Source organism: Lacerta agilis, chromosome 2, assembly GCF_009819535.1.
Source record: "Lacerta agilis isolate rLacAgi1 chromosome 2, rLacAgi1.pri, whole genome shotgun sequence".
Classification (NCBI taxonomy): Eukaryota; Metazoa; Chordata; class Lepidosauria; order Squamata; family Lacertidae; genus Lacerta; species Lacerta agilis.
In genome coordinates this window covers 92,048,869-92,120,957 of record NC_046313.1, presented here as the reverse complement: position 1 = coordinate 92,120,957, position 72,089 = coordinate 92,048,869, and the positions used below count along the sequence as shown (strand labels likewise).

The window sequence follows — 72,089 nt, the reverse complement described above, 5'->3', positions numbered from 1 at the left end:
ACCAACTCTGTGTTTTGTTGTTTAGTCGTGTCTGACTCTTCATGACCCCATGGATCAGAGCACGCCAGGCACTCCTGTCTTCCACTCCCTCCCGCAGTTTGGTCAGACTCATGTTAGTAGCTTCGAGAACACTGTCCAACCATCTCATCCTCTGTTGTCCCCTTCTCCTTGTGCCCTCAATCTTTCCCATATCCACAGATGTGGAAGATTAACCCTGCTGTGTGGGAATCCCTTGCAGATGACTGCAGTGCCTGGAGACAGACAGTCGGGTTGTGCATCCACAGCAGTGACTAGAGGAGGAATGACTGCTGGAAGGAGAGCAGCGAGAAGAAAATCCATGGTGCATCACAACTGGATGCCTTTATATGTCCCATCTGCAACAAAACATGTCTCTCTCGTATCGGTCTCTACAGCCACAGCAGGCACTGTAACTCTCCAATGGTTTGACCTCACTCCTGAAGTCTCCTGAGACAGATGGATGCCAACAGCAAACACTGGCAGAGAGGCCAGCCAAATGGCTTCATGTTTGGGATGGGACCTTGCCTGAGCAACAAAGTCTTCCTGACTCTGGTGTGTTTCTTGGCTCAGCCTCGACACAGCCAGGGGTGCTCTACCCTTCTCATGAAATGGATCCATGGAGAAGGGGAGCGATTCCTGTCCCTCCCCTCCATCTTACTTTGCTGTGCTTGGCCCTTTTAAACATTTTTCTCCCAACCTAGAGTGACTTCTGGTATCAGAGATGGGGTGGGAGAAAATTGCTTTAATAATAATAATAATAATAATAATAATAATAATAATAATAATAGTGTTTATTCATCATTTTCTACCAAAACAGAGGCTCCAGAGCAACTTGCAAATATTTAAAATACTAAGCAGTATTTTATTCCTTGTTTTTCATATGTGAGGAAATGGGCAGAATAATGTGACTAAGCTTTAACCTTACTAAAGAGGTGTAAGGCAGAAATCTTACACCACTGCGGCCACCGTCTCCCCTTTCCCCCTTCTTTCTTTATACTAGCAGTGGGTATGGGGGAGGGACATGAATAAAATGGAAATGAAACGAGAGTGCTGGACGTACAGTTAGGAGTCCTTGGTCCTGATTTGGCTTCAGCAATGCCAGATGTGCTAGGTCTGTTTAGCAACCCCTCCTTGATGGCTCCAGATGCTGAGCTGACCCCCCCCCCACTAGCGTCACTCTGACAGTCTCTCATTTGCTTTGTAACATTCTCAGGGGCATATTACTTGAAAACCGATCCGCACAGAATTGAATTCCATTTCACTAAGGAATCGGCTTTCCTTTCTCTTCCAGTTTATTGGTGCTCAGTCTGAGTCACGCCATTAATCTTCATGGACTGTCGTTTAGCTATGCGAGGGAGTGAGGTGCCCCTTGCTGCTTGCAACATTTTGTCAACTTGAGGATGGACAGAAAGCTGCTCTTGCATCTTTCTGAGAAGCAGCTGATACTCAGCATGAGCCTACACAGGTCAATTCAGAGAAGTCCTATTAAGCTGCACAGGACTTACTCCCCAGGTCAAGTGTGTATAGCAGGGATGCACTCACTTTCTTTTGACCCAAGGGATGCAGTCACTCCTTCACCAGTCCTCCCAGTGAAGCATGCCAGTGGTTGGTATAAGCATCTCTCTCTCTCTCTCTCTCTCTCTCTCTCTCTCTCTCTCTCTCTCACACACACACACACACACACACACACACAGCTGTGTGACCTCTTTCCCCACTCATCCCAGCATCGTGTTTACTTTCCCACCCTCCCACTTTTGTCACCACTTCCCAAACTTCAGGAAGCCAGGAAAAAATTTTGTGTGTGTGTTGGGGCCTGGATACATCCCTACATTGCAGTTTGCCACCTGTGGTGTAAAGGATTGCACCTTTAGTTTGCTGGAGCAAGACGACCAAAATGCAGTGGCATTCTTAGAAACTATGATCCCTTGTAAGAATAAGGCAGCCGCATGCTGATCAACAGCTGTGCAGGGTGGCTGTTGTGGACATCTGCTGACATCTGCAAGAGGCAGCTGGGATTTTATACCTGTCATGGTGCTACAAATGTCTACCAAATCAAGTAGCATCAATGCTTGGAAAGATAAGTTTGCAGGCAGCAGCAAAATCCAGTCCCACATTGATTTCTTAATAATAATAATAATAATAATAATAATTTATACCCCACATATCTGGCTGGGTTTCCCCAGCCACTCTGGGCGGCTTCCAACAAAAGATTAAAAATAATTAAAACATCAGTCATTAAAAACTTCCCTAAACAGGGCTGCCTTCAGATGTCTTCTAAACGTCAGATTTTCTTGACATCTGATGGGAAGGCATTCCACAGGGTGGGTGCCACTACTGAGAAGGCCCTCTGCCTAGTTCCCTGTAACTTCTCTTCTCGCAGTGAGGGAACCACCAGAAGGCCCTCGGCGCTAGATCTCAGTGTCCGGGCTGAATGATGGGGTGGAGACAGCCCTTCAGGTATACTGGACCGAGGCTGTTTTGGGCTTTAAAAATCAGCACAAATGCTTTGAATTGTGCTCAAAAACGTACTGGGAGCCAATGATGACCAACCATTGGTCATCACCCTGCACTCAGCTCTCACCTGTGGCTCCTAGAAGCTGTCAGCATGCAGCAGCGGCCACACCCTGGGAATGGCTTTGACTGGCTGGCTAAACCAGGTGAGGGTAGCTGATGGGTCTCAAACCCTTGGTTAGTTAGGGACTTCCCCTGCACGTGAAGACAGGCTCCAGTAGATTGATAAGACCAATAGTGGGTTCAATGGTCAAGAAGGTGGTTTCTGTATGTGCTGTAGAGGGAGGTGAGGGGAAGATGGGGCTCCTCAACTTGGGAAGGTAGCCCATCTAGAAGAAGGAAAACTCTGATCCTAAACCTTCTCAGCATTCTGTGATATCTTCAAGGAGAAGAAAAGCCTGCACAAATCCACAGTGGAGTCCCTAAGACTGTTGGCTGGTGCCTTGAATGCCTCCTTCTGGCAACTCCTGCAGCCAAGCTGCTGCCAAACATGCTGCTGGTACAGGAGTGAAAAGAACTGAGAAATTTGGAGAAATTGTTTTAATAGTCACACAACAATGGCCATCACTCATGTGTATGTAGATAGATAGGTGATAGATATCCATCCATTTTGCATGTAGTCTTGTTCCGCCTATTCATTTGTTGTTGTTCAGTCGTGTCCGACTCTTCGTGACAATATACATTTTATTATGAGTTGTTGTTGTTTTTGGTTCCTGCAACCTTGTCAGGAGTGCGTGCAGGAGCCAGGCCACGTGACCACCAGGGCTTCTCAGGACTGGGGCCTTCCTAAGTTTGTTCAGGAGAGGCAAGGCACGGCCACACAGGTGAAGCTGCTTGGTAACTCACTGCACCTGATGGCAAGAGCCGGGATGGGATGTAAGGTCAGCATTTCCCTTCAGCTCTTTGCCACAGCAACACGCTTCCTGCCTTGCTGGATTTGGCTTCTTGACTCCTTGCTTCCTGATCCTTGGACCCTTGGCTCCTTGACTCCTGGCTTCTGGACTCCCGTTCCTGCTCCCACCTCGCCATCTTGCCCCCGGTCCTGACGTCCTCTGCTGGGACTTCGTTCACCCGTAGACCAGACCGTGACAGACCTTGTCTGTTGCTTTGAGACATACACAATAAACGTAACACTAAACCCATTTAAAGCATCCATTTCCTTCAAAATACTGTTGTTGTTTTTTTTAAAAAAGGCCAGCATCAACCATGCAAAAATAATAAAGCAGTCTAACTCTTAATATTTAGGAGCCAGACCACAGTTTGCAGTTTGCTCAACTCAAGAGAACAGCTCTGTCCCTCCACTCTACCTTGTCCCAAAGATGGAAAGTGAAATACATTTCAAGAGAACTGACTCATTAAAGGATGGTTTCTAAGGACGGGGTCTTGGAAGCATGTTCTTCACACAACAGCATGCGTCAGTTAGAGCGGGGCTTTGAAACCTCCCATGCACAACAGAAGTGAAGAATCCCCGACTATTGCTTAATGCTTATCTAGCACCAGAGGAGTGCTAAATGCGCCATCGAAAAAGCCCTCCAGCACAAGAGAAGTCGCTTTTGCTGGTTAAGATAATTTCCTGTTTTCTTCTGTGGCCTGAACATAAGAGAAAAGATAGGCTCACTCCAGCTTCCCCCCCCCCCTTGGCAAAGCAAAGCACACAAAACACATTATCACAGAGAAGCTGATAGTGCTCTGTAGTGCTGTAGGCTACTGACAACACTCACCATTATAATATACTTCAACAGGTCCTGGGGCTCCTGTTTCCTGCTGAGGCAGAGCCAGATCTTTTTTCCTTATAAGAATGTCTGGATGTTTTTCCATGACAGCCAGAATCCAGAAGAGAACCCTTCTGAACTGGATGCACATTCTAGTACGTGAAGAATTTTCATTTTATTTTCGGACACACGGAATGCAACAATTTAAAGGACCCTGAACTCATTTCCCTTTTTGTTTTGATATCAGAGGTATCAATGTGGGGTGCCTGGACCTTTTTTTGGAATGGCGAAAAATAGTTCAGAGCAACAGCTTTGCTATCGTCGCTGATGAAAATAGAACCCAGATCTTCCAAATGATATAGTAATTACTGCCATTTGGTATTGGTGTTTTAACAGTCACTTAATGAGTGTGGAAGTTTGTGGGTTAACAGGCAAACCTGTGGGGAAAGAAAACCTGTGCTGTTAGAACTGTTTCTCAGCCTGCTTCCATATTTAAAAGATCTACATTTGTGGATTGTGAATTTTTGGCTAAACATGTTAATATTTTGTTCTAGGTAGAACAAATAGAACCTTAACAGCAAGCCTAGGTGCCCAGGGTTTTCTCTACTACCAGTTGGTCAATGTGGCACCACTGTGGTTCACTTCCATGCTGTAAGGATCCCACCCACACTCAATTATAATAAAACTAAGATTGATGCTCTGCATCCAGCCATAGAAACATAGAAATAATTTTTTTTAGCATCCAGAAAAGAGCATGCTTTGCCGATCGTAATCTTGCCATCTGTGTCTTGCCTGCCTATCTTTTTCTTTCCCCAAATGCCACAATTTCAGGATCATTTGCTATCACGAACATTTCACATCAGTAATTCCCCACTTCCCTTGCTATTGTACTCCAATGTCTGCAAATTACATTATTGTCACAGCATGCATGTCAGGCACCCATCACACTTGACATCTCTATGACTATGAAACCCTCCCTTTGGATTGGCAAGCACAGCACAGCAGTTAGTTCTAAAGCCTATCCTTGTTTCACACAAAGCACATTTTAGATTCCAGCTCTGCTTCTTGCTTGCAAATTCATAGTAACATGTGGGTTTTCCATGGAATGAATGCAACGCAGCAGCAAATAATGAACGAGGCATCAGAACATCTGACTTTCTGCAGTGAACGCCATCAATATTATTGTGTTCGCCAAAGTTATATATACACCAGGGGTTCTTATTGCTATCACTTATTAATCACAGTTCTCACTTCACTTATTGGTTGAAAACACTGAATGGTGGGAGCAGCCAGGCTGGCTCATTGCAAATAAATCTTTTAGAAAGATACCTGCATATTTTGCTTCATAACGTACTTTGAAAAATTTATTTATTTATCTATTATGTTCTTATAGCCTATAATAACATTGTACAGTAATAAAATATAATACCCTAACCCAGATGGTGGTGTTTAAGGCAACAGGTCCACAATAACATCCAAATGACACAGTAAGTTCTTATCCCAGACAACCAATCTGTATGGAAAGTGATAAAACAGTTTGTGTTAACCCACAGCCCTGTTTTCATTTTTAGTTGTATACATAATAAAGCTTTGTCAATCAGTTACAAAAGAGTCTTTGTGCTTCAAACCTTGTGCCAATTCCAATTTATTAGTCTTTTTTTCCCTTTTCTTTTTTTGGACAAATGCTATTTTATTGGACCAATCTGTCAGAGAAGCAAGCACCCTCTAAGTCCTTCTATTATTTCATTACTACGAGCCTAGTTAACAAAACAGAACTCAATAGAGGTTTGAGCTGTAAGTTAGTATTACTTCCTGTGAAAAGATTGAGCAGCACCAGCTCTGGACATTTAGAAACGTTTTGACTCCAACTCATAACTTTCTTTCCAGGAGGGCTAGAGACTTACTTTTTATAGATGAAAACCCAGAGCCTGAAGCATCTGCTGGGGGGCACAATTGGAGACTTTTATGACGTGGGTGGGGCTGTGGTTTAAACCACTGAGCCTTGGGCTTGCCGATCAAAAGGTTGGCGGTTTGAATCCCCGTGACAGGGTGAGCTCCCGTTGCTCGGTCCCTGCTCCTGCCAACCTAGCAGTTCGAAAGCACATCAAAGTGCAAGTAGATAAATAGGTACCACTCTGGCGGGAAGGCAAACGGCGTTTCCATGTGCTGCTCTGGCATTGGTGTTCTGTTGCGCCAGAAGCGGCTTAGTCATGCTGGCCACATGACTTGGAAAAACTGTCTGCGGAGCGGACAAACGCTGGCTCCCTTGGCCTGTAAAGCGAGATGAACGCCTCAACCCCCGAGTCATTCATGACTGGACTTAACTGTCAGGGGTCCCTTTACCTTTACCCTTTATGGACAACATGGTACGCACAGGCACCAGGGTGGCAACTTCAGAGCCAAACAGTGAAGGCAATGGCCTAGATCAGGGACCCTTTGCATATCGTTGAACTCCAACTTCCATCAGCCCCAGCTGGTGGACCAACATCTGGGAAGCTGACAAGGTGCCCATTCCTGTCCTAGGCTGTCTCTTTACTGGCCCCTCTCAGCTGGAGGAGTGCCCGTCTGCCAAAGCTTTTGTGGACCCCCCCCCCCAATCCTCTTCTCCCATGATATGAGGCTGGAAAAAAAAAACTACTGCAAGAAGCTAACCTACTTGTCAAATTTGTAAAAGAAAGGGGGGATCTGCATTTTACACAGCACAGCTATGAATTCCTATCTGCTCCAGACTTAGACTTTGGAATAATAATGTGCTGAGACTGTATCAGACGAAGAACAGGAATCACATCCCTGAAGGGTCCTCCACCCCTAATATTAAAACTACCATGCAAGTAAAATACTAGCACATTGAGAATAAAAGTTATCTGCTATAGCCTTCTTGCAGGTGGGTTGGTCGTTTTCTATGCACAAGTCAATTTTCACACTGTTCACAGAGTCTGAATTGGTCCAGGTGCTGAAGGTCAATAGTATATTGTAATTCTGAATGTGTAGATCAGCTGGCTTTAGACATGAGAATGCACCGTGCCTGCCATGAAGATGCTGCTGCAAACAGTCCCTTCATGGCCACTAATCCACCATCCCACCATAACAGGAGGAATCACACAGTGATAAAGACACCAGGTCTTCAGTATGACAGCTGAGCCTTAGCCTGAAATTACCATGATGGAGGAGTTCTCATCTGGGTGTATTCTAGTTATTCCTTGTCTTTCAAGCCCCTCTGGCACATCTCCTTTCTCCTCTTGTCCTATTGCCCCATGTCCTATGACCAGTTTCCCTCATTTTGTCCATCCTCCAGATCTGCAAGCGGTGATAAGTTTCAAAGCCAGGTTTCATTTCCTTTGGACGAGGGCAAACTTGAGTCTTGAAGCACATACACACTGCAGTATGTGCTGCTTGGTTAACAAATATCCCAGCGGCGGTGGAGGAAGCTGCTCAGGCACCTGGGGCAGCACGCCCAGGGGCAGGACACACCACAGGGCCTCCGGAGTCTGCCTACCTCCTCCCACTCAGCTGCCCTACAGCTTGGGGTGGGGGAGGCAGCAGGTGAACCGTTTGGGCAGCACGGAGCCTGTGCGTGCCCAAGCCACCGCGTCTCTCCCAGGAGAGACGCGTGGCTCAGGCGTGCTGCAGGCCCTGCAGTGAGTGCCACCCGGCATCTCTCTGAAAGTCTGCCTAAATTTACATCTTATACATGTGAATCAGCATATGCAGGGTTCCCCCCCCAAAAAAACATTTGTGTCCTGGATCTGTGCCCTGAGTCTTGTAAGAACCTAGCCATACTGTTGGACTATGCCCCAAGTTCTACCTCATTGCAGCCGTAAACCCTGAGGCTGCATATATAACATACATTAAAATCACATGTCTTCTCCTTAAGAATCCTTGGAAGTAGTTTGTTAGGATGCTGGGAATTGCAGCTTTGTGAGGGGTTGGCTACAGGATTATTGTGGGGAAGTTGTGTGCTTTAAATGCATGTTGTGTGTGCAGCCTTAGTGCACGCTCTCCCTCCCTCCCTCCCTCTCTCCCTCTTTCTTTCTTTTCTCACAACTCCTCTTTGCCATTTCACTCTAGCTTCCTCCTCTCAGCTGGAGGAGTGTTATCCTTTCAAGGCTCTGAAGGGTCTCTCATTCCAAACACTTGAGAGAGATTCCCCACTTATCAAGGGGCAACCTCCTTCTCATTATCTCCCACTGGCGAAACATCAATCAATACCCCCTGGGCCGGTTGCCAGCAAAGGAATGGTAAGGCAGCAGCCATAATACTCTGCGCAAAATAAACCTTCAAAACCTGAACTCTTCGCCAATAAAAACACAGATCCCACAATCCCAATAAATGGTGCACACTTGCAAAGATATGCACTATTCTTTTGCTTCCTTTGGAGCCCCCCCCCCGCGTGTAAGGTTTTGCACCATTTGGACTGCGCATATTCCATAACTGCAAGGAACCCAAATTCTTTTGGGGGGGTACAGGGCTGCACATTGAATTTTTCATGCATGGAATGAACAACTATGACTAGCCCTGTGTATAAACAGTAGATCAGTATTGGAACTGAAGAGTATGAGTCTAAATCTCTCCGCAGCCATGATGCTCAGTATGTGACCTTGGGCAGTTTAATATAATTCAGTCCTGCCAGATTTAAAGTGTTGAAAGGACAAAATGGGACCATCCCTTCGAGGGATGCCAAATTAGGTAAGATATTGGGGGAGCTTGTGTAAGCACCATCCCACATAATCAACCACAAGACACATGGAAACCATTTGAATGGCAGTGCCCATCAATTAAGAGGCCCTGACCCCCTCAAATATTTTAGGGCCCCCACAAAAGGATCTCAGCCCCTAGGAGCTGGCCCCTATGATCCCTTCTTAAATTGGGTTGCCGTATTTCAAAGTGAAGATCCAGACAGAAAAGTTGAGATTTTCTTGGCCCAAGTTGTTGAGCCTTTAAAGCTATTTTTAGGGGGGGTGCGGAACAGCACTGCTGACAGCCCAATACAAAATGTGGCAATGGTCACTCCCTGGAGCAGAAGTCTATTTGCAAATGCAGTTTACTAAAATGCAAAGGCCTTGTACTCTCTTCCTGATAGAGATAAGGAACAGAAGCAGCTGTTCAGTGAACTTTGAAAACACGTGACTTTTTGTTTGTTTCAACAATGCTTCAATATGGCAACACCCCCTGCTATTCGAGGGCCTCACCTGAGGAAGAGCTGATGAAAGAAATATTGCAACAAGTAGCTGGTACAAACACAGCTCCAGGCTCTGTTAACAAACAAACATCCTCATCCACACACCCAGCTGTGAGCATGTGCAACAACTCTTTAGACTTTGGCTAATGGCATGTCCCACCAGCTGCATTCATAAAACAGGCGATTTGAGCAGCATTCTCATAACCCACTTACCTAAGAATAAACCCCCTTGAACGCAGTGGGACCTGCTTCTCAGTAGACAAGGACAGGATCACAATGTGTATTACTATTGATTCATGAAATACCTTTTACCTATATCTCAAGGGGATTTACAAACAAGCCATTTGAACAGCTAAAAGTAGTTTTTAAAAAGGTTCAACACAACTGAAGATGTGTACATTTCAAAAAAATAATACAAAGTGAACCCCTTGTCATCTAGCCGAAAAAAAAGCTTGCTGAAATAAAAACACCCGTGTGTCTGGAAAGTGCAAATAATGAAGGGTAACCTTTTCATGCAAACAAGTGCCAAAGTTCTCTCTTCTGAAGGAAGTTCTGAATCCAACCAACCCACAAATCATTCACTCAGTGGGATGTGGGATTATGCTTGCGTGAGTAGCCAAGTCAGAAACCTTTCCTGTACTAGCATTAGGCTTCACACATTACATGAGTGGCATGTGAGACCACACTACAGTAGCATTGATGCCAACTGGGTAACATCAGAAGAGGCCGTTGGCAGAGCATGCAGAACTGGAACAATGAGCACACCAATGCTATGGCTGCAGATAATGGCACAGGTGAAAAAGAAACCAGCCCTCACAACCTTCCTTCAGAGCTGCAGCTCACAAAATGTCAGCCTCATGCCTCCAGACTGAGCATAACCCACCCCATCTAGAGAAGCAGTTCTGGCGATCTCTTACCACCATTTAAAGCAGGGGTTGGCAAACTACAGCCCCCGGATCAGGCCCACCTGGGTCCTAAATCTGGCCCGTGCCGCGAAGCCGGAACCCGCCGTGAAGCCGATGGCGACAGGAGGAAGAGGCCGAGCGACGGCGGCTCTGCCACTCAAAACGCCATACCTGGTTTACCTCAGCGGCGTTTGATTGGCAGAGACATCCCTGCGCTGCGCGGAGGTAAACCAGGTGCGGCGTTTGATTGGTAGAGCCACCGCTGCTCAGCCTCTTCCTCCCGTTGCTGGCAGAGCCGTCACCACTCAGCCTCTTCCTTCTGTCCCTGTCCCAGCCCTGGTGCTCCTGTGGGCCAGAGAGCGGAGCGGACAAGCTTGCTCTGCCTACCCACGAGAAGCAGAAGCAGTAGCGGCGGCGGCGGCAGCAGCCCCTGGGAAGGGAAGCACAGCAGCTGGGGCTGGGGAGGCCCCCCTCGCCTCTTCTTCCAGCCCCCCCCCCCCGGTGCCACTTCTCCAGCCCACCACAAGGTCTGATGGACAGTGGACCAGCCCACTGCTAAAAAAAATTGCCGACCCGATTTAAAGAGTTGCACTTGCCAGGAAATTACTTTTTTTTTTTCTCTTGTCTTACAGTTCAGGTACATAATTGTGAAATAAGGAACAATGTAACTCCCCCAACAACGCAGAATATGAGACCATGGCCTTTACACAGCTTCCCTTTCCCCGTCATGGGGGCCAAACATTTCTAAGACTCCCACATTCTCTCATTCAGCCAGGGGTGGGATGAAATCTTATCTGCTCCCAATTATTCTGAAATCCAAAGGGTTTTTTTTTGTTTTTGTTTTGCATTTTGCCATCTTAATAGTGACGCCTCTTTCAAGTTCTGCAAGTCAGATGACCAGTTCTTGGATTACAACATTAAAGCACAGTCCTGTGGGGTTGTGTTTTGCGCAAAACATCCCTGAAATGAACAGACATTTGGCATGGCCACCTGAACAGAGTTTGTCCCTCAGTCGTCTGCGCCCTTTTAGCAGAGTTCAGCTGTCTTGGCTTCTCCACAGTGCCTTATGAGCTCAGGGTGCAGGGCTAGATGGATCACTGGCCTGATCCAGAAGGCTCTCCTTATGTTCTTCCCTTGGTGTTCAGGAATAAAACAGCGGCAGAGGCTACGCACCTCTTTACAGGAAACAATGCCAGCAGAAAATGGAAAAACATACGGAAAAACGGCAAAACACCTTAAGTTATTCAACTTGCCCATGAAAACAAGTAAGGCAAAATGATAGAGTGGGGTAAGTAGAAACGAAGTGCTAAAAACAGCTATAGAAAAAGAACACTGGGATTTGCTTACAGGTGCCTAAACACAGCTAAACACCACTTCTTTACTCATGGTTTCTTTAGTGTTGGGATTCCTGTGTTGGAGAGACAGCAGGTGCCACAATGGTCAGAACCCCATCAAATGCTATATAACTTTTAAGACACACCAGCACAGTTTAAACTCAATAGCTCCACTGGCACAGAGTCTCGGTCCTGAAAACCTCTTGTACCTTTCTACTTTCTTCATAAGCCTATTCTTGTAACTCTTGCAAATTTTTGGAGCAATTTACTTATCTTGCTTTTCTTCGTGACTCTACAAAGTACTTGTTTCCTGAAATCCCAAGGGTACCTGGAAGTTTTGCTCCCCTTTAAAACCAGGCACTCCTGCTCACCCAGCTTGGTTCTGAGGCTTCTAGCATCAATTTATCTGCCTTCTCTCTCTCGGATTTCTTCCTTGGTATCCCCTCCCCACAATGCTACTTCTGTCCCTAGGGCTCAGAAAAATGGCATTCTAGCTTCTGTGAAGGAGCCGTTTATTCCTTATCCGAGTCACTGAAATGTTTGTGAACATCCTTCCGCCATCACCCCAGCTCAGTGAACAGAGGTTAAAAACTTCACTGTTACGTGCAGTGCAATACAGATATTTCTCCTACCCCCAGCATTGGACAGTTGTAAAAATGAAGAAGGGAAGATGTTTCAGCCACATTTTCATGGACCCAATTGAGTGCACTCATCTAAAGGAATTAAAATGGTTGACAGCACAACCATCTCTCTCAGTAGGCAATGTGAAGAACATGGAACAACAGCAGCAACACATTTTAAATTAACTCCACCCTTCAATAAGGGTATGACCATTTTCAGCTCTGTAACAGGAACTTTTCTTCAGAATGAGCTGCATTTTCAAAGCCAAATAAAAAAACTAACCACTTTTTTTGCCTTCCGGCTTTGTCTGGCGTAAACTTGGGATTCCACTAGTTTGCAGCTTTCCTGTCTCAACATCCCAGCCAACTCTGGTAGCTGCAGCCAATTAATACTTCCCAAATGCTACCGGTTGTGTGGCACACAAATGTGTATTACACAGGGAATTTCATAGTACTTTAGTGAAATCTGTCACATTACACGCTTCAGATATTTGTGACTCACCTACCTGCAGGAAGAAATGGAAGGCCAAGCAAGCATGGCGTTTGCAGAATGATCAGGATTTTCTGTCCCTTGGCTATGCTGACCGGATCATTTTGTTAAGCATCTCTCGGAAGTGTTTTCATTTTCAGGAAATCTTTGGGCATGTTTCTTCGAAACAGAGTTGGGGGCTGCATTTATAATCCTTTGAATGAATAGACGAGCAAGTTGTTCACAGCAAGAAGCTAAACTGGAAATCTATTGTGACTCTGTGGGTCACAGCTCACCCACACAATTTTCAATACCTAACTTTAATGCACATATAGGAGATCTGTAAATATCAACAGATAATCAAAATCACCAACTTCATGCAAAATGTAGTTGCTCATTTTTGAAGGGATTGTAGGACTAGCTAGAATTGTTCCATTTAGAAGAATTTATGGGCCAATAATTTTAGAAAACTGGCTATTTTAGTGCCCTACCCAAAATATATGTCTGTAGGGTTGGAAAGGCAAAACATTGCACATACACACTGTATGTATGAAGTTGCAGAGAAGAGGGTCTTGTGACTCTTCACTATTAGTTTGGAGAGCAATTCCAAAGCCTGCAGTTCCTACAGAAACCAGTCTCCCACTAAGAAGCTAGACTGGGAGTGGGGAACCTCTGGCTCTCCGGATGCTGCTGGACTCCAACTCCAATCAATCCCAGTCAGCAAGGTGAACTGTGAAGGATGGTGGGAATTGTAACATCTGGAGGGCCATAGGTTTCCCATCCCTTTCTAGGCAGTCCATGGGACACACAAATATGAACACAGATTTGCTGCAATGGGAGCAATAACTTTCATCTAGAAGTCACTTTGCCTGCTGTTGCTTCCCAGCTAAAAATATACAGTATAACAAAGTTAGGTGGGAGTTACAATGTGTGCAACAAAAGTTTGCGAGAACCTGAACATTTCGGTAGTAAAAGAATGATCTCAAGAAAAAACGTATTGCTAAGATCTCGCTCATTTAATACAAATTGTTCCCTTTCTTGCCTGTCAACTGTGTAAGGCTTGTTCCAGGATGTGTCTAACATGTGCATTGGGCTCCCTAGAGGAATAGCTAGCTCCTTATTCTTGGCACAAATTTTGACAAGCTTCCAACTGAGATTAAAGCGTGTAATGGCTTACACTGCTCCTTTAAGCATTGCTTCTATAGCTCTTTGAAGCAATTTCTATGTATGCTGGTTCTCACCCACTGTAGGTTCTTTAGTTAGTAGTTTTATGGATGTTATTAGCTGAAGCTTTATAACAAATTGTGAACTTTTTGACAAGTATTATAAACTGTCCTTTCCGATAAATAAGGCAAAGACTAACTAGTTAACATTGCCTCCTTGCTCCTGACTCAAAGTCACACTTGATAACCAGCTCTTGCTACTTTTAAAGAAAAGGCTGTTCATGGAAACTAACACCCAGTCGTGATGATTAAAGTCTGCCTGGGTTATGTAGCCTGAGAGAGCAGCCCTGGTTCTGTGGCTTTTCTCTATTAAAAAGAAACAGGTTCAGGTTGGATTCAGACAACCATTTTACCCAACAGTAATTTACATGTAACTACTTGATACGGGTTACCTTAGCCCAGGCATAGGCAAACTTGGCCCTCCAGATGTTTTGGGACTACAACTCCCATGATCCATAGCTAACAGGACCTGTGGTCAGGGAAGATGGGAATTGTAGTCTCAAAACATCTGGAGGGCCGAGTTTGCCTATGCCTGCCTTAGCCCATATAGAAAGACCAAACTATGGGTGATTTCTCTTATATAGGAGTAAGTTCCTCAATGGGATAGCTCAGTCAGTAGAGTATGAGACTCCTTAATTTCAAGTGCTGTGGGTTTGAGCCCCACGTTGGGCAAAAGATTGCTGCACTGCAGGGAGTTGGGCTAGATGGCTCTTGTAATCCCTTTCAGCTCTACAATTCTATGGTACACTTGTATAGGATTGTGCTGCTGGTCACTTGCATAAACTTGCCACATGGCATGGAGTGTTTTATCGCATGTCAGATGCAGATATGTCGTATAATAGTACTCTATACCCACACTCAAACTCTGGTTGCTGAAAAGATAACACAACTCTACTACTGAATAATGGAGACATAGCAATTCCCTTTCAACAGAAAGGTTGAATTGCCACTTTTGACAGGTACTAATGGGCAGGAAAAAATTTGCCTAACCAATATGTGGCTTTGCACTTCCAGTCACTAGTGTTTAAAGCTAACTTTTACTGCTGCTCTTTAAACCTGTTTCCACTACTGAAAGAGCCAGAGAAGCACAAAGATTTTTTTTTTTAACTAGAACTGATGAACTACATGGCCACAAAGCAGTATTTCAGAGAATGCAACTGTCAGTATATCATGATGCCACCTTAAAAGGTTTCAAATGATCAGCTATCTAACTGTCCCAAGGTCTTTTGGATTCTGAGTACAGACTGTCACTCGTAGGATTAAGTACAGGAAACAAAGTCACCTGGTTTGGACACCAGGCTAAGCTAAACCAAGGCTTAGCACAAACATGTGAGCTCACAGGACAGAGAACACAACCATCTTACTTCTCTTCTGGGTAATTTTGCTATTGCATTATACTAGCCACACTTGGCTTAGCACATGGGCTGAACCAGGGCTTGTGGTTTAGCTCTTTCCAGACTAAGAAAGGGCCAAAAATAATAAATAATCCTTCATCACAACTTGTGGTAAGTCTGGAGAACGCAAAACCATGACCCTTGGTTGGCAGAACAGCCATCATCCAGCAAACAAAGCCAAGCTGTGGCTTAATTCAGTACAGTGCAGGAAACCTTCTACAACCTAGTCGTTCACAAGCTTATGTGTTCACACTAAAACATAGTCTCACTAAGCATGACACACGATCCAAACTAACAAGATCAGCTGTCTACACAGATTTGCTTAATTGAAATGTCAATAAATATACACTTTTTCTTGCAAACAAAGTAAATTAAGCAATACCAAAATCAAACATGGTCTAGAAAAATGCTAGCACAGCAAACTGACTAGTCCTTTCCTCAACACCAAAGAATAGAAATTCAGGTTTAATTAAATGTTACTATTTTATTTGTGAAAAAACTACAAGCAGAATTCATAAATAGACATTTCTATTTAAAGCAGGAAAATGATAAAGTGGCTTCTAATAACAGTCGTGCACATGCCGGTAACAGGAATATATTAACATCTTTTATTTGCTAGACAAAGAGCAGTGTCCAATATAAATTTTCCGAAAACATTTAAGACCTGTGAATTTTTCTGACCAGTTCACAAAACCACCATTGACACTTTTAGCATGAAGATTAAACAAACTTAACAGGACTGTCAGCTCTAAAGACTTTACAGAGCAGAAAACTTTCAAAAGCGTTATACAAGCTGTCTTTCTGGGCAAATGAAAAATATAGCTCGTATAATACATTAACGTAAAAATCCACAAGATAAAATTATGTCTTGACATACTTAAACAAGCATTCTCTATTTGTCTCCAAACAAACAAAGCTAAAGAAATAATGTAACCATCTTTACACAGTAAATTAAGGTTACAAGTCATACACAAGAACAGAACTGCTTGCGCATTAAAAACTGTTCAGCTCCATTGTCATATTCTAAATGTTGGCTCTTAAAACCATTTTTTTCGGTTACATACAAGCAAAGGTTATTATAGTCAGCAAGTAATAAATTTTCAATAATTTACGTTTACGGTTGTTGTCGTTTTTTAAAAAAGCAGACTGAAAATGGTACTGATAAGGCAGATGGAAGTGTCTCAATGAGTACAACTACTGCCCAATTTTTAAATCTAACTGATTTTTAACAAGCAAAAGATTTTCAATTAAAACTGCCTATCCAATTGGTTTCCTTCTTATTCTTATTGTTCCCTTTGCATGACTATTTCAAACTGAGCAAGTCAAGCAAGCTGTTGTGCATATGGTGTGCACATGTGTGTGTGTGTGTGTGTCTGTGTGTATATATAAAGTGTAAAAATTGAAACTTTCAAATGTTAACACTGTGCTTTGTCCTCGCCTGCTTTCTGTGCCACTTGCTACCAAGCATTTCTGGCCCTTCTTCTACACTAGTATTTTAAAAACATGCTCTCAAAACTACTGTATGGCTAACTGAAATGCAGAAAGGTGAAGGAAATTCCATTTTTAAACATGCTTTTCTTTAAAAGAAAGGGGAGGGGTTGTTGTTATCTGTTGCAGAGTTCGCAACGCAACAGCTAAAAATGCGGCCCAAAAAAAGTTTGAATGCTTAGCTGACAATTTCAGCCAAATGCAGTTTCAGTCACACCACTTGTGCCAAAGATAGATTTGCATACTTTATTCTAACAGGCTAATATGCCAGAGGCACATTTCTTTTTAATTTTTTTTTTAAGGGAAAAAACTAAAGAAAACCCAAAGAGGATTTCATTGAATTGGTAAGCCAATGAGCAGTTTGTTACTGTTAAAGCTTTTGTTACCTAACCTAAAGGGCATATTCCACCAGGCAGAACCCGCCAACCCCTGCTGCTATGCACTATTTGAATGACGGCCCACAAAAAGCCACACTAGAATGACTGGAGCAGCAGCGCTTGGTGGGTGGTGCTCACCATATTAAGCAATTTTATTCAATACACACAGTTTTTTTCCTACTCCAAAGGCCTTATTCTAGGAAGCCACTGAAGATGCACTCCCATTGCCCATGCCCGTAGATTAGGTTTTTGCTGGGAAGGGGCCTAATTCTTTCTGGTTCATTCATTTAAAAAAGCTGTGCAAAATACACACATCTGGGACTTAAGTTCAAAACATCTCTTTAAAAATTATTTTTTTCTCTCTCCAAAAATAAATTATGGCTGACCAATTTACCTCCCTGAGATCCTTTAAAGGAATAGGAAAACTTGGAAAAGGAATGTCTTTACAATATCATACCAATGCTAAAAAATGTGGATCGATGTGGACTATTAAAAACTACACCTATTGTATTTCAGAGCATACGAGAATCATCTGGTTTTCCTTTGGTTCTTGTTTCTTTTTTTTCTTTTTAATAAATACTTTTAAGAATAAGCGTTCAAAAAAGAATAATTTGATATATGAACAGTGAGAAACCCACCATGTTCAGAATTGAACTGCAGCTGCAAAGGCACTGCTCTGCTAATCTTACCTCTTTGAGCAGAGCGGCTTTTATTCAGTTAAGCATAGGTTAAAATTTAAGATTGATATGAGAGGAGCTTGTGTTTGTTGCTACTTAAAACTAATCTGATAAAAATGCAACTCTATACAACAGAAATAATTTATATATTTCACGCAAGAAATTAGTACAGTAATTTTTCTAGCACCGAGTTCTGCCAAGTGGCCCACTGGGTATCCATTTTGATAATTGGAAAAGGGGCTACTGAAATTACAGCGAAGCACTCTGGGTCGCCTAAAAAAGCACACACACAATGAATTTTCTAAAACGGTGTTCCATCACTTCATTCTAGTGTTTTAATCAGGGTAACATGTGAGCTAGGTAAAAACTGCAACACAATTTGAAACTGGAAAGCAGCTTACACTCAGAAAAACCTTTCTAGAAAGAACAAGAAACTATTTGGCCATTCTGCTCCTAGCTTGCCGGTATGCAAGTTCTTCTCAAATTTAGCTCCCATAGCAGTTTATTTTATCTAGACATGTCTAAACACCAATAAATCCAAAGACATCATCATTCGATGTCAGGCTGCTGCTGCTGTTGTTTTTTAAAAGGGATCTCTCAGGATACACAATGAATTAATTAGAAATGAAAGAGCAGAATCAGACATAAAATATTTGCATTGAGAATAAGCTGTGTGGTTATGATAGCAGGGGCAAGGGTGGCACCCTCAATATTAGGCTGTTGGCTGCCTTAAATAACAAATGCTAGCAGATATCCCCTGCCCTGTAGATATTCAATGTTACCCTCCATAACCGATACAGAGCTGGACAATGGCTAGATTAAAAGTTGTGAAACAGTTAAAGTGAGATCAGTTATGCAAGAACTAGGCAACGTTAATGTGCAGCCATCATGTACATTAATACTAGGTATTCTGAAAACAGTGTAGACTGCAGTTTTTAAAATTTGTACACTACTGTAGGAAAAGGCTGGAATTTTATTGTTTTGTAGATATCCTACTGGGAATGCAAGTTACCTGGAGCACCTTTTGGATTTAAAAAATGAACAGAAAATAAGAAAATAGACATCTATCTTTGTCCAGTACTCTTCAGCCAAAGCACAAGAAGAAAGCCAGGTCCTATCTCCATTTGAACCTCCAGGAACACTCTGTTAATCTAAAACTGGTTCTGGTTTTGTTTCAGCACTTTCCGAAGGGCACTCACCATCCCAGATCTTAAATTGTTTCACTTCACAGTGTTTCAAGCACCAGCGTTTCCATGTATTGGTTTCAAATAACCCTATATATATTTTTATTTATATATATATATATTTATTTATATATATATTTATATATAATTTATATCAAAACTGATAGTACACAGTATAACTGGAAGAATAGGGAGAACTGAACTCAACAGGATATGCTGGGGTGGGGGTGGGGGAGAAGAATGAGAGGATGTAGTTTGTGAATACAATAAATAAAAATCCTCCGGCAGCCCTCCCTTCCCACCCGCATCACATCCCCTCACCCAAAACAAAACAAAAAAGCTTGCAATGTTCAGGGGGGGGGGACTGTGCACAGCAGATTTATAAAAAAGTAGAGTCAGGAGCACATCCAATTATAAATGATTGTTAGGAAAATCATATAAAACAATGGAATACGTAAGTGTCAAAAAGTAATTGTCAGGGTGCGAAATTCGTCGGTGGCCAGATGCCCGTAGCCTTCTCAAACGATCCTGTGTCATCAGTTTAAGGGGATGATGTCCATAAAGTACGTTGAAGTACAGGAAGAGGAAGAGAAAAAGTGGCATTGGCAGCTTTCCCAGGACTACAGCCTAGTGGACAGATGGAATATTTGAATTTCATACCCTGATTTCATTGAGTTCCCCACAATTCCATGTGCAATTCTCAGAAGGATTCATCGTTGACTACGGACATGTCGCCCTTTGGCGTGGAGGAGCGGGACGAGCCCTTGTCTGTGCTCTCTGAGCCTGAGCTGCTCTGATTCTGCTGTTCTGATCCTGCACTGGAGGTCACTGTCGATGAAGATGTGGAGGAGGAGCGAGTCTTTTCTTTAAAGTCTGTGATAATTACTGTGACGTTTCCCACTGTGACTGCCAGCTGCTGGGCGGTACTTCTGTCCACATTTTTCAGTCTGGGCCTGAAAAATAATAAAGAATAATCATAAAAAAGAATGCCAATTATAGGCAACAGATGACCCTTCTGTTAAAATGTGTGTGTTTTTTTTCTCGGCTAACTTACAAGCAACAGGTCTAAAGACAGCAGAGGTATCAGCCCACTGATGAATGGCTATGCATTAAATGAATCAATTGCTGCCCCTCCCCCCACTCAACACCTGACCTTTTGCTCTCTCTAAATGATGAGTCCAGAAAGGCTTTGCCAAAGCATGCTCAATCCCCAGTGAGCACATGTAGCTGGGGAATCAATTTTGGGAGCTTAGCCAGAAAGAACGGAAATATGACAAGCGCAATCTAGGTATCAAGAAAGCCTCAGGGTCCCTTCCGGAATACAAGGATTCGGTGCTTGGAATTCGTTATCTTGTCAAGTGCCCCAAAGCCGTGATTTTGCAATACAAAACCACAAGAAAGCACCTGCGAGTGGTGATGTCATTTGCAAAGGGGATCTCTGCCGCTACAAACACCACAGGCACCAGCACAACTTGGCATTCCTTTCCACCTGCTGGGAATTTATACAGAGAAGCAACCCAAATAAGTCATGTAGAAAATTGCTCAATAGTCCCTTCTGAATACGCCTGGAGGAAACAAGGTTTGAAAAATTCACAATCATTATGCAAATCGTTAGTTCTGTCCTGTCTAGAAATAGAAAGTTGCAGTTTATAGCTCATGAACCTCTTAGCGAGTTCACGCTATCACGCAATCAACATGCCAACTCATAAGGCATCCGCTTACATTACATGTGGCTGCAGTGCGCATTCATCCTGTAACAACAACACAGTACAAAGAAGTGGATTCATTTGAAGGCAGTCCTGCGTTTGTAACTACTGTAATTAAGATCTTAAGAAACCGTTAGTGGCTGCTTTGCAGCAGCTAAAAAATGTACTTTATGGGGAGATTTGGGAGGAGTTCAAATCTTAAATAGCTGACTCAAGGTAAGAAGAGTTAATACAACTAGAACCAGTAGCAGTTTTTAAAGGAGCTATTTTTATAGGGATGCCAAATTTAGTCCAATGCAGTCTCTTCTCCTAGTTTGGTGATTTTTCAACACCCAGACCTTAATTTAAATATATGACCACTTCAGCTAAAGATATGAGGTCAATCTCCTGCTGGAAAGTATGGGTTGTGGACAATAATCCTTAATACAGTGTTTTTCAACCTTTTTTGGGCAAAGGCACACTTGTTTCATGAAAAAAATCACGAGGCACACCACCATCAGAAAATGTTAAAAAAAATTAACTCTGTGCCTATATTGACTATATATAAAGTAATTCTCTTGAATAGGAATCAAATAAACAAATTTTTCCCACGGCACACCAGGCAACATCTCGCGGCACACTAGTGTGAAAAACACTGCCTTAATACACATGAACACAGTCAGCACCACCAAACTTTATTCTGCAAATGAGGGTTTGTATACAACAGGGGTCAGCAAACTTTGCCGGACTATATTTTGGGGGGGGGAAAAATAAGGAACGAATTCCTATCCCCACAAATAACCCAGAGATGCACCTACACTAATAAAGTGCAAGTGTCTCTGCGTCCAGTCCCTGTGTCCGTGGGATTGCGCTACTGTGCATGTGCCCCACGGACAGCCGTTGGGTCTTGGAACGCAGAGACTTCGGGCGCTGCGTGCCGCTCAGCGACCCCGAGAGCAACTACGGCGCCTACCAGGTGGGAGCAAGGGAGCGCAGGGGCCCCGGGATCTCCAAGGGATCGAGCAGAAACCCCCAGGCAGCTCTTTCCTGGGGGCGGCCCAGCCACGAAGCATGGCGGGCGAGGCAGAGAGGGAGCCAGCGGGCGGAACGGAAAGGCCGCGCGGCGAGGGAGCTGGAGGGACCCATGGCGGGAGCGAGCGCGGCCGGGCAGAAGACCGGAAGGTAGCCGAGGGAGCACGGGCGGAAGCGAAGTGGCGGAGGAGAGAGAGCGAAGGAAGAGACGCCAGAAGGAATGTTCTAGCGCCCGTTAATTTAACGGGTTTAAAGCACTAGTTTTAAATAAAAGCACACATTCTACTAATGTAAAAACATGCTGATACCCGGACCGTCCGCAGGCCGCATTTAGAAGGCAATTGGGCCACATCCTGCCCCCGGGCCTTAGTTTGGGGACCCCTGGTATAGACATTTCGAAATTAATTGATCTAAGCCATGGCCAGGAATTTCAATGGATCTACTCCAAGTAAGATTAATATTAGGTATATCCCGCAGTTTGGAGTACCTTACCTAACCATGCAAGCAACAATAAGAATATTGACCCTGAACCTTCTTTCACCCTTATCAATTCTTAGTATTCCCAGTTTATATCTGTATTGGATTTGAAACTGTTTTTACAGGTGAAACTTGAAAAATTAGAATATTGTGGAAAGGTTCATTTCTTTCAGTTGTTGTTGTTCAGTCGTTCAGTCGTGTCCGACTCTTCGTGACCCCATGGACCAGAGCACGCCAGGCACGCCTATCCTTCACTGCCTCTCGCAATTTGGCCAAACTCATGTTAGTAGCTTCGAGAACACTGTCCAACCATCTCATCCTCTGTCGTCCCCTTCTCCTTGTGCCCTCCATCTTTCCCAACATCAGGGTCTTTTCTAGGGAGTCTTCTCTTCTCATGAGGTGGCCAAAGTACTGGAGCCTCAACTTCAGGATCTGTCCTTCTAGTGAGCACTCAGGGCTGATTTCTTTAAGAATGGATAGGTTTGATCTTCTTGCAGTCCATGGGACTCTCAAGAGTCTCCTCCAGCACCATAATTCAAAAGCATAAATTCTTCGGCGATCAGCCTTCTTGATGGTCCAGCTCTCACTTCTGTACATTACTACTGGGAAAACCATAGCTTTAACTATGATTATGGCGTACAGCTGATGAGAACCCCAAATTAACAATTTCAACTCTGGGGTTTTAATCAGCTGTATGCCATAATCATCACAATTATAACAAACAAAGAATGACATATCTCGCTTTGCATGTCATGAGTCTATCTCATATATTAAACTCCAGTAGCTAATGATAACAATTGCTTACATAAATGGACTTTTCCACGATATTCTTATTTTTCGAGTTTCACCTGTATATATGCAATTGCTCTAAATTTATTTTTATTGTACTGCTAAATTGCTTTGAGATGCTTCATAGAAAGTGATGCAAAAATGAGTATCTTATTATATAATAAAATTAGTAATATAAAGAAGTCACTGAGATGAAGGGGAAAATATGTCTTCTTCAAATAAGCCTATCTCCTAGTGCCAAGGGAACAAAAGCTTGCTTTTTTGTGCCAAGGTAACTAAGTGGTCGCTTTCCCCTTCCTGAAATGCTCAGCTCTACAGGAAACCATCTCCTAGACCCACAGTCTCCAACAATAAAGCAAATGCATAGGGAAATAGTTCTGTCTCCTCTCCACTGGCCTGTTCTGGAGGTTTTTCTCACCTGCCCACCCCAAGCCAATGGGGTGCCGGGGGAAAGCCCTGCTGCTCAAGCAGATGTTCTTGCAAAGGGCTTCCACTGGTAGGACTCAGTTGGTTGCCAGGCAAACCAAAACATCAAGCATGGGGCTTGCAAAGCCCCTTGCACAACATTTGCAAACCACCCAGAAATCAGCTAGTTGTTGGATGCCTGGAAAGTGCTGCAAAAGGGGCTTTGCTGATGCTGCCAGATATGAGTTTCTGCTAAGCCCCTTTTAGCCAAGACCCACTCTTACCTGCCACCTGTAAGTGCGTGTGGCTTGCCCCGAACAGCCTAGCAGGCAACATGAGGAGGCCTGGCGAGCCAAATTTGGCTCACAGGTAGGATGTTCCCCACCCTGCCATATAATTTTAGACAGGCTGGGATGCTTTAATAAAGCAGAGCGCCACATCTCATCTTTCCACAGCCCATCTTTCCTAATTTCAATGTGCTTACGCTTGATGATGCACCACGCTGAGGAACACCCTCATGGCGCCTTACTTTTACTCATGCAGAGGAAAAGGAATTTCAAGTCAGGGTTTGAATGGCTCAAATCTAGGCTTAACGTCTCTCAGTAATTTTGCTTGCTGCCTGCTTGTTGGTGTACTTTAAGCACATAGGGTATTTTAAAAGTCAAAGTTAAAAAAAATATGCCACAACCCAAAACAAGGAAACAAAATATTGTGGGGGGAAATGCAAATATCGTTTCTACATGAGTAGAGCTTGAAGTACTTGCGGGAGTTACTCAGTTTTTAAAGGATTAAAAACAAAAGGAACATCCAGTTTCATCCTATTACTCTACAATTGCCAGCACAGTAGCTTTCCATTAAAGGCAAACTTGACGGTAGTTGCCCTTCCACCCAAAGAACAAATCAGAGAAAGGAAAGCTCAATTTACCAACTGAAATAAAGCTTTAAATGGTTCAAATAACATCGGCTAAGGTGCTACAATTGTCTGGAAGACATTCTGTCTGCATGTTTTATAATGAAAGAAACAGCATTTAGATGGCATTAACGGTCATTTCACATGTTATCTTAACAAGATAACTCATAAGTACTGCCAGAAAAAGAAGTTGCCATAGAATCTGGATTTGCTTCCTTGTTCTCTCTGGCAATAATTCCCTCCACCCCCACACTCAACTGCATGCAAGAGCAATTAAAAGAAAACTAGACATTGTGGTAATTTTTGTATTTTTTTTTCCTGGGGAAAAGCAGGTCTTATGATAGTGAATAAGTAAGTAGTGGGTGGAAGGCAAAGGAAGGACTGAAAAAAGGATTGACAAACCGAGTCACCTGTGGTAGCTCTTTTAAGAAGGAATGGTGTTAAGCTTCCTATTTGTTTTACCACATGTGCATTTTGTTCTGGGGTACTACTGACACCCAAGCACAACCAAGCCTCAAAGGAACTACCCTTTCTTTCCCATTTTGATGAGTGGCCTATTGATGGGCAATGGAATCAGACCTCGCAAAGGAGGCTGCAGACTCTACTGTGGGGGTGATCTTGCGAAAGGGAAACTGCAATTACCACTATATAGGTCTTAGCCTGCCCGACAGCCTGCAGGTCCCAGCACAAACAAGTTATAGAATGACCCAACATTCAGTGTCCACAATCTAGTATACAGTATCTGAACTGGTGAGCTGAAATTATCCCTAATTATAACGCCACAACTACCAGAAAACGGCAGTGCAAAGTAGTAATAATAATCTGAGGCACAACCCCTTGTCACACTCCATTCCCTGAACCCAATGATTCAAGGAAGTAAACTAATGCATGGGTTGGAAGGGAAAATCACACACACACACACACACACACACACACCATTCAGTAGCATGGAACCTAAATATTTTCCTACTCCAAATAGAAACGCTAATTCAGCAAGCCTATAATCACACAGTTCTTTACTTTAAAACAGTTACCTTGAGGTATGATTTGAGTCACTGGTCTTTGTTGTCATATTCCCAGACTGTATGCTGTTTGCTTCGCTTGGGGGATCTTTCACAATATCGGACTTTGGCCTGAAAGAAGGAGACAAGAAGAAATGCTAAAGAGCTTTATACTGTAAAAATATCAACTTTGAAACTTTGACAACTTGTGCCAGAATGCGCCTTCACACACCCAGCCACAATGCAATGAACACATGCAACTCTCCCACTAGCCAATTAAGCTACAGGCTACAGTTACAGAAGATAATAATAATATACTTTCCTCTCCACCCACCCTGGAAAAGGACAAAACATGTCAAGTGAATCAAGAGATTGTGGTGACATGGCCAAGGGAAGAATGACTGAGCGTCAGTGGAAATGTGCCTGGAAATTAAAGGTATTCTGGATATGAGTGGGATTTCAAGGCTGAGAGAACAAAAGTGTACATTTCTAGGAATTAAGGATACATATTTGATGAGATCATTTGCATGAGGATATCAGAGGGGGGAAAGGAAAGTCCAAAAACATACTTGGTCTTCTTGCTGGTACTCTTCTTTATAACACTTTGACTAATTTCTTTTTCTTTGTCTGGTTTTTTCTCTTCCTGCTTTTCCACCTTCTCTTTCTTCTCCTTTTTAGGAGGTGGCGGTGTAGCATATTGCTGAGCAACTTGTTGTGCAACAAGCTGAGAATTTATCCTAGGTTTCCTAAAAGGTGAGATTGGGGGGGGGGGGAGAGAGAGAGAGAGAGAGAGAAAGTCAGTGACTTTATTTATAAAAAGGGTGCGTGTGACTGTGACCAAACATCAATAAAACAAACATCAAAACAAGCAGTATTTCTAAGTGGTACATTCACATGTTAAAGGTATGGTTCATGGTACTTAATAACTTTCTGAATATTCCCTGTATATAAAATTGAGGATCCTTGTCATCACTGATTTTAGTGAAAATACCTCTACAGATCTTAACAGAATATAAATGAATGAAACCCTGCCCATTATGTGCCCAAACAGAAGCAGCCCTGGAACGTGAACCTGCCACTGTATTCCTTCTTCAGGAAATTTCTAGCCATCATGGTTTCTGAAAAACTGCCACTTCAGAAGTTTGGGGATGAAGATGTGCCACAATGATTACCGAAGGCCAAGAAATCACACTCATTCAGTCTACACTTTGAAGTGCTATGCCAACAGACAGCTTTCAGACTGCTTGTATTGTTTCATTAAATGGACACTAGCAAATTGTTAAACATATAAACCAGAGTTAGTAATGTCTCATTCAACTGTAATTATTCAGAATAAATCCTTCTTCCCTAAAGCTATAAGCCTGACAACCACAACATAGTGATTGTCAATCAGAGCAAATCTAAAACAAATGGTACATTGAGTGTGCCATTAACAGTCTTGTCTCTGCCAGCCTCCAACTGGCACTGTGTCTTAACACTATTTCCTGCAAACTTCCATGATCATTAGGACATATTGACATGTAAACCTGCATGGCCAACAAGAAAGCAACAAATATGAAAGGCATTTTTAGCAAGTTCTGCACATAAAAGATGTACTGAAGTTGATAGGAGGAGCCTATTGTTGTACTGACTAATAAGTAGCTGCTGTAATAACAGCTAGCAATCTTTCAGTCTATAGATCCAACACATTTTCAAGCCAAAATACTTGGAGGTGATGGTGTGGTTTTTAATTACAACCACAGGCATCTATAGACTCCAGTAGGTGAAGCAGTGTGAGATATCGTTCTGGCAGTGTGTATTCAGAGAATGGAAATTGATCTGGTGAATGGCATAAAACTTTGCCTTCATATGTAAAAAAAAAAAAAAAAAGAATGGGTTAAAAATCCACCTCAGATGCACTTTTCATAGGATTTACATAGACATAGGTATTCTTCCTCATTGTTAACATAATGTGGTAAAAAAAATCCAATCTGTTTTTTCAATCAAAACCCAACCAAAAGGCCCTTCTTCTGATATTCTATACATGGCTTTATTTTGGGACATTTTACTAGACCCGAGATACATTTGAATTATGCTTGGCTAGAAAAATATCTCTGAAATTGATCCAGGGGAGGAGATTAAAGTGCTATTCTCCTGACACAACACACATAGCTCTGTTTGGCGGATTCTACTAGAGAGCCAGTGTGATATAGTGGTTAAAGAGTGGTGGACTCGTAATCTGGTGAACCGGATTCGCATCCCTGATCCTCCACATGCAGCTGCTGGGTGATCTTGGGCTAGTCCCACTTCTCTGAAGTCTCTCAGCCTCACTCACCTCACAGAGCGTTTGTTGTGGGGGAGGAAGGGAAAAGGAGATTGTTAGCCGCTTTGAGACTCCTTAGGATAGTGATAAAGCGGGATATCAAATCCAAACTCCTCCTCTTCTACTACTACTACTTCAAGATACACTTGAAGGTATCCTGAGGTACAAAACTATCCCTAGAACTGTCTTCATCAGTTTTTTAGTTTTCCTGGATGAAAATGAAGATCGCATGACCTGGCACATGTCCTTTAGGGGATTTATCAGATCTATACATAATTTAATATATTAAGTAACTAAAATAGGGTATCTAAATCTCAAAAATTAGTTGTGTTGAGAGGGCTGCAAAGAAGCTTGCAGCAGCAAAGGAAGCAATCATTTTAACCCATTCCCAAATTCCTCAGTGCAGCCTCTCTCCAGAGCAACACTGCATTGAAGACATTGGGGAGGATTAAAATGGGCTCTAGCACTCCTCTTAGGCACCAGGCAGCAAGGGCAAAGCATCCAGAGTAGCTCAGACGCCTGAGTAAGCAATGCCTCTGAGAAGAGTCACTGAAGAGCAACACTACAAGGGTGGGAGCATTGGTGAAGGCTCCCTTGCTTGCAGCAGTGCCTCATAGCTCTTTTCACAGTGCCAAGCAGAAGGGGGAAAATAATTTTAAAGGGCCCACCCAACTATGAAGGCAGCTGCACTACACTGGATGGGTCCCTTTCAGAATGCTTTTCTTCTTCTTCACTTGGTGCTGAGATGTTCCAAGCTGCACAACAAAATAACACTCTGTTTAATCCTTTTCTAATGTGGAGCTACACCATGTGAGGGACACTGAGGGAATTGAAGTAGCATCTTCCTCATCTATATCAGCACTTCTCCTTCTGCTCTTCTTCTGATATGTCTACTATGGGCATGGTCATTTGGGGAGGTCAAACCTGGAGTGGTCTCTTCCCCCCAAATTAAATAAGTTAATTTCCACTTTAACAATAAAAAAACAGTTACTCTTCTAAGGAAGAAGAAGAAAAGTTTGGATTTGATATCCCGCTTGATCACTATCCTAAGGAGTCTCCAAGCGGCTAACAATCTCCTTTCCCCACAACAAACACTCTTTGACGTGAGTGAGGTTGAGAGACTTCAGAGAAGTGTGACTAGCCCAAGGTCACCCAGCAGCTGCATGTGGAGGAGCAGAGAAGCAAACCTGGTTCACCAGATTATGAGCCTATTGCTCTTAACCACTACACCACACTGGCTCTCAGTTGGAACAAGAGCTAATAATAAGCCACTTCATTTGCTTGATATACAAAAATGACAGGGCCAATTACAATTAAGAGAAGACTACTGCTACTGATTTCCTGAGTCCTGGATGAGGTTTCACTTGCCAGTGCATTGGGAGCCTTGCTAAACATTTATCACCTGAAGTGCCATGTATATACAAAGCATATAGATTTCCATCATCAAAGAAATAGCAGTATGCAAATTTCTCATTTGCTCTTAGCATTTGCAATATCCCTCATATTTTGCAAAATGGATTAACTGGACATTACTAGTTTGATCTTTCACAGCCTTGTTCTTTACAATAAAGTATTGTATAATAAAGGATAAATCACCCACAAAACACTATATCCTTGCAGAGCTGACACCACATTTTTTAGATTATCCTACCCAAATTTACAGAGCCTTGGCTATTTTTAGTACTTATTTAAAATGGGAGCTTCCAGTAAAGGATGCAGATCTGAACTGTGAAAGTATCAGCAGAAAAGTAAGATGTGAATCTTCCACTCCCTTGCTGACCAAAACATTTTCATCACTTCACGGGACCTTGATTTCCTTTTGCTGGTGTTACCCAGTTTGCAATGCTTTTGCTATATAATTTGAAACCAGTCTAATCTGTTTAGGTCTACAGAATGCCTAGCACAACATGTGCTTTCTTTTTAAACATCAAAACGTGACAGACAGAAACAATATGCAACAACAATATGAGTCCAATGCTTACTGGAGAAAACACCAAAAATATTTATTTTGCATGGAAAACCGTTATTGACAATGTTTTCACGGGGTTATAACATCTGTGGACTTATTTGCAAACATAACTTTCTGGCACAAGAAACTACATTAAATACCATCTGAAAAGTGCTTCAGCACTGAGGAATCATAGAATTGTAGAGTTGGAAGGAACCATGAGGGTTATCTAGTCCAATCCCTTGCAATGCAGGAACCTTTTGCCCGATATGAGGCTCAAACCCATGAAGAGTCTCATGGTCTACCAATTGAGATACTCACAGGATAGTCAGATTATGGTCTCCCCTACTTCTGCTTTGTGCATCATGGTTCTACTAGGGCACTTTACTAGAAAAGTAGATTTTAAAATGAAATGGCAGTACTATGACCCCCTCTAGAAAACTAAGTAAAGGTTTAAAAACCTAACCAAAATTTCTAGCAAAGTTCCAAAGAAAATAATTCCAAGTGAACACACTGCATAAAAATCCTTATTATCCAAAGTAAATGTAAATTCAAGTTTTAGCCACAAAATGTAAAAAAATGTCATGTGATAAAAATTTTATGGTAGATGGCTGCAGTTCTTAGAAAACAAAACAAAGATGCAACTTTCAAAACTGCACGGATTTTATTTACCAATTTCAAACTGTATTGCTTGGTGTCTTGCAACTTCTAAACACCAGTTACAAGGCCACTAGTTATTATATATATTGAATTAGATAGATGGGATACATTGGGGATAGGGAACTTTTCTGGCTCCATAGGCCAAATCCTTATAATAATCTGTCTCACGGGCCAGATTTGACAGGGGGTGGGTCACAAATAAATTCAGGGGATTTGGTGCTTTGAAGTCCCAAAGTCAGGACTTCAAGGCAGGTAGCAGGCAGTAAGGTGCTACTAATGGGAACTCCCACTTCCTTTCAAAGGAAGAAACCTCCCCATTGGTAGTGCCTTACTGTCTGTTACATGCTCTTCCAAACTGGCCAGGTTCATGTGCGTGAGAGAGAACTCCTTGTAAAAAGCTCTCTTGTACACTTGCACCAAGCAGGATCCTTGTCACATCAGCTGGTGCCCAGGGGGACATAGTATGATCCTGCTGAGTGCTGGGTTTGGGTGTGCCAGAGACCTCCATGCAGTAAGCTCAGGCACGTGCCCAGAACAAGCTGGCTCCCCCTTCCATTGCATTGGCCAATTGGGGTGTGTGTTTGTGTCCTGCTTAGTGCTGGAGGCTGCCTTAATGTGCTTTGCAAAAGCCTTGTTTGAAACAGCTTGTACTTGTCCTTTAAGTGAAGAGGCAGAGGCAGTGGAGTAGTACAGGAGAGTTCTCTCCCCAACCCTGGTGCCACTAGCTTGAGGCTGAAAGGAGAATAGTGAGCTGCTTCAAAGTGCTTTCATCCCCACTACGTCTACCAGGCTTCCATTATGCCCACTGTATCTGTTCAGTCCTCTAAGACCAAAAATCCATCTTGACTCAGAAGCTTCTAGCATTAGCATATAGATAACTTGTATATGTTGTATCTCTCCAAATGTCTTTGGCACACATTTTACCCTATGGTGCTATGACCTTTCTGAATTACTATTATGTGTCCCTGAACTCTCAATGCCTAATTCTATCCTCCTCATTTGAGCAATAATATACATTTCCCCTGCATCCCCAGGGGATAATTTGTTCCAAACCAGATGCTCCTCATAATGGGGCCGGACACCATCTCATAATAACCCTCTATTATATTCCACCCTATACAATGCAGGCATACCTTCAACCTATACAATTTACCAGGTCTTTTGCCTCTTTCCCCATACGTTTAATTTTAGAATAACTCCTGCCATATTTTGAACATATGCACACACTTCCCCAAGTTCATTAAGCTGTCCTCACATTAAACAGGTAGGCTTTATCAATTTAGTTGCCTTATGTAAAAATGTGTGTCTACTACTTGAAATCTGTTTGGAGGTTTGTTTTGGCACTGAACAGTATATAAATAATAGTGCTGATTAATGATAATGAATTAATTATAAAGAGCATTTTGTTTGAGGGCTGTTGATGCCTTTTTCCTGGAGTGCCTATTAGACTGCAAAGCCTTAGAAGGGAATCCCTGCTGCTGCTGCTGCTGCCCAACCCATTTCAGACCATAAGACAATCTCCTCTAGGAAAGGTTAACACAGTACCTTACAGGTGCTGTTGGGCTGCAACTGCCATAATCCCTATTTGCCATGCTGGCTGCGACTGATATGGGTTGGAGTCCAGCAGCATCTCCTAGGTATCTTATAAAGAACATCACAGAGAGTCGTAGGAGCCATTTCTGAGAGTCAGAGGAAAATCCTCTGGTTTCTGGTTAGCTTAGTCTAAAGGGGATCTGTTTTGGTATTTTAACTTCTGCATGTTTTAAAGTATGGTTATAAACTTTTCTTTTCACAGATCTGGATAATTCCAGCACTCATCTAAGAGTTCAAAAGCCACAAAACAGGGTATAACCAGACAGAAAGGTAATGTTACAGATATACAGTGGTACGCTTCAGGGTAAGAACAGAAATCGTGCTATGGCGGGGCAGCGGCAGCGGGAGGCCCCATTAGCTAAAGTGGTGCTTCAGGTTAAGAACAGTTTCAGGTTAAGAACGGACCTCCAGAACGAATTAAGTACGTAACCAGAGGTACCACTGTACCGGTAACCTTCCTTGGAGATGAAGCAACAAAACATGAAAACACAGAGCTGCCAAAGTGCTACTTATGAAGGTATTTTAGTAAGAAGGGTCCCTAAAAATTTATGAGTGTGATTCACTTCCTGTGAAGCAAAGCACAAAACAAATCACAAGGTTAAAAATTGAACTACATTTGCCCCACTTTGTGCTCCACATGAACTCTGTTACAATGCAATTGTGTACTACACAACCAGATAAACTTTTGCCATGTGCTTGAAAAGTAAACTTTATTTATTATTTGTAATTATGAATGGCCTAATAAAAATTACCAGACACAGCATAAAATACTCTGTAAAAGCCAAACCAGAACGAAACAAAGCAATTTTGAGAGTTCCATCCCCTCCCTAACATAAAGCCACTCAACTACCATAAGAAATACAATATTTTGTTTATCTTTCAATTGCTGCAGTCAAAATGAATCTGTTGCTCAGAAAAAGATTTTTTTTTAAATGGTGCTTGTGAGGGGAGAGACTCCATCAGGCAAGGCCTTCTTCCACCTTCCTTACCCCACCCCTGGCCCTGGGATTCTTCATAAGGGAGCTGTTCCTGGTGGAAGAATTGTGAGGGGAGAGACTCCATCAGGCAAGGCCTTCTTCCACCTGCCTTGCTCCACCCTCTAGTCTTTGCTTCTCAATTTGTATTGTATTATTTTATGTACTGTGGCTTGCCGTTTTGTTGATTAGTTTAGAAATTGTTTATTGTAAATGTTGAGTGGATTTCTGTTTAACTTTTATACGTTGATATTATTTTATATTACTCTAATAATTGTTGAATGTTACTTTTTGATGTAGGTCGCTTATTTTAATGTTTTGTTTTATTATCACATTTTTGTATTGCATAAGAAGTACATTTTTTGTTTCTTCTGCTTGTAAACCGCCTTGAGTATTGTAAGATAGAAAGGCGGTATACAAATAAAAAATTATTATTATTATTGTTTCAAAAACTGTACAGCACATTAGATAATATAAATTAGTATTAATTTCAACACCTAGGGATACAATCGAGCTTTGATATGAGATTCTAAACTTCACTTCATTCTACCATTGATGCAAGTAATGTGCCACTGAAGAATCCTTAGCAGGTGCTACTTTAAATACTGCTGTACAATATGGGCATTTCTTGTCAAAATTTTGTCTTCATCTGCCATTTCATGCAAAACCCTGTTTTTAAAACGAAACCCAGAAAAATCATGCTATGCAGAAATTCGCATATATCTGACAGAATGGAATGAGCACCAGCAATAATTTAGCATTATTCAAATACTCAAAAAAGTTGATAGAATCTGTTATTTCTTAATGCTTTTAGACTAACAGAAAGGCATATCCCACAGGATCTCTACAGTTAAATTTGTACCAGTCTGCAGATTTCAACTTCCTTCCCATGTCAATGAAAATTTGACAGAATTACTAGCTGCATTAAGTAGTGAGAATGATAAACATGATCTGTATTGGATTATTTAAAGCCCAATTAATGATCTGTAATAGATTATTTAGAGCCCAATTAATCATGTCATCTCCTTGAAAAAACTGAGCTGAACTCTCAAAATCTAAAATGATACACATTCAACACAGAAAAATACCTGTCAATTCAACAAATAGGATTCTAAACCTTTAAAAAAAGCAAACTGATTCCACTCAAAAGAGTTTAATTACACCAGACGAAATGGTATGCTATTTTCTTTGCGAGTCCTCTGACCCCCGCCAGCCTTTTCCAGTACATCATAAGAGCGCAGAAAAACTTAGCGTTGCTCACACAGGAAAATCTCAGTCAAAAATAGTTTATTCTTTATAGGAAATTGCTTTCTTGTGTAAAGGGGCTTTGCTTTCTCTCATGTGTGATTTAGATAAAACTGGGCAAATGAGTTGGACGTGGGTGGCGCTGTGGTCTAAACCACTGAGTCTCTTGGGTTTGCCGATCAGAAGGTCAGTGGTTCAAATCCCCGCGATGGGGTGAGCTCCCGTTGCTCAGTTCCAGCTCCTGCCAACCTAGCAGTTCGAAAGCATGCCAGCACAACTAGATAAATAGGTACTGCTCCGGCGGGAAGGTAAACGTCATTTTCGTGCGCCGCTCTGTTGCGCCAGAAGCGACTTAAGTCATGCTGGCCACATGACCCAGAAAAACTGTCTGTGGACAAACGTCGGCTCCCTCGGCCTGTAAAGATGAGTGTCGCAACCACAAAGTAGTCTGCAACTGAACTTAATTGTCAGGGGTCCTTTACTTTTTGTTGTTTAGTCATTTAGTCATGTCCGACTCTTCGTGACCCCATGGACCAGAGTACGCCAGGCACTCCTGTCTTCCACAGCCTCCCACTTTTACCTTTGGGCAAATGAGTTATTTGCAGCTTCTCACTCACTGGTATATAAAATCCAGTGAACCAGGTGGGGGTGGGGGTGGGGAAAGAGTTTCATAGATCAGAAACTTGGGGAACAGTGGAGGGATGGAAGCCTCATGCCTCTCAAACTGAATCCCTGACCTAGTTTTTAACTTTTCCTTCTTTGAAGGAAAATACTCCCTCTTCCTACACCTCTGTTATGCACAAAATAAAATCAATTTGTATACTTCAGGGGCAGATACATTTATTATTATTATTATTATTATTATTATTATTATTATTATTATCTGGGCAGCTTCCAACAAATATTAAAATACATTAAAATGTCACAGATTAAAAACTTCCCTAAACAGGGCTGCCTTCGGGTACTTTCTGAATGTCAAGTAGTTGCTTATCTCTTTGACCTGTGATGGGAGGGTGTTCCACAGGACAGGTGCCACTACCGAGAAGGCCCTCTGCCTGGTTCCCTGTAGCTTTGCTTCTCACAGTGAGGGAACCGCCAGAAGGCCCTCGACGTTGGATCTCAGTGTCCGGGCTGAATGATGGGGGTGGAGACACTCCTTCAGGTATACAGGACTGAGGCCGTTTAGGGCTTTAAAGGTCAGCACCAACACATTGAATTGTGCTTGAAAACGTACTGGGAGCCAATGTAGATCTCTCAGGACTGGTGTTATGTGGTCCCAACGGCCACTCCCAGTCACCAGTCTAGCTGCCACATTCTGGATTAATTGCAGTTTCCGGGTCACCTTCAAAGGTAGCCCCACATAGAGCGCATTGCAGTAGTCCAAGCGGGAGATAACCAGAGCATGCACCACTCTGGCGAGACAGTCTGCGGGCAGGTAGGGTCTCAGCCTGCATACCAGATGGAGCTGGTAGACAGCCGTCCTGGATACAGAATTAACCTGCACCTCCATGGACAGCTGTGAGTCCAAAATGACTCCCAAGCTGCGCACCTGGTCCTTCAGGGGCACAGTTACTCCATTCAGGACCAGGGAGTCCTCCATACCTGCCAGCCTCCATAAAAAAGGAAATAGATACATGTCACCAACCCAGAGTAGTAGTAGTTGTTATTATTTTATTTATTAAATATGTAGACCGCCTTTCATCAGAAGATTACAGAGCCGTTATTATGAAGCATGCACTTGGGTCTTGCTTACTGTAGTCTCAAAACTGTTGAGATATTTTGCACAATAGAGAAAAAACTAATATTTGTCATATATGCCAATTAAACACATACTATTTTATATATATTTTACAAAAGAGTGGTAGTTTGGATTTGATATCCCGCTTTTCACTACACGAAGGAGTCTCAAAGCGGCTAACATTCTCCTTTCCCTTCCTCCCCCACAACAAACACTCTGTGAGGTGAGTGGGGCTGAGAGACTTCAAAGAAGTGGGACTAGCCCAAGGTCACCCAGCAGCTGCATGTGGAGGAGCGGAGACACGAACCCAGTTCCCCAGATTACGAGTCTTACCACTCTTAACCGCTACACCACAAAGCCTGCTTAGTAATAGTGGACAGAGCTCCAGCAAACACCGATTGAAGCATGAGTAAAGAACTGTGCATTCTACAGCTCTAGCCCAATCTTGAAAACTGAAAATCTACATTCACTTCTCATCTTGGGAAACAAAATAGATTAGCACACTGTTTCCCAAACTTTTCCCAACCGTGGCCCCCTTCCAACCTTGTTTCCTTCCTGTGTCCCTCCCTGATGAATGTAGCCAAGGGAGGACAGGGGGGCAGCTGCCATCCCCCAAATAAGTAAAAATCAATACAAATCAGAGGTTCTGCCCCCCCCAAAAGCCTATCTCCCCTAACATAAATCCTGGCTACACCCATGTCCCCGTCCTACCACCTCATGAGAAGAGAAGACTCCCTGGAAAAGACCCTAATGTCGGACAGAGGAGTTACCAACGATAGAAGAATGGCAGATGAAAATGATGGACTATATGGAGCTTGCTGAACTGACCGGGAAACTTCATGACCAGAGGGAAGAAGCGGTGGAAGAAGATTGGAAGAAATTCAAAGTGTATTTAAAAGATCATTGTAAGATTAAAGATTAGATGTAAGCTGAAAGATATGTTAGGCTGCAGATTCAGTAGATTTAAGGTTTATAACTGTTTGAATAAATGATAAGGATATTAGATAAGAAGAGATGTTAAGGTTAATTAACAAAAAGATGATTTTAATAATGTAAAGAAATGACTAAAGATGATATTCAAGGAACGCAGGAAGAGAGGACGTGAGGAAGTCAACCCACAATGATAAGAAAATAAGATAGTTGTATTAAGATTTAAGTGTTTATTTTGTATTATTGCTTGTTTGTTTCTGTTATGTGTATGTTATATTTTGTTAAAACTAATAAAAATTTAATTTGAAGGGAAAAAAGACCCTGATGTTGGGAAAGACTGAGGGCACAAGGAGAAGGGGACGACAGAGGACGAGATGCTTGGACAGTGTTCTTGAAGCTCCCAACATGAGTCTGACCAAACTGCAGCAGGCAGTGGAAGATAGGAGTGCCTGGCGTGCTCTGGTCCATGGGGTCATGAAGAGTCGGACATGACTAAACAACAACAACAACAAAGAAACACAGGAAATGGTGGCTGTGGAAATAATCAAATGCCCTTTCCCTTGCTACTCTAAATTACCCACCCTCAAAGTAGTCATGTTTGTCTCACTTTTTTTCTTAAAGTTATTGGGAGTGCTGTTAATTGTGTACCTAGCCCCACTTAGCTGTATGCCTCTTTCCCCAAGCTTCTTCCATCTACTGCCTACTCTGCACACTTTTTAGACTCATTTTCTTTGGGCCCTCCGATCCTCGGAAACCCTATTCTCTCTTTCCAGACCTCACCTTGTGTGTTTTAATTGAACTTTTCCTTCTTTCCCAGATGCTGAACTGTTTTATTAACTCATCAAATGAACATTTCATGCCATTACACCAGCTCAGCCAACCCGTCACAGACGTCACTGCTACAAGCAAATACAGATGTGTTCAATAGCACCTCACATTTCTACTATCAGCTAAAAATTAGTGAAAAATAAGTAATTCCATCTATAGGCTATCTAGCTCTGCAGCTATAGCTCCCACGCAGAATGAAAGCTACAGGTAGAGCTGATTCAAACAGAGACTGTGTAGATGCCACAACCAATGAAATAATTAGCTCTATTACCACAATTAGGACAATAATTTCTATGGTGAGAATTCAGAGCTTGAAAACACATCAAGTTAAAAAGAAATCGTTTTAATTGGATTGTCGCATATTTTTCTTTTGAACAGTCATCTTCTGAAGGCATGTCACAGAAATTCTAGCCATTTGTATAAGAAAACGAAGTCCATTTTATTAACTGGATTACTTTGCTTTAGGTTCCTCAAGTGTTCCAAGGGTGCTTCAAGGGGCTTCGATAGATCAGGAAAGAGAGGCTTAGAAACAGGAGGGAGACATTGCAGGGGGTAGGAGTAGCATGTTGCCTTATTTATCCCCTCTGTAAATGGGCTCCCACGGCTGAGGGTTAAGTGGTGAATGGCTGTTTCCAAGCTGTCTGGCTTCTCTCCATGATTTCACAGCTGCTCCAATACAGACTGCTGCTGGAGAATTTCACATGTGCGCCACAGGCTCTGACAGCAGCCTGCCAAGCTTTTCTTCTCTGCTCCCACAGCATTCATCACAGTCATTACAGCACATGCAGCCCTGCCCAAACTGCCACCAATGAACACTGCCAGTTCTCCGCAACTGAGCAGTAAGTGGCTGTCTATGTCTAGCTAGACACAGCGGCAGCAGGTGTGAGAGGAGGAGAGAAAGGAGTAAACAGTTAATGGCAACTAAACCAGAACATAAAAAGAGGGAAGCTTGAGAACAGTTTGCTTTATCCCGCATCTTTTGCCCTCTCATTCCTTTGCTTAGGGGGTTCCAAATCATTCTGGGAAACCCTTTTCATTGCTAAGCAGAGCAAACATATATAGGAAGACCCTGCTGAATCAGGTGCCAAAAGCTCTTCTAGTCCAGTACTCTGTTCTCACAATGGCCAACGAGCTACAGGCATAACCTGAGAGCAAGAGGGCTCTCCCCATCAGCAATTCCCAGCAACTGGTATTGAGAAGCATACTACATTTGGAGGTAAGAACACAGCCATCATGGCTAGCAGCCATTCATAGCTTCATGCTTCATGAATGTGTCTAATCCTATGTTAAAGCCATCCAAGTTGGTGGTCATCAGCACCTCTTGCAGGAACTAATCCCATGATTTAACCATGCACTGTGTAAAGAAATACCTTTGGCCTGAATCTTCCAACACTCACATTTATTTAGTATTTCAGACTAAGTATGTTCTGTGCCACTTTCCATTCAAGTGAATCCCAAAGTGGTTTACAAGTGGTAACATTTTAACTTGGTAGGGTGAGAAGTTTTTAACCTGCTGATGAGTGTTAAAAGAAAGACTGCTCTCTTTTTACCTGGTCTAGGGGGCAGGGCCCACACTCACTTTGAACTGCTAAAAGAGGCTCGCGGGGGGGGGGGCAACTGGGACGTTGCTGAAACAACTCTTGGGTTGGGGCAACTGGCTAAAATGTTTTATAATGTTTTAAATGGTTCTAATTTTGGTTCCTCTGTTTTATTTTTGCCAGGTTGGTGTTGGATAAATGTTTAGTTGGGGTTGGCGGTTATTTTAATTTGGGTCTAACTGTAAACTATTTCTTGTTGGTGGTGGTGGTGGTTTCTATCGATTTATTGGTTTGTTTGTTGCTTGTATAGGATACAGTGGTACCTCGGGTTAAGAACTTAATTCGTCCTGGAGGTCCGTTCTTAACCTGAAACTGTTCTTTACCTGAAGCACCACTTTAGCTATTGGGGCCTCCTGCTGCCGCTGTGCCGCCAGAGCACGATTTCTGTTCTTATCCTGAAGCAAAGTTCTTAACCTGAAGCGTATGTAACCTGAGGTACCACTGTATTTTGTTTTTAAATGTTTGATGTGTTGTAAGCCGCCCAGAGTGGCTAGAGAAACCCAGCCAGATGGGCGGGATATAAACAAAAAACAAAAACGTTGTTTTCATCATAATATGATTTGCATAGCACATGTGCAAAGTGTCATTGTCTCCTCCTCTCTAAAGAACAAACAACACAATTGTTCTCATCTGTGGGCAGGGAAAAAGCTTCCATTTAGAGAGGGCTGAAGTATGATTTTCAGACATAACTGACTCCATACCTCTAATTTAGAAATTAAGTCATACCACATGACATAAGTTTCTGAATTCATGTATTGTTTACATCTACGCATCCATTGCAAAAAAAAAACAAAACTGAAATCTTTTAAAATGTGAGTAAAACTTGCTTCCAGTTACATACAATTTTCCTCCCCCCCCAAAAAATCAATTTAACTATTACCAGAACAATTTTTCTCTAAATTAAAAAAACTGAGTATTCCAACCAACAGACCAAAAAAAATAAAACTGTAGAAACTTTGCTGGCAGAAGACAAGGTGTGCAGCAGCTGCTCTCCTCACTGGCCACTACTGCTTCACATACGTTCTGGGAATTCCCACCAAGCTAGGCTACTGAATTACCATTTATCTGCCACTAAAATCTTCTCCTTGAACATTTCTCATACCAGTGTTGCTACATACAGCAAACATGTTATGTCACTACAAGCACACCTCCTGACTAATAAATGAAACCTGCAGATTGAGTCATACTGTAATACACAGGCGGATCCCACCAGTATTATTGTGATTACAAAACATGAGGACAATGCCTGCAGAGATATGCAGAGACAATGCTTGCCTTTCCTCTGTTATTCATTGTTGGTGGCTAAATTCATTATTAAAATGAAAGACTGGGGAGTCTACCTTTTCAGAAAAGACAATGTCTAAATCTCTTGGGACGCCACTTGCAAATCATGCTACGAAGACATTTCTTTTCAAGCAATTTAGGTAATGCAATTCACGACCAATTATGATCAGTAGCATGATCCTTAAATATAAAAGCAAAGCTTCAATTGCCAAATAGAAGGGAAACAAGTATAAAGCAGGTCTCCTATGCATATAGTGTGACATTCAATTTCTCCTGCATTCTTTGCAATCTCAAGTTTTCTATAGTAGGTTTTTTTAAAAAAATAAGTCTTACATTTATATATTGCTTCTTAACCAGATTCTCAAATCAATTTGTGAGAATGCTGATATAAATATCTTCAGCAACAAGACCTGTCAACCCCAATCCACACTTCATATGGATTATTCAAGGGAGAAACCTGGGAACAGGCCTTGCACTCATGTTTTTCCTCAGTTAAGGGATTGGGTTGAAAATGAGCAGAAAGGGAATGCAATTCTAGTCAATGGGGAGAAGTTAGGGGGTGTGATATTCAAACAGGCTCAAATATAAAACATAACATAAACTACAGAGCACATGCTAGGAGAAGTTAACAGAACAGAAAGTTGTAATATGTTCTCAAAATGCATGGTGAGCAAAGGTGGTCAAGAGACAGAGAGGTTGGGAAGGGGGGCTCCCTCCCTCTGAGGGAAAGTCGCCAGGGGAGGTGTTGAAGAGAATTAGACAGGAGATGAGTAAAAGCGCTTTAAGAGGCACAGGGTAAGAGAAAAATATAAAACAAAATGCCCTCTTTGTTTAGACCACAAATTATTTCTAAAATGAGGAGCTGAATCAGAATACCCGCACAACTAAAATGCGTATTTAACAGGAAACACATACTGTAATTCTACAGGTAAAGCTTTCAGAAACATTTGAAATGTAAACAACTAAGGATTTCTGCCTGACATACACATAAAATACACAGTTTTCACTAAAAATGTCAGTCTGATGCATCTGAATAACACCGTGCTCCTTCACCACAGCAACATGTAATGGTGATCCAGGCAGAAATTCTACAAATTGTTTACGCAATATGGATATGACACAACATCCTGTGTTGTGGTTAGTTCAAGCTTCACCACTACTTCGGGGGTGGATGCCTGTCAGTGACAAAGAGGGCTAGACTTAAGTCCTAAATTGGTCTGAATAGACTTACGGAGTCTACACAACAGAAACTACAATTCCACACTAAAAGTACCCAACTGGCAAACAATACTATCCACACAGATTGGCAAGAATGGGAAGGGCCTTCAAGGTCACCTAGCGCAACCCCCTGCCTACAAGTGAAACATTCCTCTTAACTCCATCTGTACATCTCACACAGGGTAAAATCCTGTACTGTCAGTTACTTTTAAGTACTATGTTTATGCCACAGGAAGGATTTAAGTTTTAGGTTACTGAATTGCACTCTAACTATACTTAGTAAAATGCAAGCCATGTGTAAGGACTGGGGTTAGAACTCTGAACAACTGCACATACTTTATATTAGTATGGTAGTAAGTATTTCTCTTTCCGTAACTTTTGTTGTAAACCTGAACTCCCATCTGTCAGGAATGCTTTGATGGTGTTTCCTGCTTGGCAGGGGGTTGGACTGGATGGCCCTTGTGGTCTCTTCCAACTCTATGATTCTATGATTCTATGTTGCCCTCATTGGGGGAAGGAAAAAGCCTGAGGAAGGGGCAATAGAGTTCAGAGAGGAACAATTTCTATGACAAGGTATGAGAAATGAACAGCGGTCCACCAGAATTGATTCTCTATAATTAATTAGCATATCTGCTCTCTAAAAACAGCAGGGACTTTTGGGGACTGGGAACCTTGCAAGGAGGTACAAAGCTTTAAAGTGAAAACTTACTCCACTGGATGTTCTGGTGACACATTTAGGAGAAAATACACAGCAATTCCATTGAAGCATTAAAGCATCCTTAATTTCTTTATAAAAAAACAGGCAATAAAACAATTAAAAATCATTATAGTTTAAACAATAAAACCAGTGCTTTTTCAGGGGGTTGAACTATTTGACCTTCAAGGTCCCTTCCATTTCCCATTATTTTGTGTGGGTGGTTTGATTACCATTTGGGCACTAGTCATGCAGAATGGTAGTTTCAGTTGCATAGACTCCATGTGTCTATTCCAGCAGACAGACCAATTTATCCTTCTGCGAGTGACATCCATCAATCTTTTGAGGTAATGGTGAAGACTGAACTAACTTCAACGTAAGATACCATATCTTACACATACTGCCTAAATAATACATCTATTGGGGCATGGGCACTTAACAGTTGCAAATCTCCCAGCATTTTGGAGCTCAAGTGAACACAAAAAGCCATTAACGCAACATGAACTGAATTTCCTTCTTCTTAATTGAATATCATCTGGAACTTCTCAGTTTCTGTCCTCTAATTATGAATCTGCAGCACAGCTTAGCATATAAGATGCTTTATTTGTTACATTAGCACTTTTTAAAAACCTTTTTCAACAAGGTACAGTATATGTAAAAACCTAATGGAAAACCATACCAGAGGAACTTTTCCGTTCTAACAATATGAGTGTTAGAAACCAAGTTGAGGAGTTCTCGCTAAGAACCGCAGTTCTGCTGTGAGGCTGTGCCAACTGTAAATTCATGCCAACCATCCTGGCACCACCAGTTATAGACATTTTCTATTTAAAGAATCTCACATCAATGCCAGTGTAGCCTTTCATTATCCAACCCACTTAATACCCACAATCTCTCCGCAGTTCACTTGCTCTGCCTCTCCACTGACCAAGGGATATAACAGAGGCTGATGTGTGGATTATTGGGATTCCTATTTTTCCCTCTCCTGCTGGCTAAGTGCTAAGCACTTGGCAGTGTGCCTGACCCACAACACGTGTGGAATTGTCAGCCTAAATATGTCATCTGGAGAGCCTTGATGGGAAGTGTAACTAAATGTTGCCGTCTTAGCAAGAGCTCCAGGCTTACAAAACTTGCAGTTTTTGTAAGTTCCATTAAAATTAGTTTGTTTGGTTTTTTAAAAATGTGAGTAAACATGAATTTTCCCTCCTGTGTTATGCAACAGATGAAAAGTCAGGAAGAATGTGATTTCTTACTATTTGCAAAAGAACTGAAGTCCCCCTTATATTCTAATTTTCCTACTTATGGGACTTTTTTTAACATGTTCTGCGTTCTTTTTTAGGTTTTTATTTATATACAAAGAATGGATACAGCATTTAACTAGAGAATACAGAAATGATAAAACTATCAATGGTTACTTTAGTAGACTTTTCTGAAACAGGAAAATCACAAATTATTATCAGGTAAGCATAGCTCATGGTCTACTCTGACTGGCTTTCCCAGATCACAAGCAGCAGATCTTTTCTATCACCTAGTACAGGCATAGGCAAACTCGGCCCTCCAGATGTTTTAGGACTACACTTCCCATCATCCCTGACCACTGTTCCTGTTAGCTAGGGATCATGGGAGTTGTAGTCCCAAAACATCTGGAGGGCTGAGTTTGGGGATGCCTGACCTAGTACCTGATCATTTAAATAGGAGGTCCCAGTAACTGAATTTGGGATCTTCTGCATGCAATGCACATGGCTCTACCACTGACCCATGCCTCCCCTCTAACTTATAGCGAAATTAGCCATGCTACAGTTCAATAAACCAGGAGGAATGGAAACAATGGCCCACAGGGGCAAGCCCATACAGAGCAGAGGGGTGGGTTGGACAGCATTTGGACCAATAAAAAAATAGGCAGATCTGGCTGGCTATTAAAATTAAAGACTGGTGCAGCATAATCCTAAGCATGTTCACTCAAAGGTTCAGCAATACTGCAGCAGCATCAGACCTTGCTCTCCATCCAAGACAACCTATAAGAAGGGTGCTCTCCTTGGCTTCTAATGTCCTGTTAAAATTCTGTTTATTGGACACTTAACTGAAGCTGAAACATTTTTATTGTAATGATGGTATGAAGAAACACAATTTTAAAAGTCACTTGCAAACCATGCTGTGCACCTTTTTTCCTTTTTTAGTCAGAAGGGCAAGTTAGAATTTTTAAAAAGTGGCTTTAGCACAAAACAATGAAAAACAAAATATTTTTCCCCGTCTCCTGCAAAATCATGATAACTTAAGTACTGTAAATAAATTAAAGCTGTTTGATCCCATTTTATTTCAGCAGGCTAAAACATTACAAGTCCTTATAAGCAGTCTAAATTTTAAATTTTTACAAATATATCTAGATTAATTGTAACTTCAGTCTGTGTATTATAAGTTCACAGGAAAACAATTTGTATTTAAGTATTAATATTTTCTTCCAAAAAATGATAGTATGTATGCAAGAAAAACTTCTAATTCTAAAATTATTTTTTGCTTCCCTTTTGCTGGAACTTGTTGACCTTTTTTTAGGGGAAGTTTCCACAACCAACCAAAATTGTTGAACTCTGTTCCGCACATACCTTATTTCTGTTAGTTAACATGCTAAGCAGGCTTCTCCATTCAAGTGGTATTCTACAGATCAGCCTGAAAGCAACGCTATGTCCATTTCACACATATACAGAATACAGTGGAACCTCTACTCACGTACAGAATCCGTTCTGGAGGTCCGTTCGTGAGTTGTTCCGGGTCGCTGGGAGAAGTGCCATTCTGCGCATGCACATTCAGCGGTGGCCGCTTCTGCACATGTGTAGATGGCGGCAGCCGCTTCTGCGCATGTGCAGGCGGAGGCAGCCAAATGCACATGTCCAGTCGGCATAAGCCGCTTCTGCGCGTGCATGAATCGCAGCAAACCCGGTATTTACTTCCGGGTTTACCGCAGTCGCGAGTCGGATTGTTCACGAGTAGGGGCGGTGGTAAGTCAAGGTTCTACTGTAATCTATTAAACAACTTGATTCTGCCAAAAGGCATGAACAAAAGAGGAATTTCTACATCCTAACACCTCTATATTTCCAACTATGGATACAAATGCACAGGCTGATAAAACATTGTTAGATTTGCACAACTGTTAGTTTTGCACAAACACCAAGTTTTTTGGAGCTCATTATGAAAAATAGCCGCTTGCCTGAAGTTAGCTGAGAATTGCCTTTAAGCAACCAGGCAAGCAAGTTTTACAAAAGAATATTTTATAGCAGACCACAAATGATAAACTAATAAATATTTTGGGGCGATCATAAATGTTATGTGCAGAACAATCCATGTTTACTAAGAAGTTAAGTTCCCCTGAGTTCAATGAAACTCACTCCCAGGTAAGAGTGTAGCCTGTGCGGACTTATTGGCATGACTGCTTTAATACCACATTACTCATTATGTTTTCATTGTTTGTAAAGAAAGGAAGGTAAAGTAGAAGTTTTCATGGTAAACAAAATCTAGGCCATACTGTGCTATACAACAAATAAAAGATCAGCCAGCTTTTTCTTCCATTCAGGCCACGCATAAAATGTCTTCTTGCAGTGATAAGAATCCAAGAGAAACCTTGCTGGATCAGGCCAAAGGCCCTTTTAGTCCAGCATCCTGTTCTCACAGTGGCAAACCAGCTGTCTAAATCTAAGGCTCTCTAAATCTTCACTGTATTCCTACTGTTCAGGTATCAGAAACCAAATAGACTATCATTTATTAAAGTTCGGGGCTTTATAAACTAGCTGTAAACTTTCCTTCAAAGGGGAGTTGCTCAAATCCCTTGATCGTTTATGGTTCCCCATTTCTGAATTTCCCCCCAGCTCTACAATGCCCTTTTCACAGGGAGGTCACCAGAACTGTATACTGTATTCCAACCGTGGAATCACACTCAATATGCATAATGGCATTATGATATTGGCAGTTGTTTTCAATCCAACCATTAAGGTTCCCTAACATGAAATTCATCTTTTTCACAGCCATCACACACTAGGTCAACGTCTTCACTGAGCTATCCACTATGATCCTAAGGTCTTCTTCCTTCTTCCAGGAGCTCAATGCTATGAACACACACTCACAACTTCTGTCTGCTGGTAGATAACTGTACGAGTGACATTCCATGAAGTAAACTGAACAGTGCCCACACCCCTTCTAGCTTGCTCCATGCATCTCTGTAGTTTATTGAAGTGGTGACCTAACAAATTCCAAGGTCCAAAATAAACTAAGGGGAGGGGCAGAGCACTTTGCCCTGGCATCCTACTGAACTCACTCCATTCCTTGTTACCTTGACTCTTTGTCAGTGGGGCAGAAACACTTCACCAGCTGGGCCTTGCCTCTTGCTTGTTCATGGCACATTACTGCCTATATATCTCACCAGAAGGTAGAATCAAACAAGTTAGCACAGAAGAAGCTGCAAGGGCATCCAGTAGTTGTTGTTTAGATTGACCTTATCCGGGGGGGGGGGGGAGAGTATGACAGTAATTTACTTCATGTTCAAAATTACTAGGAGCCAGAGGAGAAAGCTGGAAGGATTTTAGCCTATAGACATAAGCAGGCTAAAAATAGCACGGTTCTCTCTGGAATTAAGCTAAGTGATGGTGCAATAGCTCATAGTTCAAGATTCAAAATGCAGTTCTATAGATTACTTCTGTTGGCTTTTCAGCATTTTGAGTAATCAAGCCTTCTAACAGTAACAAATGTTCAGATCAAAATCCTAGAGAAACTTGTAAATTACCGTATATCGCGGCGTATAAGGCGACTCGGCGTATAAGACGACCCCCCAACTTTTAATGTGAAAAAACAGAGTTTGGGGTATACTCACCCAGCCCGGGATCCATGGCTGCTGAGGCGGCGGCAGCGGCGGGGAGAGCGTCCCCCGCGCCACACAGGAGATTTCCGCGCTTGCCGCCCAAGCGCACAGCGGCCCCCATGGCTGCTGAGGCGGCGGCAGCGACGCCTGGGGCAGCGGGGAGAAGCTCCCCGTCGCCCCAAAGGAGGCCTCCGCGCTTGCCGCTGAAGCGCAGGACGGCCTCCACGGCTGCTGAGGCGTCGGCAGCGACGCCTGGGGCAGCGGGGAGAAGCTCCCTGTCGCCCCAAAGGAGGCCTCCGCGCTTGCCGCTGAAGCGCAGGACGGCCTCCACGGCTGCTGAGGCGTCGGCAGCGACGCCTGGGGCAGCGGGGAGAACCTCCCCGTCGCCGCACAGGAAGCCTCCGCGCTTGCCGCCCACGCCCAGCCCGGGCTCCATGGCGGCTGAGGCAGCGGTTGCGGCTGGAGCGCCGGGGAGAGGCTCCATGCAGGCAGTGGCGGGGCGGAACTCCGGGTCATGATGTTGCCGGCGTACAAGACGACCCCCGACTTCAGAGAAGATTTTTCGGGCTTAAAAAGTCGTCTTATACGCCGCGATATACGGTATACATCAGAAGAAATTACACATTATATTAATGCAACTGACTGAAGCCTTAGCTCCAACTGCTTGCATGTTGATTAATATAAATAAAATTGCAAGGTCACTGATTTGAACTTTACAGAATGTAGACTCTGTTAGACACTATGTATAAGGCTTCAGTTTTAAAGATACTGAAATCTAATGAAACAGATTCAATTTTGAAAATTATCATAGTTTCATTGATTAAAGTAGATATTAAAACCCTATCAGACACATTAAGCAATGTTTTTTAGATGCAATGTCATCTTTAGTCTTACAAAGCATGATAGCAGGGGTTGATGCGGTTTATTATCTTTTTGTAGCCAGCCCAAAAGCTAAAAAGCATGTAATTAACAGAAATTTTAATTATTATTTTTTAGAATTCCAAATTATATACTAATCAAGTATCATGACCTTGTATTATCCATTAAGGATCTGCATACATACTTGGGAGCTATTTTGCAAAGGATTCTTAGGACATCCCACTTACCTGTTTGAATAGCACACATTTAACTTTCTACCACTGTTTGCAAAGAGTGGTCGACAAAAATTTGGCTTGGCTTACTAGCTAGTAACAGTTTTGTGGTTGCTGTCAAGGCCTTCCTTCCCCTAGTCCTTTGTGCATACCTAGCAGTGTGTGTGTGTGTGTGTGTGTGTGTGTGTCCTGTTGCGCTGAACTTTGAAGCAAGAACATGCCTGCTTCACAGTCTAGTTCAATATGAAATTCCCATCTCTGAGTGGGTGGGAGGAGAGAAAAGCAGAACGATCCAGGAAGCATGCACAAAATGTGCAGTGTGACATAGGAAACCCTCCTGCACTCTCTATAGTAAACAAAAAAGAGGGTTTCATGGGGGGGGGGAGCCTTGCACCTCATGAGCAAATATTTAGAAATCTCTTTTGAAGTATTACAAGGAAGAAATTGATGTCAAGAGCTTTAGCCGATATTGTACTATAATAGATTAGCTATAGAAGGTGTCATACTGTGACACATTTGTTTCACATCACACTATATGACATGACGTTTTCCTACCATGCAACAAGAACAGACGCTTTTGACAAGAATTGACAACCTACACCTATCCTGACAGATACAGATACAGATACAGAATGCATCACAACTGCAATAGTGACTTGGCTGCAACTCTGAGAACCAACCATGAGAAGCACAGTAATTCTGTGCATGATTTTCTCCAGCATTTGTTGGGGAAGGGGACCAATGAATTACGCTATGCAACAATCTGTCACTGTTAAGTTTCTCTACTGCTCAACTGTTAGACCTGAGTAGCAATTATAATATAAATCAACACCAGCTGACTGCATCGTTTCTCACAGAACAATTGTCCTAATACTTAAAAGAAGTTTCCACAGACAATGAAAGTGGATGTGCTAAAGGTTTGTGCCAAAATAAATAATTAAATAAATGCTTGGAAGCAAAACGCTTACCACCTTCTTGTATATATTTTTAGCTGCCCCATGAATGCCAATTGGCACTGAATATACATTTTATAAAATGAAAAATTAATAAAGCTAACGGAGCAACCAAAAAACCCCTTGCACTGGGGAGGAGTGTTTGTTTGAGCAGAGGTCTCGTTCCATTCAACTCCACCATCTAAGCAGCCTCCCGGTGGCTGCAAAAATGAAGGAAGCATCACTGCATTGGTATGACACTCTCTCTTCTGCACAGTCCTACTCTGATACACAGGCAGGGCCACTCACCTGTCAACCTTTGGGCATCATAATGTTGTGAAACTGATAGGTGTGCAGGGGATCCCACCCACCTGTGAAATTTGAGGTGTGGGGAAGGGGGTAATAACGGTAACTGACAAAGCAGCACTGAGCTGGACTGAACTGTTCAGTTCAATTCTGCTACTTTGGCTAAATGTACCAGTTCTCCATAGGGAGGGCACAGCCAACAAAAAAATTAACCCTACCCATCAACTAACATCACTTATCCATTGTGCTGACAACAGCTGGTTGACACGTGAGCAGGGTTTAGGAAAATTTCATCACAGGCTAGACTGCACCTCCTGGCAGGCCAAAATTAACCTGCAGGCTGGAGGCTTACCACCCTTGCTTTGTATTAAGAATGCAAGAGGAACCCTACAGGATCAGGCCAAAGGCCAGCATCCTGTTCTCACAGTAGCCAAACAAGTGCCTATGGGAAAGGGATAGGTTATATCTGTCACCTAAGCTCTGGCCACCTCTAGGTTAGATTACTGCTGTGCACTATGTATGTGGGGCTGCCTCTCAAGAAATTTCAGCAGGTGAAGAATTCAGCGGCCAGGTTGCTCACCGGTGCAAGATGGTTTCCACATATAATGCCAATTCTGGCACTGGCTGCCAATTACTTGAAGGACCTCCTCTTCCCATAGGAACTGTCCCGGACCCTGCAATGGTAATTTGAGAGTCTTCTTCATGTGCCTCCGCTGCAAGAGGCCCAGAAGACAGCAACATGAGAATGGGCCTTTTCTGTGGTGGCTCTCCGCTTACAAAATGCTCTCCCCATGGAGGCTCACCTAGCTCCTTTATTACATACCTTTAGGCGCCAGGCAAAAACATTCCTCTTCTCCCAGGCCTTTGGCTAATTAAACAACCAATAGCCTTTTAAACTGGGGTGGGTGTGTTTTTGTTGGTTACTATGTTGTGTATTTTTGTATTTTTATATTGGTAACTCACTCTGTGATCCTCAGATGAATGGCAGTACAATATACAAATTTAAATGAAAACAATAATGATAACGATAGTGAGCAGAACCTGATTGCAACACCACTATCCCCAATATACCTTATTTTCAGAGGTATATTGATACCAACAATGGAGGCAGAACTGGCTATCACAGCTAGAGTTATTAATTATCTTTTCCCAAAAGGGAAAGCTAATTAGCCCTTGTTTGGGACCTTAGTATTTTCAAGAAAAATTAAAAACATCATACACTAATTATGAAAAGTAGTACAAAATAACATGAGAGAGACAAGCTCAAGCCACACCTTGTCAAAGGACTCACTGCATAGCTCTGAACAAGTGACTGTCTCAAGTCCCCCTTCCTATACAGTGGTACCTCGGGTTGTGGACACGATCTCCGGAACGAATTAAGTACGTAACCAGAGGTACCATTGTACATAAGCACCCTAGCCACAATTTGAACTAACTGCAACCTCCAGACTGTACTCAAAAGGCAATCTACCCCAAGGAGCCAAAATGGCTCCCCACCCCCCAATGGTGAACTAGCCAGAGTTGGGAATAAGCTCTCCCATACTTTGAAGACACTTGGGCTTCAAGTGAGTGACTCCAGCTATGAACCTGCTTCTACAAGTGTAGTGCAACCTCTTCTGGAATAGGATGACTTCCCAAATCCCAACTGCAATAACCACACAACTGCAGCCCCTCCATTTTGTCTGGGTACAGTTTCAACATGAGACTCGTATTCCTGCCACAGCCGATTGGCTGTGGGAAGCTCCTGCAGCCAGTCAGAAGCCCCTTCGGATGTTCAGGTTCCAAAGAGCGTTCACAAACCGGAACACTCATTTCCAACTTTGCGATGTTCAGGAGCCAAAACGTTTGACTTGCAAGGCGTTTGGGATCCAAGGTACAGCTGTATTATTATTATTAATTTCATTTCTATACTGTTTTATAGTTTAAAGGAAGAAATTGTACTTGGGTTGCATTTCAAAAAATAGTTCAGAACAGTAAAAATCGTTCTTTATCTGGTATGTAAGAATCCATGGCCCTCCAAATGTTGGATTCCAGCTCCCCACAGCTCTAGTCAGCATGTTCAGTCATCAGGGATTATGAGTGCTGCAGTCCCAACTGTGACCAGAAGGTCACAGGTTCACAACAGCTGCTTTAGATTAATGTATTTTTAAATGTTTTGCTTTTTAGACACCCAGGTTTAAAAAAAATAATGAGGAAAAACTTGCATGTATTATCTGAAACTAACTTTTCCTCAGGATAAATGCTAAATCTGTCATCAGCCTGGTCCGGCAAGTTCATCCACAACCAAACAGCTACGGGATAAGCAGCATTTGTTCTCAAGCAACTGTTTTCTCATTAAGTGAATGACTGAATTCCTATCCACCAAACCTCCTTGCTGTTACCACTCACCAAACTGGTTTATTCTGTTGCTGTCTACACACACCTGGAAGGTATACTGAAATTTTGTAGTGGGCAGTGTTAGAAATTCGGGTGCTTTGGCTCCTTGGTTCTAGGTTGCCACAATGGAATTCAAGGGGTTGGACTAAATTACCCTCAGGATACCATTCAAAGCTACAATTCTATGATCTCAACTACACTGCTTGACTGTAGCTTGCACTTACAACAATTCACATGTCCCGGTATGCAGGAAGGAGAAACCCCCATAGTGGAAATGGAAATGCTATTAACTATGGAGTAAGGCAGACATTTTTGAACTGTGGTCACTAACCTGGCGCCCAGAAACTTCCATGTGCAATTGGACTGCACCAGTAGCAAAACATGTATGGCACCTGGCTAATTTCAAACTCTGGTAGTGGGCACATGGTAGTTATCCCATTTTGGCAGATAACCTGATTTAATACATTCCTACAAGGTCAATTTGAACCCTTAATCTATGGCCATTTCAGCAAGTTAGATAATAGAAAAATCTATCATCTTATGCAATAATTTTTAACCTATTTACTTATGAGGCTGTCAACTGATTCTAAATAATCAGGACATTTACTCTCTTGCTCTTAAATGAATTAGGTAGGGTTTTTTTTTTTAAAAAAATCCTTGTCTTGAAACAGATATTTTGAGTATAAAAAATTAAAAGGCAGTAGTTACTCTTAAAAACAGCCCGGTCGAGTCTTGCAACTGCTAGCACCTTGCCAACTTAATTAATGTATAACAAGTCCTTCCAGGCAAATAGCTTGCCAGTCTCGCCTCTCAAGACAACATTCAATGGACACAAGTGTGCTGGCAACATTTCTCTTCCTTGGCTTACACTTTTATTTTATCCTGCAACATTTGGACAAATAAAATATTGCTCAGAATGCCACTTAAACACGTTGAAATGTGCAAATGTTGCCTACCACGCAGCAACATCTCTGATTAATATTAATTTAAGTTTTTCACTTTGTTCCATTCTGCTTAAGAGTCTGGAAGATAACAGCAACTTATATATGGTTTGCTGATGTACAGTTAAATAAAACACTAAAAATAATCATGACACCAGATGAAGTTATGTACTTGCTCTCCTTCCCTGTCCCCAATGGAGCTGCAATGGCTCTGTAATAGTAGCACAGGGACAAGAGAGCTAATACACGGCATTAACATCACAGAGGAAAGCCTCCCCTTCTTCAGCTAATGATGTACTCCATACAAGTATGCCCAAGGGACAAGAGACTGTGCCGGCTGATTGACTCCATCACAGGGCCATCGTCCATCAATGTATTGCCTCTTCTATTGAAATCTTAGGAAGAAAAAGTCCTCAGCTAGGCAAGCACTTTCAAAATTAATAATGTCACAATGCAGCTGGTCAAACAACATAAGCAGAATAAACAGAATAAGTGAATAAACAGAAAACTTACATTTGGCAGCCATGCACAGAAGTCATATACAGTTGTACCTCAGAAGTCGAACGGAATCCGTTCGGCTTCCAAAACGTTCAGAAACCAAAGTGTGGCTTCTGGTTGGCTGCAAGAAGCTCCTGCAGCCAATCGGAAGCTGCAGAAGCCCTGTCTGACATTTGGCTTCCAAAAGAACGTTCGAAAATAGGAACCCTCACTTCCAGTTTTTGATTGCTTGGGAGCTGGAACATTCGACTCCCAAGGCGTTCGGGAGCCAAGGTACAACTGTACATTCAATCTAAGAAAAATGCGTCCAGGTTTTTGGACCCCTGGGCTTTACACAATAACAAGCAGCCCTCAAACGAACAACACAAAGGGTGACATCCAATGTTTCATCACATTTACTCACTCAAATATTGATATGACCACCAATGGCTATCATTCAAATTATTCAATCTATACTGTACTATGTTCCAAGTTAACAGCATAACTTGGGAGGAATCCCTGGAACAGATTCAGAGGGCCTGCAAAGGGAAGAGGGGAAGCTCTGTTGGGCAAGCATGGTTAGCACTATGCTGAATACAACTCAAAGTATTTGGGAGGGGGCAATGCAGATATATCTTTAAAAGGTAACATCAGTTTAATGATTCAATAGCACTTGCCCTTCTGTACAATGGAAAGGCAGGTGCCAATAAGAGTTGCATCAAGCTTGTAAAAATCTAAATCACATGGTTGAGAAGGTTGCGAAGAACTGAGACATTGTCAGCCCCAAGTATGCAGAAACATGGAGTTCCAAGAAGGGAGCCAGATTCAATGAACCCATGCAATGACTTCCACTAGCGCAACAGGGCTTTCCACCAAGTACTGTAGGTCAGGAAAACCTAGAGCAACGCGCAGGAGGAGGGAAGGAAGACTGTCCCATTGAATTTCTCAGACTGAATCCGTGGCACTAAATGCCACTAAAACCTATTACAGTACATGCTTGTCAACAAAAATCTGAGAACTGAGCTGTTCTAGAACACCTGAGGAGAGGAGCAAGATGTGATCCATGCAGTTAGAAGTCAGATGCCAAACGGTCTGTTAACAACAGATTAGGAGACTGTTGGGGTGAAACAAAACCAATAACCATAGGTTCATTTGGGAGGTGAAGCAAGAATCAAAACAATGAAAGCATAGGTATGGAATCTGTCAAAAAGTAGGATGAAACAAGGAATTGGAGGCAGGCATAGATAAGCCAAAAACACAATCAGAAGATGGACTGAGATTGGTGCAAAAAGGCAAGAAACAGTGGCAGCCAGAAGCCAAGTTACTGTACTGTTTAGGCAAGGATCTCCAAATTGCTGTTGCTGAAGTTTATATCTAGCAAGAGTAATAGCAAGGACCAGTTGCTTGCTTTGGCGGCAGAGCCATGCAAATTATAAAAGTCACCACATCAGACCCTCTTGCTAGAGTCAAACCTAACCTGCAACTGAGCTGCCAAATTCACCAAACACTGCCAAGGTTAAGTTTTCCAGTTCAAGTCCTGGTGTCTCTTACATGAAACCTATGACTGTAGTAAGCAAAATCAAGGCCTAATGATTAGGACTTCTCCAGGTCTTATCAAATATTATACAGGAACTTATCAAACTTAGCCCAGAAACTCAAATATACCGGGGGGGTGGTGGTGGCAGAATTCCAGTCAAATAAAAACTGCAGCAAAATTCAACAGGAGCTTTTATTTGATAACTAAACTATACTGTGCTTGCATTCATGTCCTGGGCTTCTTCACCTGACTTACAGGGTATAATTGCAGATCCATAAAGGATGAAGACACCAAATAATCATAAAGAAACAAGATCATATTTCTTCAACTTCCTTAAACCACTAGAAAGGGTGGTAGGTGATCATTTTTTCCAATGTAAAATAAGCTTATCAAGAAGCTGAACTAAAGAGCCTGCCTATATGCCAAGATTTTAGTGCCCTGCCTTATATTAGACATGAGACTTGTAGGAAGAAACTTGTTTCCGATGTGGTGCTCTGTTTTTGGAAAATCCCTTTCAGTGAGGCCAATTCTGCATATTTCAGCACCAAGGAAAACATTTTTTTTTCAGGCATTCCTAAATCTCATTAGAAGCTAGTTATCTTTTCCTTGATTATTGATATTTTTACTGCTCTGAGGTTTTATTGTTAATTTTTATTGCTGCTTTACCGATCAGGTTTTGTTTAAACTGAATTAACATTTTTATGCTTTCTTGAAAACTGCTTTGAAGATTACAATAAATTTGATTCAATGTTTATTTGTTCAGGAAGTTTGTAAACCTAACAATACAAAAATCTTAAGATTCCTCCTCCCCTTCTCAGACACATTGGGCATTTGCTTAGGATATTGTATAACAGACACTATATATTTGTTTATTGTTGAGCAAAATACAGACACATAAAGGTTCTCTTGGTTTGTCTAGAACATGCTACCTTTTAAAACTACATTTGATTACATCCAAACTATTTGCTATACAGCAGAGTAACATGCCAGGACCAGATAGTCAAAAACATCTCGGGGGGGGGGGGGGGAGAAAACCCTGAAGCTGCACATGTAACCTGTGTAAATTCCACGACAGGTCAAAAGCTACTTGTTATGGAAGAAACGCACACCTTTCCAAATGACCTACATTCTGCAAAGAGACCCACTGACCTACAGAACCATATGAAAGCTCATAAAGTAGGTCACTGGGTTTCACTGTTTTTAAGCATTACACTTTGAAAGACACACACAGTGACTAAATCTAAAGACAAACGCACATCACAGGGGATCTCCACATGCAGTGATATAGCAGTTTTTAACCAAATTGCATAGCAAAAAGCTATTATCTTTTAAGTCACATGACCGGCTTCCGATGTTTTACTTTTATTTTTTTAAGGATTGAAGTGAAAGACTATTTAGACCTAAGTTCTCCACAGGTGAATTTTATGGCTTTCTGACTAGCCTACTGAACAATGAAACTGTCAGAACAGTGAAAGGAAGATACACACAGGAGTTTGTTTTCTTTTAGGGGCCTACCAACAAGGACTACCAGCAAAAAGGATGAACTGCCCAAACTTTATGCCCATAAAATAAAACACCACTCCTACAGCACTCAAGACTTTCCAACTTTGAAATCCTTTATTTCATCCATGACAGCTTTCAGCCAAGGCATTGGTTTGTTTCCAAAGCTATCTGAAGGGGCAAAATGTCAAACACACACCCCTTTGTAACTTCCAAGTGGCACTTTATAACTTCCAAAACTCTACTCTTCCAAGAGAGCTATGTAGTTCTGGATACTCATTCTGCCAACCTCCTGTGCACAACAGTGCAGCCTCTTTGGACACCAAGGTGCTGTCTGAGGTAGTTCCCTCTCTCCTTTCCAACACTGCCTCATCTAAGGCAGTGTTAGAAAATCGGATATGAAAGCTAGGAGCTAAATGGCACTTTAAACCTAGGTTACAGGCGCAACAACGGATGTCTAGGCCGCGCTTCTTAATAACAAGAATACAAAGCTGAAAATTAATGAACTGCAGCTAAAATATTATATTCATTTTTTACATGGTCTAGTCCTTCCTCTGCCCACCCCCATAATATTCTTCAGAAGGTCTATTCTCCAGTCTTCAGACAGTAGCTGGAAGTGGGGAGGCAGAAAAGGGCGATCCTTTTTCCTTCCACTTTGCTGTTTTAATCTGAAATCTTAGGCACAGTACTGCACCCAGAGCTCAAAAACTGTTCGCGCCAATTAAATTCTTGCCACAAAATGCCCCTAGAACAATGGAAATTTCTAACACTGATCTAAGGTGTAGGGAAATTCATTAGAGGAAAAAACCCATAAAAGAGGCATAAGGATTCTAGAAACAGGCAAAAGATTTCCTACCTATTTTCCCTAAGTCAAATTATGGCCCAATTCTAAAAAGTATTTTTTTTCACAGAGGAATGCTCTTAAATTCTACTTTAAGTAAAAAAAAAAAAAAAAGCATGCAAGCTTTGCAGAGATAGGCTGTAAACAAAAAGGACATTTTTGTCTACTGATTATTAAGAATATAGAAGGATTATTCCTGAAAAAAATCTACATGCTTAAAAGTCCAATTATTTGCTTTTTCGTGCTTTAACACCTTTGAATTTTTATTTTCAAGATAGTTGTTCACACAACTATCTTATGTGCACATAAGATAATCAGAAAGTCTTGATTATAGAGATAAAAATGCAAGACACATCAAGAACACGGAGTAACTTGAGTTCTGTGCTTTCAACTGTATTGGCCAACTGTGCCGCAATCAATTATATATCCATTTTTATGTTCTACCTCTTAATCCTCTTTTTGCTGCTAGCTCTAACCTAACTACTAGCACATGAACTTTCTTTTTTCCAAATATTATTCTTTGCAATGCTAAGTATATTGCTAGAACTATATAAAAAAACAGGATTGTTAAAGTAGCACAGTACCTTACTTTTACTTACATTGTGCTTATCAAGGAAGTTGGTCACAACCATTTTAAGGACAGGTCCCTCAGCATATTCAATCAGCTTCAATAAAAATCTTAATTCACTCAATGGAAATTAATGTCTGACCATTCCAGTTCAAAGACAAAAGGTGGTTAAGATGTAGGAAAAGCAAAATGGGAAATAGGTCTCACTTGTTACAAACTGGAATGTGCCCTCAAATTTTTATTCTGTCTCTTTGCTTCTCTTTAAGAAAGATGGAAAATTGGAGGGGGGTGTATAGAAACTTGTAGCTTCTGCATGGCTGGAATGTAAAAGGTAAGAATCACATCTGTTGCACTGCCTAGTTTTGCAGGCTAGGCAAAAGCACTTCAGGCGAGTGCAGAATGATGAGGGGCATTGCCTGGGGAAAATCCTAAGGAACAAACAGTTAGACCTAGAAGGTAGCAATTTGCCAGCAGACTAGCGGTCCCTTACTCCTGCTTTAGTTAAATTATCTGCCTCAATCATGGGCAATGCAAGGGGGTGGGAAACCTGACTTCTAGAGCAAAACTATGACACAGATGAGTGGAGGTGACCCCTTTTAAAGTACACTGCTCACCTATTCACAGCCACCTCTCTTCCCCCAGGAGCACTTTTGTCTGTCCTGAAATCACACTTGGAATTGAAGTTCAGCTTTGGTATTGGGGGGGGGGGTGGAAGTGTGATGAGAAAGGGAAGACTGCAGAAAGGCAAGCTGCAGACAGCAGATGGATAAACACACATACTGTCTGTCTTTCTCTCAAACACACCATATTTCAAAGAATTTGGGCTCTTGCCCCTTGTTTTTTTAATATGACTGGGGCAGACCTGGGGTACTGGCCCAGACGAGGTAAACCTTGCCGACCCCCGATTTAAATAAATATGTCCACTGATGTTGCATCTGGTTTGGACTAAAGAGTTAAAAACAACTGCAAAGTGCCACTTTTCCTGGTATAGTTATAGCAATATGAAACTAATTATGAACACAAGAATCCTATTCAGTTTTACACTGATGGTGTCAACAGAGAACCACCAAGCTGGATTTACAAACAAGATAGCTCAAAAGATAAGACTGCAAGGAAAAAGACAAGATGACAGCAAGAACACGCACATCACACAAAAAGCAAGAACATGCACACTGCACAAAAAGCAAGCAGACGCTATTAAAACTAATCACAGAAAACAATTTGGAGTTCGCGTTAACAATAGGAATGTGGTCAATAAAGGAGTTTAAAGAAAACAAGAACTGAATGCTGAAAAGATAGAAGCAAAAGTTTAGTCACAAATAGCATTTACTCCTGTATGCGTTTACTCAGAAATAAGTTCCGCTGAGATCAGTGGAGCTTCTTTCCAGATCTGTGGTACAGAACTGCAGTATAATGTTTCTGGACTGTATGTAGCTGTACAGAAACACTATATGAAAAGGCAAAACAAAATACATGAAAAACAATAAAAAAAATTATTGGGGTAACTCCATAGAGAGCCTACTTTTCCTTGAATGATGTGAAGTATTGTTAAAACTGACTGAGTTGTTGAGTTTACGCAAGTCACACCTTTAAGGTTGCTTGTTTTAGTTTTTTAAAAAATTGCTCCTTGACTCAGCTATTCAGAGCCTACCACACCACTGTAACTGGTTCTATTGTTTGAAATGCTCTTACCATCACCAAGTTTCTTCCAATGTTGAACCAAAGTCTACCTCCCTGCAACTTGAGTCTGTTAAGATACAGTCCTGCCCTCTAGAACAGCAAAGAAAAGGTTTTTGCACTGTTCTATGGGACAGACCATTAGGTATTTGAAAAGTTCTTTGTATCACCCTTCAGTTCCTTTGATTCTGCCTCACAGGACTTACTTTCCATACCACTGATCGTCTTGATTTCCTCTTTACACATTCCTATTTGCCTAGACCAGGCATAGGCAACCTTCGGCTCTCCAGATGTTTCGGACTACAATTCCCATCATCCCTGACCACTGGTCCTGTTAGCTAGGTATCATGGGAGTTGTAGGCCAAAACATCTGGAGAGCCGAAGGTTGCCTATGCCTGGCCTAGACAGTGCGCAGAACTGGGCAGCACTCCATATGAGATCTGAGTAGTGCAAGATAGCGTTACTTTTGATTTTATGTATATAATTTTTGTATATAATTTGTTTTTATTCTTAATTATTGTAAACAGCCCAGATACCTTTATGTTATGGGATAGCATATAAGTGTCATTAATAAACAAAATGGAACTATTTCTTCCCATGACTTGAAAACTGTGAGTCTATTAATGCAGAGTAAAATTGCATTAGCTTTTATTGCAGCTGCACCACACTGCTGACTCATGCTCAGGTTGTGCTTGACTACAATCCCAAGATCCTTTTCACATGCCAAGCCACATGCTTCTGAAATTTAAAGTGCATCAGGTACGTTCAGTAAACTATTCCCAGGTGCAGCTTCAAGTAAACTTTATTCCTCTGCCACATCATTCACTATTTCATGTGAAAATAACTCAGAAACAGCAGAATCATTTCTTGAGTCAGAAAACCAAGTGAGACTTTCACTTTCGCTCATGACCACCTACCTTCTTCCCCAAAACACAATATCTCAAAGATTAATCAGCTCACAATCCACAGTAACCTTTATAACTGAACCCAAAATCTATTAGCTGGCGCACAAAAGACATATTCTGAACCCCAGATCAAAAATAAACCTAGCCACCAAGACTACTGCTACCATCCTATCCTAACAATTACATATGGTTAGCTTAGAACGTAACAAAAATATGCTTTTTAACAAATAAGGATACTAATCAAATTATGCTATACAAAGGGGATGCACAACGTCTGTATCCATTGTCAGGACTGTTCTGCAAACTGTACGGTGAAGGCTTGGAGTAAATTTTGCCTCACAAAACTGAGTCCCTTATGAGCACTACAACAGCTCCCCAATAAAGTCTACTCTTAACAGTCAGGCCTTCCCAATTACAGAACTCAAGCATTATATACAACATAAATGTTATATATACACAAATCAGAAAGAGATCTAATATTGAAGTTCAAAGCTTATTTCATGCAACTTAAAACATTGTTCTAGTCTGTAAGAATGAAACTGGTGGGAAACTTTTTACTACAGCTTAAAATTAAATTTGACACAGGAGCCCACAAACTTCCAGTTGTCCATCCTTATTAAACATAAACTACAATATGCTGATGCTGCACGTAGATATAAAACAATACAACCCCAAAAGAAATCAACAGGTTTGTATGCAAGAGCCACAGGTGGATTCACTGACAATACTAAAGCCTAAATGAACGTGACTGAAGTCTACACACACACACACACACACACACACACAAATATTCTAGACCATGATATATATTAGACTTAAAATAAGTGTCCTCCAAAACAGTACAAAGTGTAGAAATACTCAAAAGACATGTACGTTATGTACACAAGTGGACACCTGACATGTCACAAGAACCCTCAATGATCCAGAAAGTTTTTCTCATTGGAAGCATGCATTTTCAGCTTTCACTCTGCCATGCTCAAAATACTAAAGGAATACATTACCAACTGCTCCCAATCAACAACACAACCTGCTGTCTGCCAATCTTCACATTAGAAAGTCTATTCACGGTAAAATTCTGTGATTTTTCTAACATAAAAAGCATGCAACATATGACAAAGCTGATTAACTTTCCAAAAGTACTAAGGAGAGCATACAAAATAGAACACCCATTTCAGTTAAGACAACTTGTCAGCCTAAAACTTTGAAAGAATTACCTAACTCATACTTAACACTTTCAACGTTGGGGGGGGGGAATCCATTACTAATACATACAAGTTAATCAAAAAGCTATCGCAAGATCTCATAAATCTGCATTATTGCTATGTTTCTGTGACATAAATGCATTTGTTAGATATCATATGGCAGCACTCCTACACATAACTTGAACGTCTCTGCAAGTATGCATAACCCATAGTATTCTGCAGGAAACTGGTTTTCCAAAGTTCCTTTATTTTACATGTCATTATTATTAGAACAAAGCAGGACTTTGAAGTTGCGCTTCTGTTGTGCCTCTTTATCAACCTTCAGAAAACAAAAAGGCACTCCTCAGACTATAGCCAAAAGGCTATGACATAGAAAAATACCCAGCTTCCAATCAAACCTGAATGATCTGAAAGTCCCAGAGACCTATTTTCACATAAAAACATGACATACAGCAAATAGTGTCAAATAATTATTATACAGTATACAGTACCTATGAACACTTGTTTTTAATGTGTACATGAACACTTGTAACAGAAAACACAGGTTTAAACATTCTTTCATAGGGAGTCATTTCTCATTCCCACCGCCATGGTAAATCAACAAGTCAGCAGCATTACACTTAAGTTACAGGAGAAGGGTCGACTAGCACATTAGAATATGAACAATGTACCTTGTAGAGGTGCCTTTCCTGACATCACATATGCTGCATTTAAAGGCTTCAGCACTGTTCCTAAAGGTGCAGACACTACAATCCCAAAAACCTTCGTCGGCTGCAGGTTTTGCTTGCCTTTTTGGCCTTGAGAAGTATGTGTAGGAAGAAAGGGGAGGGGGGAGAGGAGGAGGAGGAGGAAAGGAAAGAATAAAACATGTTAGAAACGAGATCATAAAGCAAAGCTGTTTCATACTATGCTCCGCTTTGCTTTGCCTGCCTGTTTTTGTTTCTTTAATTTTTTTGTTCCTTGCCTGAAAAGTAATCAAATTTTCGATGGAGCAGTGAGGAAACCATAAAAAGCACCCATCAAGCCAAAAATCCCACTTTGTTCTCTCTTCTCACCACACACGTTTCTCATGCCTTACCCCCCCAACCTTCCCCCAACACCATAACCCCCATAGTAGTAAGAGAGGAAAGGGGAACATTTCCCCCCTCCAACCTTCAATCTCAAGGCAATCAATTTTCACACAACAACGACTACCCACTGAATCTGGAAGGGCAAGGGAAAGGAGATGGTGGAAGGTATCTGAGCTTGTTACCCTCCCTCTTGGGGTGTGCTTGTGTGAGTGAGGGGTGTGTGTGTGTGCTTGATTGTACTTTAAAGGATTGTAGGCGTGTCCCTCCATGCGCCCCCTTCGTCTGTCTGTCTGTCTCCTTTACCTTGTTAAATCTCCCTTTGTCTGGAAGAAGTCAGTGTGAGGAGACGAGGAGCTGTATGCGTGTGTGTGCGAGAGAGAGAGAGAGAGAGAGAGAGAGAGAGAGAGAGAAGCAGCCGCCATAGCTGGTCTAACACCAGATTAGCCCTGGCACCAAAAGATAGAGAAACACAAACACTTCGCCCTCCTCCTCCTCGTTTCTACACACTCCCTCCATCTTAAGAGCCACCCTGGGCACAAAACAGAGCAAGCACCTCCAAACACATACATACGAACACACACACACACACACACACACACACGAACACACACACACACACCTCCCTTCCCCTCCCCCCTCCTTTCAGCAGTTAGCCACACAAGGAGCTCTCTCTGGCTTTCCTGCCCCTATAGCTTCGCCTCCCAGCACAATTGGAAAAACAAGGAGTTTTCTGTACCTGGCTGGGAGGCAGGCAAGGCAAACAAGCTCTCGTTCTCGCTCTCTCCCCTTCTTTACCTACTTCCTCCATCTTAAAAAGCCCCATCCCTCCACCACGACTCCCACCACTACTACAACAACCATCACCACCACCTCCTCCGCCACCCCGGGGCCTAGCCGTCCTCACCCCCACCCCCACCCCGCGCGCCTCCCCTGAGCCTAAGAAAGCAGGGTGGGTGGTGGGTGCTTTCGGCTGGCACCCGCGCGGCGCGCTCCTTCCTGTCCCCACCGCCACCCTCGTCTCCATCTTAGGGAAGCGAGCCTTCTCCCCCCCACCACCTCCTCTCGGCTCCTCGGCCGACTCCCCCCCCCTCCTTTCGCTGGCCCCGCTTTCTCCTACCTGGTCGGGCTCTTCTTGTCGCCCATGGTCATGGATCGGTTGGGGCGCCGGCGGGGGGGTGGCCCCCTCTTCTGCCTCGCGCGCAAGGAGCGGACGGTTCGCAGGGCTGGCTCCTCCTCAAGACCAGCAGGATCCGGGCTGCTCCTGCTCCCGCCGCCGCCGCTGCTCCTGAACTGCCGCCGCTCCTGCCGCTGCCAGGCTCCCCCGCTCCAGACTAGGCAGCGTACGGAGCGCAGCCTCGGCTCCTCGGCTCCTCTTCCCCCCGCCGCCGCCGCCGCTGCTCCTCCTCCTCCCAGCCAAGGCGAGCACGGCTACAGCAGGCGGAGCTGGCGGCCCTCCGCGGCCAATCCGGGCAGCCCGGCCTTGGGCTCCGCTGGGGCGAGGGAAGGGGAACGTGCAGCTTCTCTTCCCCCCCACCTACCAAAACACGCACACACTCCCTCTCCAAGCACCCACCACCCACCCACCGAGCCCCTCGGTGCACACAGCGCACGCACACCCCGCTCCGTCCCGGGAGGAGGAACGGCTCCCTCAGCGACGAGGGCAAGGCTGCGGGGACGCCGCTCCCTCCCAAGGCTTGGCGGTGGAAGAAGCCAGCGAGCGAGGGAAGCGTGTCGCCGTCGCTGGGCGGCGCCTGGCCACCCACAAGGCCAGCGTGTGACCCCGCCTCGGTCGCAGCCGCTCGCGTCGAGCGCGGCCCCCCTTTCAGACGTGTGCGTGTACACACACACACACACGCATATAAGTGGATTAGTCACGCGGGGGTTGGGTGCGGTGGGCGCGCGAGAAGCATGACGCGCCGCCCGAGTTGCCGCTCGCCCACTCGCGTGGAGTGCGAAATGTGTGTCGCCCGCCTGTCAGGGTGGCCCCGTGTCTGCTTCGCCCTTGTCAACCGCACAGTGTTTCACCCCCTGCTTGGTTTTCTGGGGGAATAAAGTCGCCCCCTGAACAGCGAGGCGGCGGCGGGGGGCGGGTGTCCAATAAAGAGAATAACGTCACCCACACTGCAGTAGGAAATGGCCCGTGTACATTTAAGTGCCTCCCTCCCAGCTCCCCTTCGGAGAGGGAAAGCGAACACAGGCTACGCGGAGGGTGTGCGATGTGAAACTTGGGTCCGCCTGCAGACCTCTTGCTTCCTCCCCTCAGACAGTCGCCCACAAAGAAGTGGGAGATAGGTCTCGTTGCTCAGGTGTAGGGGGGTCTATTAGCCACCCACAGAGGCAGCCTATGTCCCTTCAGCCACTTATCAAGTGCAAGAAGAATGTGTCAACATTTGCCCTTCCGTGTGTCACTCTCGGGAGGCTGCACACTCAAGGTTACTTGGGCTGCAATCCTGAACACACTTTGGGAGCAAACTCTATTGAATTCCGCGGAACTCGCTTCTAAATAAACCCTCCCAGGATTGTGTGCCAGACATGTGGAATAATTACCACGGAAGCATCTTGTCGCACTCCTGAAGTGGTTAAAAGGGTTATAAATCTCCACCCTTCCCGACTTCAGTTTGTATGACCACTGTGCTTAACAGGAGTATTTTCTTCTTCTTTCTGCCTGCAAAACCTGTGGACATCATCCTGAGCGAAACCTGCACTTTGACACACCACTGCAAGCTGCTTCAAATGAAGGTTGTGTGGTGGCGTTCAAAATTACAAGCCCTATTCCGGACAAACAAGTCAAACAACCTTGTTGTCATGACCAGGGAGCTATTTTGGGCCCCCAAAATAGGATTGCCCCAAGCAAGGAGATCACATGTGCCTACTCAGACTAATGCCTATAGGTGAAGAGTGGATTCTAACAATGACTAGTGATTTTGAAGATGGTACCAGGCTGCAGTAATTATTATAGATTTGTTAACACAAGATAATGATACTTTGGACATAGGAAATGTCTCTCTTTACACCAAGTAGGTGTAAGTGAGAGACTTGCCCCATGCCCAAAATATAATCTTGTAGAACCCCTTCAGTCTGCCACCTACTGTGGGAGGAATGTGCCACTTACATGTATTCCTTAATTAACCCTAATAAAATAACACATGAAACAAAAAAGTGTGTCATCAAGCTAACATCTCATATGAACAGCATGCTTCTCAGTTTCCCAGAGCATTTGGGCCACTTCTCTTAAATATATACATGGGTATTTATTTACCACATTTATATACTGCCTTTCTGCCAGTACATGCAAGTGGAGAATGTGATATACTCACTGGGTATATTTCATACCTAACAGGAAATGAGCATTATTACCAAGTCTCATGTTTTCTTATTGAGCTACACATCCCCAGAAGATAATACTATTCCAGACATTCTCCCCGTGTGCATACCCACTCCCCCAGCACACTTGCTTTTTATATCCTAAAATTGTTTTTTCCCTTTAGCAAAAGACAGTGAAAGGTGGAGCACATGATTGCTCTGTTAGCCTGTGTTCCTTTTGGATATGTAGGTTGATTCACTCACCAGAAGCTGAAATGATGAACATCACTGCTCATTCCACATTTTGAAAATAAACTATTCAGAGAAGTTGTGACCACCACCACCCCAAAAATAAACCCATCACAAACAGAGGGAGAAAGTAGACACTACAGAAAATGGCAGCAGAGTACATTCATCCTCTGAAAGTCCCAGTAACTGAGGAATACGCTTCCCATTCCAATGTTAATACGGTTTTCATTATTTCCCTCTAGAAGAAGAGAAGCACAGGCCCACTGGAGACATATTGAAGCACCCTGGAGACAATCCTCTTCCTGTGGAGAAGAAAATATGTCTTGTCGGTACACAACTTACACAAAACAATGGTTGATACTCTGCCACAAATCAGGAGGAGGTGAGAGGAACCACATGGCTCCCATACCCCTGCTGCACAAAGGCTTGATTAATCCAAAGGGCACCTGTAAGCCCAACAAATATCAGAGTTTCACCAGCAACATATCCAGAAATTGCCAGATCCCACTGTGTTCCAGGAGCTCTGGACACTTCTCATTGCTGTAGGCTGCCCACAGCCTTCTGAGCCAGCACAACACCATTCCAGTATATGTGGCTTCTGTGCATATCTGATTTGGCCTACATCATGGTAACCTTCTGTTCTGAGGTTGCCAAAGAACCCTTTGGCTTTGGTTTGAGTGGCTAGTTCAGGTTTCAGTCTGCTTCTGCTGCAGGCTGAGACCACAGATCAACAGCCAAATGTTGCTTTAAGTGGGATTCAGTAGCAGACATATACAGGCAGACATGTCTCCCTAACTGACTCACATCTTTTGGAAAGAAAAAGAAAAATGGCTACTTGGGTGACCAAGGGAGAAATAATCACTTTTTTATTTTTACAAGTCTGTCTATACCTTCTACCTACTCCCTTCAAGTAAAACAAAAATGCAATTGAATCTCCCTCCCTCCCAAAAAACTCAATGCACCCCAATGCTAAACATGATCTCACAGAATTCAGTGGGACCTACTACAAAATAGTTGTGTGTAGGACTCCAAACTAAGAAACTTTATTTATGAAAGATGCCTAAACTGGGCTTCTCAACCAGGCAGAGGCGTAGGAAAGTCAGGTGGTACCTGGTGTGGAAAATTTCTTGTCAACCCCCCCCCAATTGATTCCCCCCCCCTGCAAAAATGGTTTTACGTTATTTCATATTTTCTTACAAAGGAATAATAACAAGTAATAATAATAAAAAACTTTTATTTATATCCCGCCTTCCCCAGCCAAAGCCGGGCTCAGGGTGGCTAACATCAGATACATAACATTGGTATAAAATCAAACAATAATTAAATTACCTCCTAAAAACATCTCAAAATCAAATTAAAGTCTAATTAGATGGCTTTCCACAGGGTTAGTGTGGGAATATGTTTTAAAGTGCTCCTGCACTTGGTTTCTTTGAGGTAATCTTCCACGCATTGCAAGGAAGGTAAAAAGATCCGGCAGAGGTTTGCTGCCTGGATCCCTCCGCGCTGGGGGCGAAGCGCGCCAATTTAGTTTTGTTGGCTGTCAGTTAAGAGTTTCCCGCCCAGAAACTAGCCTAGAAACAACGTTGTGATTGGTTGTTGTTAATGTTGTGATAATGTTTGACTTCCTAATAAATAGCCTCTGCTCTCTGTAGCGTGTGTGGAGAACGCGCGAGACAAGCCAGAGAGAAACTGAGAGTGAAACCAAGCCGCACAGAGCAGTTGAGAGCTTCTTCACCATTGACTGCAGTCTCTTAGTCTTTATTTCTTTTATTTCAAAAACGTTTATTTGGCCTTCTAAGTTTTGGCCACTACTTAGCTTAGCCTATCTTTCCTATCCGGAAACCTCCGGAATCTCCGGTACCTTCAGAACTCACGACAACTAACTTTCGGAAGCCTTCAGTAACCTCCAGAACTCACGACAACTACCTTCAGATCATAGCCAGCGGACCCTTTCACGGCCAGTGGGAGCAGGAACTCCGGGATTACTGGTCGTCCCATCTGCTGGCTATCCCCACAGGTTAGGGTGGGAAACAGTAAGTGCTCCGCTGAACTGAAATTTCAGCCTTCATGACATAGGAAAACAGCCAAGTAAACAGCTATTTTGGTGGAGGAGGGTCAAGATATTAACCAATATGCATGAAATTTCATATATAGCTATATAATCCCTAGTATAGCAGGCCTAAGATAAGACCTTTGGAGCAGGCATTAAAAAAAAAACTTTTTTATGAACTGCCCTAGTAGGGCAGTAATTGTTCCTTGATGATTTGTCACCCCCTCCAATGCTTGATTGGACTTTCTCCAAAGGAAAGTCCAATGCTGTAAAGAAAAGTATTGCATAGGAACCTGGAATGTAAGAACCATGAACCTTGGTAAGCTGGATGTGGTCAAAAATGAGATGGCAAAAATGAGATGGCAAGAATAAACATTGACATCCTAGGCATCAGTGAACTAAAATGGACGGGAATGGGCGAATTCAGTTCAGATGACTATCATATCTACTACTGCGGGCAGGAATCCCGTAAAAGAAATGGAGTGGCCCTCATAGTCAACAAAAGAGTGGCGAAAGCTGTACTGGGATGCAATTTCAAAAATGATAGATTGATCTCGATACGAATCCAAGGCAGTCCTTTTAACATCACAGTAATCCAAGTTTATGCACCAACTTCCAGTGCTGAAGAAACTGAAATTGACCAATTCTATGAAGACTTACAACACCTTATAGAAATGACACCAAAGAAGGATGTTCTTCTCATTATAGGGGATTGGAATGCTAAAGTAGGGAGTCAAGAGATAAAAGGAACAACTGGCAAGTTTGGCCTTGGAGTTCAAAATGAAGCAGGGCAAAGGCTAATAGTGTTCTGTCAGGAGAACAAGCTGGTCATCACAAACACTCTTTTCCAACAACACAAGAGACGACTCTACACATGGACATCACCAGATGGGTGACATTGAAATCAGATTGATTATATTCTCTGCAGCCAAAGATGGAGAAGCTCTATACACTCAGCAAAAACAAGACCTGGAGCTGACTGTGGCTCTGATCATCAGCTTCTTATAGCAAAATTCCAGCTTAAACTGAAGAAAGTAGGAAAAACCACTGGGCCAGTAAGATACAATCTAAATCAAATTCCTTATGAATACACAGTTGAAGTGAAAAACAGGTTTAAGGACTTAGATTTGGTGGATAGAGTGCCTGAAGAACTGTGGATGGAGGCTCGTAACATTATACAGGAGGCAGCAATGAAAACCATCCCAATGAAAAAGAAATGCAAGAAAGCAAAGTGGCTGTCCAATGAGGCCTTAAAAATAGCGGGGGAGAGAAGGCAAGCAAAATGCGAGGGAGATAGTGAAAGATACAGGAAATTGAATGCAGATTTCCAAAGAATAGCAAGGAGAGACAAGAGGGCCTTTCTAAACGAGCAATGCAAAGAAATAGAGGAAAATAACAGAATGGGAAAAACCAGAGATCTGTTCAAGAAAATTGGAGATATGAAAGGAACATTTCGTACAAAGATTACCACAATTAAGGACAAAAGTGGAAAGGACCTAACAGAAGCAGAAGACATCAAGAAGAGGTGGCAAGAATACACAGAGGAACTATACCAGAAAGATATAGAGGTCTCATACACCCCAGGTAGTGTGGTTGCTGACCTTGAGCCAGACATCCTGGAGAGTGAAGTCAAATGGGCCTTAGAAAGCCTTGCTAACAACAAGGCCAGTGGAAGTGATGATATTCCAGCTGAACTATTTAAAATCCTAAAAGATGATGCTGTTAAGGTGCTACACTCAATATGCCAACAAGTTTGGAAAACTCAGCAGTGGCCAGAGGATTGGAGAAAATCAGTTTACATCCCAATCCCAAAGAAGGGCAGTGCCAAAGAATGCTCTAACTACCGCACAATTGCACTCATTTCACACGCTAGCAAGGTTATGCTTAAAATTCTACAAGGCAGGCTTAAGCAGTACGTGGACCGAGAACTCCCAGAAGTGCAAGCTGGATTTCGAAGGGGCAGAGGAACCAGAGACCAAATTGCAAACATGCGCTGGATTATGGAGAAAGCTAGAGAGTTCCAGAAAAACATCTACTTCTGCTTCATTGACTACGCAAAAGCATTTGACTGTGTCGACCACAGCAAACTATGGAAAGTTCTTAAAGAAATGGGAGTGCCTGATCACCTCATCCGTCTCCTGAGAACTCTGTATGTGGGACAAGAAGCTACAGTTAGAACTGGATATGGAATAACTGATTGGTTCAAAATTGGGAAAGGAGTACGACAAGGCTGTATATTGTCTCCCTGCTTATTTAACTTATATGCAGAATTCATCATGCGAAAGGCTGGGCTGGATGAATCCCAAACTGGAATTAAGATTGCCGGAAAAAATATCAACAACCTCAGATATGCTGATGATACAACCTTGATGGCAGAAAGTGAGGAGGAATTGAAGAACCTTTTAATGAGGGTGAAAGAGGATAGCGCAAAATATGGTCTGAAGCTCAACATCAAAAAAACTAAGATCATGGCCACTGGTCCCATCACCTCCTGGCAAATAGAAGGGGAAGAAATGGAGGCAGTGAGAGATTTCACTTTCTTGGGTTCCATGATCACTGCAGATGGTGACAGCAGTCACGAAATTAGAAGACGCCTGCTTCTTGGGAGAAAAGCAATGACAAACCTAGACAGCATCTTAAAAAGCAAAGACATCACCTTGCCAACAAAGGTCCGTATAGTTAAAGCTATGGTTTTCCCAGTAGTAATGTACGGAAGTGAGAGCTGGACCATCAAGAAGGCTGATCGCCGAAGAATGGATGCTTTTGAATTATGGTGCTGGAGGAGACTCTTGAGAGTCCCATGGACTGCAAGAAGATCAAACCTATCCATTCTCAAGGAAATCGCCCTGAGTGCTCACTAGAAGGACAGATCCTGAAGTTGAGGCTCCAGTACTTTGGCCACCTCATGAGAAGAGAAGACTCCCTGGAAAAGACACTGATGTTGGGAAAGATGGAGGGCACAAGGAGAAGGGGACAACAAAGGATGAGATGGTTGGACAGTATTCTCGAAGCTACTAGCATGAGTTTGGCCAAACTGCGGGAGGCGGTGAAGGATAGGCGTGCCTGGCGTGCTCTGGTCCATGGGGTCACGAAGAGTCGGACACGACTGAACGACTGAACAACAACAACCATTATGGAACATGGGGCGGTCCACCCCCTACACCCCCCTTGCTACACCCCTGCAACCAGGTCAAAAAAAGAGTAGTGAATTAGGGTTGCCACCTTTGGTCGGGCAAAATACAGGACAGGTCAGAAGGGGTGGAGATTGGAGGGCACACACACTTTCATGACACCAAAACTTCACCCCCCGTTTGTGGGGGGGGGGTTACCCATCTTCATCCTCACCACCCCAGCCCTACTCTTACCCTTGACTCACATAGATGGGCCGGGTTGCCCATGCTGGCGGCAGAAGAGACTCAAGCGTGGAGGAGGAGGGAGGAGAGGTCAGGTCAGGGTGGTGGAGGGGGTGAAGCAGTGGTAGCCCCGCACCATGCTAGACCAGCACCAGCAATGACTGAGGAGGAGCACCAGCAAGAAGAGAGAAGGAAGGAGATGGCGAGGGAGGGAGAAGAAGTTGCTTCTTCCCCTTTCTCTCTTTTGTCTCTCACACTGGGCTGGTCTCCTCGTCAGTCACACCAACAGTGACCCAGCCACCATTTTGGGCTGACTGCCTTCTTCTCACACCTGATAGTGTCAAGGAATGGAGGGGCTGCTCCTGGGGTTAGGGAGGATAATACAGTCGTGATGAGGACAGTGACAGGGAGTGAGGGGAAGGCAGGCGGGTGACACCTACCAAATGAATTCTCGCTCTCGCTCTCCACT

General features: G+C 42.8%; 1 protein-coding gene across 1 annotated transcript; it reads right to left on the bottom strand.

The window, feature by feature from the left end:
* Positions 1–15,829: 15,829 nt before the first annotated feature.
* On the bottom strand, positions 15,830–64,205 carry RYBP (RING1 and YY1 binding protein). The gene is made up of 5 exons (XM_033141217.1): positions 63,783–64,205; positions 62,267–62,392; positions 25,960–26,136; positions 25,424–25,522; positions 15,830–20,044 (listed from the first exon to the last, which is right to left on the bottom strand). The coding sequence occupies exons 1-5, from the start codon at positions 63,812–63,814 to the stop codon at positions 19,792–19,794; spliced, it is 687 nt and encodes a 228-aa protein (XP_032997108.1). The 5' UTR covers positions 63,815–64,205; the 3' UTR covers positions 15,830–19,791.
* Between the last annotated feature and the right edge of the window lie 7,884 nt (positions 64,206–72,089).

Bases quoted from the DNA above. Each gene is read 5' to 3' on its own strand.
- RYBP (XM_033141217.1), bottom strand. From the start codon at position 63,814: ATGACCATGGGCGACAAGAAGAGCCCGACCAG. The intron at 25,523-25,959 runs GTATGTTTTTGG...TCCTTCTTTCAG, and splicing joins AGTACCAGCAAGAAGACCAA to GCCAAAGTCCGATATTGTGA. The intron at 20,045-25,423 runs GTAACTGTTTTA...ATTATTTTTCAG, and splicing joins GACTCAAATCATACCTCAAG to GCCCAGACTGAAAAATGTGG.